Source organism: Misgurnus anguillicaudatus, chromosome 17 (genome assembly GCF_027580225.2).
Source record: "Misgurnus anguillicaudatus chromosome 17, ASM2758022v2, whole genome shotgun sequence".
NCBI classification, from domain to species: Eukaryota; Metazoa; Chordata; class Actinopteri; order Cypriniformes; family Cobitidae; genus Misgurnus; species Misgurnus anguillicaudatus.
This window is the reverse complement of record NC_073353.2, coordinates 6,169,479-6,241,567: the sequence shown is the minus strand read 5'-3', so window position 1 is coordinate 6,241,567 and position 72,089 is coordinate 6,169,479. Positions and strand designations below refer to the sequence as shown.

The window sequence follows — 72,089 nt, the reverse complement described above, 5'->3', positions numbered from 1 at the left end:
TACTTCTGTAGTCCTGTTAACCTCTTGTATTTGTGTCCCAGCAAAAGCTCTTATTGACTCAGGATCTGCGGGGCACTTAATTTCAACTACCCTTCTCCAAAACTGAACATACGAAGACGCAGATACCCGCAAGATTTGACTGTACACACTATCCAAGGTAAACTGTTGGGCAAAGGTCGCATAAGGTACTACACCCCCAATTTAACCCTTCGCATTGGATGTCTACAAATGGAGGAAAATTCCTTTATGGTGCTGGAGGAATCCACCACTGAGATCATCCTGGGACGCCCTTGGCTTTCTGAACATCTACCCACCATCGACTTGCGCAACAGAGAGATCGTCCGCTGGGGTGAAAAGTGCTTTCAATCCTGTCTGTTCCCCGTCCAAAGAAATCTTCATCCTCTTCAGTCTTCTTCACCCGAGTCTGGATCTACACTTCCAGTTGGATCTACTACTGTCGAAAATCCTCTAGGTTCCAAAGAGGTAGAAATACCTGAAGAATACCAGGCGTTCCAGGATGTCTCTAGTAAGCAACTGGCTACTCAACTTTCCCCACATCGGCCATGGGACTGTGCTATCGACCTGCTACCTGAAGCTTCCCTACCCAAAGGATGCATCTATCCCCTGTCCATTCCCGAACAAAAGGCCATGGAGGTGTATGTGGAGGAAGCTCTTAACTCTTTCCCCGTCAGCGTTTTTAAAAAAAGTTGCCAGCCAGCGCCAGCATTTTTAATGATTTTCACAAAAGTTTAATGCCTTCCAGAAAATGTTCTTCTTTAAATATGTAAACAAACAATCAGATATCAGATGAAAGAACAGACCCTCTGCTTTCAAACATAAAAAAACGTTTCATCTTATCATCATTCATTCTCTTGTAATCACCTCACAAACATGGGTAGGTTTCTTCAAAAACACCCAATTTTGAGCAAAAAGCTGACATAATTCCATTTTTGCGAAGGACTTTTGATAGAGATCAGATGCAGGGTGATCTTTAAAACATACACTGAGTTCTTTCTCTTTCACGTGAGGCGCTACTTCCGGGTTGTATAAGTTGCGGAAGAGCGCCACCTGGCGGATAATAGCGGTATTGCGGAAAGACGGAAAATCTCGTAATAAGCGGTTTCTCTTAATTGAAGAGATATCTCGTCAATGGCGGCGAAAGAGTTAATCAACGGTTCATTTAACCATCTACCTCCCCTGCCGCTTCCAGCTTTTTCTTCGTGGCCAAAAAGGATGGAGGCTTGAGACCCTGTATAGATTACTTTCACCTCAACTCTCAAACAGTCAAGTTTTGTTACCCCCTTCCTCTGGTCCGTGCAGCATTGGAACAACTACGAGGAGCTTGCATCTTTTCAAAGTTAGACCTAAGAAGTGCATACAACCTCATCCGCATCCATCGTGGCGATGAATGGAAACTGCCTTCGTGACCCCCTCTGGTCATTATGAATACCAGGTCATGCCCTTCGGATTATCCAACTCTCCCTCTGTGTTACAAGGGTACATGAACGAGATCTTCCGTGAGTATCAGAACAAATTTGTCATTGTCTACATAGATGATATCTTAATCTACTCCAGTACTCTTACCCAACACCAGCATCATGTGACTCTAGTCTTGGAGAAGTTACAAGAACATCAACTATACTTAAAACTTGAGAAATGTGAGTTCCATACCTCGTCTGTCTAGTTCCTGGGATACATTGTCAAATGGACCAGAGGAAGGTGGACATCTCCCGGAAACTCCCACTCATCTCACCTTTGTACCTGTACATCTTCATCACAAATCACAAACTCTTGGATTCTGCTCATTCCACTTCAGGCACCGGTCATCCAGGCAGCAGGTGAACCCTCTTGCTTCTCAGTCAAGAATACTGGTGGCCTAACATCTCCCAGGATGTCCCTAGGTACACGAGAGGTTACTCAGTCTGCGGCATCACCAACACTCCCAGAAAACTCCCTGAAGTTAAACTTGTTCCCCTACCCATTCCTCAATGCCCGTGGTCACACCTAGGAGTTGATTTCATGACAGACTTGCCCAAATACCAGAACAACACCTGTGTACTAGTCGTCTTGGATAGATTCTTTAAGGAATAGAAGTTAATCCCACTTCCCAAACTACCCCACTGCCTTTGAGACTTCTCAGACCGTGGTCCACAGTTTATATCAAAGGTATGGAGAGCCCTTTTCAACCTCCTAGGTGTTACCATCAGTCTATCCTCCAGTTATCATCCTCAAGCCAACGGTCAGACTGAGCGTAAAATTCAAGAGAACAATCGTCACCTCCGTATCTACTGCCATAAGTATCAGGACAGCTGGAGCCATTATCTTCCCTGGGCCGAATATGCCCAAAACACCTTACCTCAATCCACCACAGGTTTGTCCCCGTCCCAATGTACTCTGGGTTACCAACCACCTCTATTCCCTTGGTCTGGAGAACCTTCAGCGGTTTCATCAGAGCGAGGGTTTGGGACACAGCTTACGTTCACTTACAACAAGCCATCAGACATCATCAGGATCAACCCAACTGTCATCGCTCAGACTCACCAGAATACCAACCAGGTCTAAAGGTATGGCTATCAACCAGAGACATCCGTCTTTCTCTCCACTGCCGTAAGCTGAGTCGTCGATACATTGCTCCATTCACTGTGCAAAGGCAGCTAAACAACATCACCTACCGACTCAACCTACCCCCGGAATACAGGATCTCACCTTCATTTAAAGCTGCTATCTTTAACACCTTTTTATGGTTAAATTGTTTAGAATCACTTGAATGTTAACATTTGCAAGCTTTGAAACACGTGCAAATGAATTAAAGGTGCCCGTCCTCTGTCGTTTTTATTGTTTTATACTGTTGTCTGAGGTCTACTCATGACGTTTGCATGGTTTTTACATCCAAAAACATCAAAAGCAATAAGTAATAGGCCATTTTGTACCCTGATTTTGAGGCTGGTTAGAGAAATGATCCGTTTTAATGGGCGGGCTGCATTGATGACTTGGAAGTAAACGCTCACTGCTATGATTGGATAACAGTTTTTCGTTCAAACTAACTTTCAATTTAATCTCATGTGTAATCAGTTTAATTAAGTGAGTGTCTTAAGACACAGTGTGTTTCTTACACACGCATATTTTATCATAAACCCTTTTGACACACACACGCGTGTCTTTTATCGTAAACCCACGCACAAAAACACACACACAAACACACACAAGTGTCTTTTATCGTAAACCCTTTAGATGCGTGTGTAGCAGCGCACGCAAACACACACACACACAAACGTTTTGTACATAAACCCTTCGACGCGCATGTAACGAACGCACAAACACACACGTGTCTTTTATCACATTCGATGCGTGTGCATCATGAATTCGCGTGAATCGCGTCCCTCTGAAGAGAAATCCCGGCCGCAACTGATAGTGACACATAGTATTAAAGTGTTTAACTCACACATGCGTGTCTTTTATCATAAACCCTTTCAATGTGTGTGCAGCATGAATTCGCGTGAATCGTGTCCCTCTGAAAAGAAATCCCGGCCGCAACTGATAATGACACATAGTATTAAAGTGTTTTACTCACACACGCGTGTCTTTTATCATAAACCCTTTCAATGTGTGTGCAGCATGAATTCGCGTGAATCGCGTCCCTCTGAAAAGAAATCCTGGCCGCAATTGATAGTGACACATAGTATTAAAGTGTTTTACTCACACACGTGTGTCTTTTATCATAAACCCTTTCAATGTGTGTGCAGCCTGAATTCGCGTGAATCGCGTCCCTCTGAAGAGAAATCCCGGCCGCAACTGATAGTGACACATAGTACTAAAGTGTTTAACTCACACAAACATGCGTGTCTTTTATCATAAACCCTTTCAAAGCGTGTGCAGCATGAATTCGCGTCCCTCGGAAGAGAAAACACCGGCCGCCACAGTGACACATAGTACTTAAGTGTTTTACTCACATAAGCTGTGCCATTCTGTCTGGATCCAATATTGATAAAAAATTAAGAAAATAAAAAAAGTTTTGTTCTCTCTCCCTCAATGAAGCCTTTTCAGAAACGCGTCAGAAAAATTAACTGTAACTTAACGAATACTTTTCAGACAAACAAAAGATAAATGTCTACATAATGCTTGGAATTTCTACTTTTAAATGGTGTAAGTAAAATCTAAAACAATTCGGTGTTAACTGTATAAAAAGAGGGAGACGCACCGTCTTTCTCCTGTTAAGGGCTTGTTATACCGTAGTTGTACGTAGGTCCTACGGCGTAGCCTCAAAGAAGCAGCTTGGCAAGTTAACCCACAAACAAAAAAGAAACAGTTTTGATGACCAGCAGTGATGGAAGTAAACAGCGAATTTTGTTGCAGTTTGAGTTAAATCACTCCTCAACTTGGCCAATCTTTGTTTTCACCGTTGCAAATGGAAATACCTATGACGCAGTTTTTTTACCTGACATGAGGGGTTCTGGTGGACCAATCACAGCACTTGCGGTCTGTGTAGAACTGACGCACTGTTAAAATTTTGCGAGGTGCACGTCAGGCTATGCAGAGAGTTTTTCCATTCATTGCTGTGTTGAGATGTTTTAACTCAACATTTAAACACTTAACATTTAAATCCTTATTTACTCGCGCCTGTGTGCTCACTGAAAGTTCTCCCAGATGTGAGTCATTTCTTTGTGCTGCAGTCAAACAGTACACACAAGTCATCATATTTGACGAGCTTTGTTGTAGTCTTTTAAAAGACATGATTGCAAACAGCACATCTAAAACCTTGTTTATTCACGTCTATCTCTGCACAGCAAGTTCATTACACGCACAAGTTCATCCTAGTCTCAGCCTCAGACGTCACGCCAACAGACTGTTGGCTGAACGTCTGATGTTTTTCGTACACTTTTCTGGAAACCCTGTGAGAATGTCAAAGTCATCTTTGATTGGTTGAAATAAACCAGAATTTTCAGGAGACGCAAGTGTTGCGATTAGTTTCGGTCCCTGGAAAACAAAGCTCTGACGTTCCATTGAGGAAGATAATCAGTCGTGTTCATGTGGATAATAATGACCAGTTATCATGATCAGCTAAACATTGGACTCTCAAAAATATGCAAAGATCGCAGCATAGACTCTCTAAAAGACGTCCAAAAGTTTTGCTTGAGGCAGTTAGTGGAGTCAAAAAGTTTGCTTCTCCTGAATTGCTTGTCTGTGTTAAAAAGTGGAGAGATTTGCTTCAAACAGACGTTTAACGGGAGCGTCTCATTGGCGTGGCTGTTGATGAAGTGCACAACGTTGTTCTATGATGAGTAATGTTGTTTATTTAGATGCTATTTGGCTGCGGCTGGTTATTTCAATAACTGACTTGTTGCCAACCGGCTCGTTATTATAGGGAGTCCGAAACATGACGCTAGACGAAACAAACTGTGATTGGTTGTTTGACATGTCGGTCAAACAGCTCGTGGGCGGGCTTTGTCCAGAAAAAGCAGAAAAAAACACCAATAAAAAACAATAAAACAATAAAAACAGTATTGAAGGTCTGGCTACATGAGACTAAGTTCATCCTGGCCAGGCACTCCTTTGTGCTACTTTCGCAAACAACATGCAACAGAGTAATGGCGTTTATAGTATGCAGGCACGCATCAGTGCGAACTGCCCCTTTGCCCACTAAACTAGAAGTAACATGACATGGTTTAGAGGGTAATGTTTGTTGTGCTTGTGCAAACATGGGCAGAAAAATTATGTTTCCCATATTTAATTCCTCATATACCTGTGTGAATTGTGTATCTTTGTGCAGATCGACAACGTCTTAACTTCTCGTAGCTATATCATTACATTGAGGTCCCGGTCGGAGCGGAAGAAACTGCTGTGCGGGCTTCCAAATCCCTCCCGGGCGTAAAGGTACTACACAGCAAGGGCTGAGAAAGGGCTTAAAGCTGCTCCAGAGTGTCCCTGCCTGTTATGAAACAAGGGCAGGGGAACACACTTCCTCAACTGCTCGCTAGCCATTTAAACTACTTTTTAAAACAAGTTCTGACTAAGACACAGTGTTGACACACAATTTGACAGACAATTTCAACACAGAGTGCTCGCTGAATGACAAAATGCTATAATGCACTGTTTGCACCTCTTTACTTTTTACTTTTCATTTTTGAAAAAGCTTTCTTGACCTAACCGCTGTAAATGTAATTTTGGCAGCTCTATCAGGAGTTGCCTGCTGAACATAAGTTCATAGCTTGAAATGCAAATGTAGTCAGAGCTTTGTTACTTTTGTCCGGTGTTTCTTTCGACCCTACTCTCCCCTACACTGTAAATGGCTGGGTAAATATTGAACAGAACAGGGGGTTATACTTTAAATGCCTCCATAAATTACTATAAGAATACAATCCATAACATACATCATGGTAACTAGACCCATCTCTTTAACAAAGCATTCACATAACCTATATGACCTTAACATTACACGTCAGCCGCCTCTAAGCTAATATGATCTTATTTTGTTTTCTTGTCTCGTCCTTGGTTCCCCGACTACACTGAGACTGACAGACTGGTGTCTGTCGAGCACGGTTTGGTTTGGATAATGTGAGTGTGGCCTTAGTTCTAGTTGCCGTAATGCTTGTTTTTCCACAGATCTACTTGCATCCCATCATCATGATGTGTAATAGCAGTTTGAGTTACAGCTGCAATCAGTGAGAATGTGTCTTAATGTGTCTCATGTGAAGCTGCTTTGGTATGATAAACAATTCTTCAAAAAATGAATTGTATGAAATAAACCTTGTTTCAATACATGGCTGGGGTACAACAAACAACCCATAGAGGTAACCCGACATTGTGTTAGGTTACTTTATTGTACCCATAGGTAAATTTGTTTTACAGTGCAATGACATTCTATAGCATCCGGTACAAAACACACAACACTACACAACACATAGGGACAATATACCTATTATAAGTTTTAACCATACCTGTTAAAGTGTTGCTTGTCAATGACGTCTGGCACATCACTCTGTTGTTACTAATATTATTTATTCATTTGGCAGACACTTTTATCCAAATCAACTTACAGTACAGTGCATTATAAGCATTATAATCAGTATTTGTGTTCCCAGGGTTTGAACCCAAGACCTTTTGCACTGCAAACACTATGCTCTACCACTGAGCTATACAGGAACATTATCAAGCTATACTGTGGGGCTTACATTAAAATGTAACGGTTATAAATAAATTATTTCATTACATCATCCATGAACATGATTTGTGGGTCTTGTCAGATTCCTAGTGACAATGAAGGTGATGACTACATCTCACATCCTTTTAATCTTTAACTGCATCGTCAAGCTAGGGGAATTGTTATTCTTTAGTGACCTCTAGTGGCAAACATTCTATTGTTGTGCCTTTGCAAAATAGCTAAAGTAGTGTAATGTGCACTTAAGGGACCCATACACAATGTGCAGCACTTATAGCGCTTTTTCATTGCATAGTACCCCACGATTTGGTTTAGTTTGGGTCGGGTCAGCTTACTTTTGTGAGCTTTTCCATTGGGTGCAGTACGTAGTACCCGATACTTTTTTTTGTACCACCTCGGTTGGGGTTCCAAGCGACCTGAGCTGATACCAAACGTGACGCAAAACACTGTAGATCACTGATTGGTCTGAGAAAATCGCGTCATCGCTATAATGGAGATTAGCTTTACCTTAGTGCTAGCTTACACTGTCTCGAGCAAACATGTTGTCATCTGTGCTCTGCAGTGGCGGTTCTAGACCAATTTTACTAGGGGGGCCAAGGAGGGGCCAGTGTTTTACCAGAGGGGCACATACAAAAATGGCAAGAAATTATATTTAAAGATTATAGGGGTGTTTACAGAATTAGTTTAAGACAGGACTCCTAAGTTTAATTAGGAAATATAACTGGTTTTAACAAACATGCCTTACTAAATACATTTTGAACATACATTTAAATGCATTTTGCAGCTAAACAAAGGGCACAGGTGTATTTTAAAACATGGCATTGCAAGCTGTTTTCAGTTTGGACAGCTCTTACATTAATTTTAGTCTAGGACTAGTCTAATCCCTTTCCGGGAAACTTCCCCATAAACTTTATTTTACTTTACAATCATATAAATATTTATTTAATACAAGAGTGAGTGCAGGTGCAAAAGGGGAGCTGGGCTCTTTTCTAAAGCCCCTAACCGAAAATTATGCGAGCCTACTCAATAAACTTTATGAAATGCAAACTTTCATAAAGACAAACTTTGTTTTAGTTTACATATAAACACACATTCCTAGACAGTTAGGGACCACAATCTAAGATGTATTTTAAATAATATTTATTTTAAATTGTAAACATTTTTATATGTAACATTTAATTATATTCCCCCAATTTTATGCATATGTAAGAGCATAATTACAGCGCTTTTTACAATGTGTAAACTTTAAATAGTTAGCGAGATGTTGGTTTTGCCGGTTTTTGATGAGTAACAGCTGTGAATGATCAAAACGCGCTTAAGCAGCAACGTCACAGGAGAACAAGTGAACAGTGTTCCAATATCAAGTGAGCTAGAGTCCTTACCAGTGCCCAAACCTGCATACACATTCTCATCGGGAGATTGGGAACGAATTGAGACACTCGCCGAGCAGCACCCGCAGTGGGCTACAGTGATTGGGTGCGCCGCTCTAATTTGCCCGTGTAGAACGTTGCGTCGCATTAGTCCCGCTTTTGGCGCTCGCGTGTAAAACAAAATAAATTTATACTTTTTATTTGGTCAGCACGGGGTGGCCACAGGGGTGGCCAGGGACATGTTTACAGAGGCACGGGCCACCCTTGGCCTCCGTGTAGAACCGCCACTGGTGCTCTGCTATAAGTTCCCAAACTCCCTTTTAGCAATGAAAAACATCCACAGGTTGAGAATCAGGAACACCATAAAAGTTTTTCCAAATTTGCAGTTTTTGGCGGAACATTCACATCGAGCACTTCAGCATTATATGCTTAAATGCAACTTCATTGAGGCTCAGCGGAGCGCCATCAACTGACGCCGCGGTGTTTGAACAGAAACTGTCATGTGAGACAGTGGTAGTGATAAACGCGATGTGCAAACATCTGTTTGTGGTGGCCAATTTTAATTTTGTGGCAGACTGAGAAATAAATAAATGTATGGGAATGTCCAACGGCGCTCTAAGTTGTATGATGTCACAGCAGCATGCAGCTCAAATATAACGACATGCCTATAATCCCTCCCACTACGAAGTGATACTAAACTTGATGGAAAAGCTAACCACGCCAGTGAGGTGAGCTGACCCGACCCAAACTAAACTAAACCGTGGGGTACTATGCAATGGAAAAGCACCATTAGATGACCAGAGGAACAGGGTCTGGACACACTGCTCTAAAAAGATACTCACAGTGCAAGTGCAAGTTGAATTTAATTAGAATTAATATAAGATAAGGAAAAGTTGAATTTAATTAGAATTAATATAAGATAAGGAAAAGACAACCTATAAGTTTCAATACAGATTAAAGTGAATACTTTATAATCATTTGAGGGGAGATTATATTTATAAAGGAAATGTAGTGGTTTATAATAATCTAGTTTAAATGTAGAGAAGGGCATTTAAACACAACTCTAGTAGAAGTGACAGACGAAATCATAGATATGTATAAAGGCTAGATGTGTTACAGCGGAGTCTCTGACGTCATCACCTGGCGGCCATCTTACCACAGGCAGCTCGTTCACTCGTAGCAATGAGTTTAAATGGTGCAGGTACTTTTAAATGACCATAATTTGCTCAATTTTCAAATGGTTTGGTTTCTTACAAACATTATTTACGTGGCTATAATTCTGGATGCTTTAACATGTTTCATGAATTTTTTTAGTATAAGTATACATCTTTGACGTTTATAACAAACCAAACCATTTGAAAATCAGTAAAAAAAATTAAGCAAAAGTAATTTAAAAGTGCATGCACCATTAAAACTCAATGCTATGAGTGAGCGAGCCTGTGGTAACATGGCCGCCAAATGCGCCTTTACTTTCTTTGTTCCATAGATTTTACCTCATTTTATATTTAAATGTCTCTTAATTACCCCTTTAGCTTCTGACTCATAATATTTACATGTATTTGCTTATTCCCCCACATCAAAGTGTTACAGGCCTCAGGCGAAGGCTGTGTTGGCAGATTAACAGACATCCCAAGTCTCCCGGAAGTTCCGGGAGTCTCCCGCATTTTGATAGCGGCTCCCTGATGCCCGCAAATTAGTTAAAATCTCCCGGAATCTAGAGCGAGCAAGAAAGAGTAGCACGCGCACGGCAGAGAGGGAGGGGGAGACCTTGCGTGTTTGTGCTAGTGTGCCTCATTAAGCGCATGTAAGAGAGAGAGCATCCTGATTGGCATGCTCCGGTAAATCAACCAATCAATTGTCAGTGTGGGCGGGCTTTTATCTCTTCTCCCGAACTGACATTGAGGAGAGTTCAACAAGTTTAATATCATGTGCATATTTTTCAGACTGGCTACTGCCAAGGGTACATGAAAAGAACAAACTCCTTAGACCTGTTTAAAGTTGCAATAGAATATAAATAAAACAGTTTATATAAATATTATAAGCATCTTATATAAATAGTAAAAGTAATCTACATATTGTAAAATAATTAACAAATAATTGGGTAACACTTTAAAATAAGGTTCATAGCTAACATTAGTTTACTACATTAGTTAACATATAATAATGAACTGCATTTATAAAGAATTTTTTATCTTTGTTAATGTTAATTTTAAACATTTACTAATACATTATTCAAATCTTGTTAACATTAGTTAATGCACTGTGAACTAACACAAACAAACCATGAACAGCTGTATTTTTATTAACTAACATTAACAAAGATTAGCAACTACAGTAACAAATGTACTGCTCATGGTTAGTTCATGTTAGTTAATACATTAATTAATGTTAACAAATGAGACCTAGTAAAGTGTTACCAATAATTGCATAGGCCTCTAGAAATTAATATTATGCTTTTATATCTTGAAATGTCATATCCTTGTCCTCCTTTATTTTTTTATTTTTTTGAGGGGGGGGGGGGTAGGGGGCTTCGGGATACCTCCCTGAAATGACTTTTTGCAGGTTGGGATGTCTGGATTAAAAAAGTCCCTGTAAAAACAAGTACAATTCAATAAAGCTTTATCGTTTAAGTATATCTCTTTGTCTCCATTAATGCACAAATGCCATTCTTTTTTCTCTATTGTCAAAACAATGCACATTTCAGCTTTACATTTATTTTAACACACAAAAATGTGGGGTTTTCATACTGCTCCTTTAAATCTACTCATACCATTCAAAATCAGATAAGCATAAATCATCACACATGACTGGACATGTACTGTAAGGCATAAGAACCTGAGAAACACATTTAACATTCTAGATACTGAACTACTAAAATTTGTGTTATTTGCAGACAACACAAATATATTTGGTTCTGGTCAGAATTTGGACTATTTGGAAACTTGAGCAAAACAAAATGTAGATTTCTCAATAGTAATTCAATCAAGCACTTTCAGTTAAAGATCAGACATAGAAAGAGTATCCCTGCCGGAAAAACCAGCACCAAACCAGCATCAGGACCAGCTAAACCAGCAACAAACCAGCACTAGCACCACCATCCCATGCTGGTCATACCAGCAAGACCAGCATATGTTTTGTTTTGGTGCTGGTATGCTGGTGACCAACAGCTAAACCAGCATCAAACCAGCATAGACCAGTGTAATTCCCATGTCCCAGGGATATGAAATGAACTTCCTTGAAGTGATTATAGATGCCAAGATTTGCTGGAAATCACACATTAAAAATATATCCAAACTAAACTGTCTAGAAGTATTTCAATCTTGGATAAAGCTAAGTACATTCTACATTACAGATCACGCTACATTTTGTATTGTTTACTGGTGTTACCGTATTAAATGTATTGTGTAGAGGTTTGGAGAAACAATACTTCAAAAAAGAGCAATAAGAATAATTCATAACACATGATAATTGAAGTATACCAATTTATTATTTTGTCAGAATCCTGCCAGATCCTTGTTTGTATTTAGATCTTTTTACCTTGTTTGTTAATAAAGTCTAGTGTTGTATTTCAACGTCCGCGCTTGGGTTCTTTTGCATCCCGAATCCTGACAGTACGAACCCGTCCAACACTGAACCCAGCGGACTCAGCTTGGTGGAATGCCATTACCGCAGAGTCACGGTCCGGAATTGGGTTTTTTCCACCCCAGAAGGGGTGTGATCTGCAGAGTTATGCCCAGAAGGTCTTGGACAGAAGGGCTTGCTTTTCAGACCGTATGATCAACAGATACCTCCTGGCCGGTCTCGATAACCCTCCTCCTGTCTCAGAACGTGCGGGTCTAATCTCTCTGCCGTTTTGGGAAATGGTGGACCGTCTCGACCAACAGCAAAGGTCCCGGGGTGAGGAGTTGACTCTCTGCCCGCAGCTATTGGCCCCTAGGGGTCTCATCACGGGGTCGATAAGGCTGGTGAGTCCGGTTCCCGATCTGCAGAGTTATGCCCAGAAGGTCTTGGACAGAAGGGCTTGCTTTTCGGACCGTATGATCAACAGATACCTCCTGGCCGGTCTCGATAACCCTCCTCCTGTCTCAGAACGTGCGGGTCTAATCTCTCTGCCGTTTTGGGAAATGGTGGACCGTCTCGACCAACAGCAAAGGTCCCGGGGTGAGGAGTTGACTCTCTGCCCGCAGCTATTGGCCCCTAGGGGTCTCATCACGGGGTCGATAAGGCTGGTGAGTCCGGTTCCCGCCTCTCCGACTTTGGGGGCTTCTCCTACATCTGCCTCACCCACGTCTACTCCTGTTGTCCCCTCTGCACCTTCCGCACCCAGGAACAGGAGGAGGAAAGAAGTGGTGGCGTCTTCACCACATCCTTCGTCTGTCCAGCCACAGCTTCCTGCTCTGCCAGCGCAGCCTCTGCCACAGCCTGCGCAGCCACAGCCGCCAGCGCAGCCCCTGCCACCAGCGGAGCCACAACAGCCGTCTAAAGGGCCACAGTATTAAAACTTACCCCATGGACACAGAACTCATTACTCACCCAAATTTATGCATTCTGGATTTCCACCCATATATCCTGTTCTTCCCCCACCGCCTCTCCCCTGTTTGTTATTTTTATTAAATCATCCAAATGTTTTTGTTTTGTATGCTTGTTTACCATTGTTGTTTCTTGTAGTGTTTTCATGGGTGTTCTCTGTTTGTCAGTCTCTCATGTCTCATGTTTAGTGTCCCCCCTGAAGGCGTCTAGTATCCGCTCCTGAAGGGGGATACTGTCAGAATCCTAGTCATACGGCAGGGTTCTGACAGTACAATGTTTTATGTGGGAAATGCGTGGTTTTAGTATTGGTTTATTCTGACCACGCATTTCCCGGGTCTCGTCACTTTTTCCCCGATCCCTTACTTGTGATTATTTCCAGGTGTTTGTAATTTATTTTCTCCCTATTTAAGAGTCCTTGTGTTTGTTGTCCAGTGCGGGTTTGTCATTGTTACGCTGTTCGTGTAAGAGTTTATCTGTGAGTTCTGCAGTAATTATCTTGTGTTCCAGTTTATGTTTAGTGTTTTGTTTAAGTGATGGTTTTTAGTGTTGTCTTGTTAGATTTGTGTTTACCCTGTTCTGTTTGCCCCCTCGTGGGTTTTGTTTTCCTATTTTTTACCTTGTTTGTTAATAAAGTCTAGTGTTGTATTTCAACGTCCGCGCTTGAGTTCTTCCGCATCCCGAATCCTGACAATTTTCACATTCTAAAGCATTCAAACTAATTGATCCACTTGAATTTCAAACAGCTGAATTTATATATGTTCAAGGCTAGAAAAAATTACTTCTTTGGGAATATACAGAAAAAAATTTTTTAAGAGGGAGGTTATGAGTTAAAGGGAATGTCAAATTTTAAGACTCCCAGTTTTTGAACTACTAGGAAAAGTTTTTATTTTCTGTCAGAGGTGTCAAATTGTGAAATAAATTTGTACAAACACATTACATTTTAAAAAGATGTGTAAAGAAATTATATTTCAGAGGTATAAAGAAAAGTGTTAATATTAATTTGAGTTTATATGGAATAACTTGTATGTGTATAAATATTGCTGTGTAAGTGTACTATGTGAATATAACTTTTGAGTATATATTTTATAGATTATAAATTTAAACATTGATTAGAGTTGGAGTTTAAAGGGGTAGGAGTACATAAGTTTTACTTCTTCCTACTCCCTTTTGTACATGTAAATTGAGTTTTTTTTTTTACTGGAAAAGACGTTTTATTTTGATGTTTATATGCGTTTTGGTTTACTATTGTTTATATTTTGTAATCGTATTTAGATGTTCAAAATATAATAAATAAACAAAACATTATAATCAGATCTGCCACCATGTTTCATAAACATTCGTTTTTCCCTTCTGTATTGGCATGTACTTTACATTACATTCACTTGCACTGATATGTCTGTTTGAAACATTGTCTGGAGAAGTGCATTGATATAGGTGTCACACATCAACTCTTATTAACCAAATGTGACACCCTGTATGTGTAGTCACGTGCCCCCTCGGTTTTTTGAGCCAAATGGATTTTGCATGCAACCTCAAAATCAAAGAAGCGTCCATTAATCTGTTACTTGTCTTTTAATCTATTTAATATGTATGATATTTTATTTCGTTTGATGCCTGTGTATGCACAAATTTCTGTGAACTGTGAACAATGTGCCACCTTTAGAAAAAAATGGTGCATGACGCCCATGATTATATGACAGAAATACAGACTGAGTTTAAGAAAACTCTTAAAAGTGTTATGCAACATGTGTTTATCCCTCTGGGGTCTGAGGGATTTTTAGGGCCCTTGGGAAGTTTTGACACGCACTGACATCTGTGCTTTTTCAGTTGCTTAAAAACATATTAATGGCAAAAGTCTCATAACACTGTGTTCAGCACAAACTGGGCTACAATATTATATGATCAACATATATGTACATGTTTTTTTTTTTGAGAGAAAAATGTTTATGCGTGGTTTTTTAAAAAGCAAAATTTTTAAGTCACTGATACAAGTCCACAAAACTCATTCTAAACATGTTTTCCCAAGACTTTTCAAAACAGGATCTAGTAGTCTAGAGTTTTTTCTTCAAAATGATGTGAAAATCATCCGGCCTACTCATTCACATAAATCAATATATTGATTTACAATTTCTAAGACACTTTTTCCTGGGAAAGGCTGTATGCGTGGAGGTGGGATAGCTCCTGAATAATCATTGATTGACAGCTGAGGAACAAAAGAGTTGAATAATGAGCCACATAATGAGGAATGTAACTTTCTCTGTAGTAAAACCAAGGTTTACTTTTCAATATAATGTAAATACACACACACACACACATTTTATATATATAATTTCACAAGTATAAGTTACCTTTTAAAAACCATAGTAGCCTAATCTTGGTAAAGGTACTGTTTGGTCATTGTAAAACAAACACAGGGTGGTTAGTGTTTGGTTGGCTAGCGAGAGGTTTACTTTTGTGTAGTAAAAATTGTTGTCTGGACTCTTATTTGTGTTTTTGTAATCATTATAGTAGAAACACAACAAGGGACAAGTGTGATAAACTTATCAATGTTTCTTTACAGTCGCCGCCATTAAGTTACTACCTGTTGATCATGAAAGCAGTATGTGTGCACACGCGAGTGATCCTGTGTTTAATAAACTTGCTGTGCGGAGATTTGCGCTCAGACGCAACTAAATAAAGATTGTACTGTTTGCAGTTGCGTATTTTATAAGAATACCAAAAAGCGCGTCTAATTTCCTGACTCGCGTTTGTGTATGTGCGTTCCCATCACGTGAAATGTTTGGCGGAAGAACAAAGAAAATACTCGCGTCTGGATATACTGACACACATATGCAAGTAAATAAGGATTTAGATGTCATGTTTGGTGCATTCGGATGAAACAACAAGGAATGGAGAGACTGGATTGTGGATTGCGTATCATTGACTGCAGGAGGCACGAGTTATGCATATGGATGTTTCTGCTCATTCACTTCAATGGCGCGGGGGTGTGGCGATCTCATCTCATTACAGATAAACAGGTAACAGTACATCTCCCTCTTCTAATACAGTTTACACCAAATGACAATATCTGTTTTTGATCTCACTTACATAATTTAAAAGCTGATATTCCAAGCATTATGTAGACATTTGTCTTTTGTTTCTATGGCAAGTATTCGTTAAGTTACAGTTCATTTTTCTGACGTGTTTCTGAAAGGACTTCACTGAGGGAGAGAGAACAAAACGCGCATCATGTTTATTTTCTTAATTTTGCGAAAAGAACAACATTCTGTTTTTATTGGGAGTGGATAGTAAAAAACTAGACACTTTAACATTTTAAATGATGTATAAATCATATCTGTATGTCCAAAATCAGCAGAGCAATCTAAGTCTCTTTGCGGAGTGATTGAAAAATAAAGAGTTTGCGGTGCCCGTGCCGCAGTCGACCCCAGAGTGTTAACATCTTCCAGGTTCGTCTCACACTCACCTTCAGTCCAGTGTGCATCATACCCTCTGTCGTGTGGGAGTGATCGTGTTGTCTGTCATCGGCCAGGTGTGGATTTCTCTCCGGTCCATGACCAGAGTGGATTATCAGTCTTCAGGTTCCGGCTCGCTCTCTCCTTCAGTCGCCCTGTCGTGATTACATCCAGAGTGGGTCGACGGTGGTCGTCGTGTGTGGCTCTCTTGTGAACTTGCATTTGACTCCGAGACTTTTTGTGACAGATGAGCGCGCCACTTATGGAGTCCGCGAGTTCGGAGGGTTCGAGTCCCGTGCAGGAGCTCTTCACCAGCAGGGAGCGATCATTGAGCAACATTCGTCTCTGTTGAATGCAGCGGACAGACATTTCCGGCTCCTGTCTGAACAACTTTCTGAACTCAGTAACCGGTTGGACCGAGTCGTTTCTCCACTCGGTATTCTCTTTTACCTCTGGAGGAGCCGCTTCAACAGAGCGTGAGCCACATGTGGCGACACCCCCCACCTTTGATGGCGATCCCAACACCTGCCGGGCCTTCCTGCAGCAATGTTCCCTCTTCTTCGCTCTTCAGCCCCGTCGCTTTGCTTCTTCTACATCCAGGGTGGTATATTTGCTGACGTTACTCACCAGAAGGGCTAGAGAGTGGGGAATGGCTGCATGGGGGCCAAGGCTCCGTGTACGATCTTGTTTGAGGCCCTCGAGAAGGAGATGTTGAGCTTATTTGATCGTTTGCTTCAGGGAGACATGGCAGCAGCTGAGTTGGTGAGATTGCAGCAGCGGACCTCTTCTGTTATGGATTATGCTATCACGTTTAAAACGCTGACCATCATTTGCAACTGGAATGACACCGCTTTAAGAGCTCAATTTCTCGAGGGTCTCAACCCTGCCATCCAAGACGAGGTTGCTTCTCGGGATCCACCAACATCACTGGAGACTGCTATCAACCTGGCTTTGAGGATCGAGACCCGCTACCGTCAACGAGATCTCTGCCGGTCCTTTCGTCACCTTTCCTCTTCTGAGTCGGAGGAGCCTGCATCTTCTCTGCCTGCCGAAGAACCCATGCAACTTGGCAAGTTCCGACTCACTGCCAGTGAAAGGAATCGTCGCCTGTCTAGCGGGTTGTGTCTATATTGTGTTTAAGCGGAGCACATTGCTGCTACATGTCCGGTAAAAAGGTTCCGCCCGCCAATGATCTCGGGAGTTTCGGTGGGCGTATCATCATTTAAATCTCCCATAAGCAGCACCACACTGCCGGTAATTGTTAATTATAAACAGTCTTTTCATTCACAGGCGCTGTTGGATTCCGGTGCGGAGGCAAGTCTTTTGGATGCTAGTTTGGCCGAAGCCTGGGGTATTCCTTCTATCCCTCTCTCCTCTCCCCTCTTTGCCTGGACATTGAAGGGTCAGCATATGGCTGTGATCACCCATCGTACACCCCCTGTGAGTTTGTTTGTTTCTGGCAATCATCATGAGGAAATCGAATTTTATGTGTTAGAACACTCCCAGTCGGCAGTCATTTTAGGGCATGACTGGCTGTCCAAACATAATCCTCACGTTGATTGGCAGAACAATGTTGTGTTGTCGTGGAAGTCTTCGTGTCATGTTTCTTGTCTTGGTCCTGCTCCTTCTCCTGTCGCTTGTTCTCTCTCTCAGGTTCCGGCTGCCGATCTCTCGGGGGTCCCGGCGGATTACTCTGATCTGCATCAGGTGTTCAGTAAAGCCCCGGCCACTTCTCTGCCCCCTCACCGGTCATATGATTGTGAGATCAAACTCTTTCCTAACACTTCTCCACCTAAGGGTCGTATTTTTTCCCTATCTAAACCAGAGAGAGAGGCTATGGATAAGTACAATAATAAGCTTTAAATGCCGGTCTCATTTTCCTCGTCTTTAGCAGGCGCTGGATTTTTCTTTGTTAAGAAGAAAGGCGGGTCTCTTTGTCCGTGCATTGATTATAGAGGGCTGAATGACATTACTGTTAAGAACAAATACCCTTTGCCATTAATGTTATCAGCGTTCGAGTTATTACAGGGAGCGCGCGTATTTACCAAGTTAGATCTGCGGAATGCTTATCACTTTTTACATATTAAAGAGGGTGATGAGTGGAAGACAGCCTTAAATACCCCTTTGGGACACTGGGAATACTCCGTTTTACCGTTCGGCCTTTGTAACGCGCCGGCTGTCTTCCAAACCATGGTCAATGAAGTGTTGGGTGACATGATTAACAAATTTGTCTTTGTGTATCTCGATGATATTCTCATCTTTTCTCCCTCCGTGCAGATACACACTCAGCATGTTCGCCAGGTTTTGCAATGGCTTTTAGAGAATCAGTTCTTCGTTAAGGCGGAGAAGTGCGAGTTCCACAAGGAGTCGGTTTCGTTTCTGGGTTTTGTTATTGCCGAGGGAGAAATTCGTCCCGATCCCGCTAAAGTTAAAACGGTTGCTGATTGGCCAGTGCCCGACACTCGTAAAGAGCTTCAGCGATTTCTGTGTTTCGGCAATTTTTACCGCCGTTTCATCAGAAATTTTGGTCAGATCGCTAAACCTCTTACCGATCTCACTTCCCCTAACGTGTGTTTCCATTGGAATAAGGAAGATCAGGAAGCCTTTGGTAATTTAAAGTCCCATTTCATCTCTGCGCCTGTTCTTTCTATTCCCGATCCGGCTAAACAATTTATAGTGGAAGTGGATGCATCTGATGTCGGTGCCGTTTTATCTCAGCGATCATCTGCTGACGGGAAAGTGCATCTGTGCGCTTTTTTCTCTCACTGGTTAAACCCAGCTGAGCAAAATAGGCAATCGGGAGCTGCTGGCGGTTAGACTCGCGCTGGGTGAGTGGCATCACTGGTTGGAGGGAACCTCGGTTCCCTGGGCACTTTTCTTTGACCGTTTTAACTTCACTCTCTCATACCGGCCTGGCTCTAAGAACGCGAAACCTGACGCTCTCTCCCATCTGTTCGAGAAGTCTGAGTTGGAGCGGACCAAAACCATCCTCCCGGAAAGGAGGGTGGTTGGTGCCCTCATGTGGGGAATCGAACAGCGGGTGAGAGAGGCCGGCCGCGAGGGGGAAGTTCCGGAGAGGTGTCCGGCAAGTCGTCTATGGGTTCCTGAGCGTTTACGTTCTGATGTCATCCGGTGGGGTCACGAAACCAAATTTGTCGGCCATCCGGGAATTCGGAGAACGTTGGCTGCCATCCATCAACGCTTTTGGTGGTCTTCTATGACTACTGATGTCAGACAGTTTGTATTAGCCTGTTCAGTCTGTGCTCGTAATAAAGCATCTAATCAACTGGTCTGGTCTGCTTAAATCTTTGCCCGCGCCCTCCCGCCCCTGGTCGCATATAGCCCTTGATTTGGTCACCGGCATCTAATGGTAACACTATCGTACTGACTGTGGTGGATCGCTTCTCTAAAGCGGTTCATTTTATCCCCTTACCTAAACTTCCTTCTGCCAAAGAGATGGCTCAGGTTTTGATCAATCACGTCTTTCGGTTACACAGTATTCCGACTGACATAATGTCAGATAGGGGTCCTCAGTTCATCTCTCGTTTTTGGCAGGAATTTTGTAGACAAATTGGTGCTACAGCCAGCTTGTCTTCTGGTTATCACCCGCAGACCAATGGGCAATGTGAACGGGCTAATCAAGATCTCAGTCGAACGCTTCGCTGTCTGTCGTCACAATATCCAAATTCCTGGTGCGAGCAGCTGCCGTGGGTTGAGTATTCTCATAATTCTCTTCCCGTTGCGTCTACTAATATGTCCCCGTTTGAATTATCCATTAGGTTATCAACCTCCCCTTTTCCCATCACAGGAGCCCAACGCAGCGGTTCCGTCTGCTTTAGCTTTTGTGCGCAGGTGCAAACGCACTTGGAAGAGAGCTAAAACACTTTTATTATCTAATTCCAGACGAACCAAAGCTGCGACTGACTGTCACCAGCGACCTCCACCTCGTTATGTTTGTGGTCAAAAGGTATGGCTTTCTACCAAGGATTTGTCTCTCAGTGAGCCTTCTCGTAAGCTGGCTCCACGATTTGTTGGGCCATACAGTATTTCTAAGGTCATTAATCCGTTAATGGTAAAGCTTAAGTTACCTCTTACTCTTGGTCGGTTTCACCCCGCGGAGGTCCCAAAATGCCCCAATGACCAAACAGACTAGAGGAGAATAAAATATAACAATGTTTTATTTATTAAAAGAATGAGAAAGGGGAGGGGGGAGATTATTTATAAAGCAGTGTTCAAGTCACTAGGGACTCTTCTCGTGGCCTCAGGTAAGTCGCTCCACTTTCCTCTTCTCCAGACGTTTATGTGAGCTCCAGGTATGTGTTCCAATTTCTCCTTCTTGTATCCCACAGATGAATGTAGGCGACTATTTATCACTCCTCCTCCTGAACTCCAAGTCCTTAGCGGGGAGCATGGAGCGCTTGGCTCATACGTACAGGTAGGAACACAGGTAAGGACAACGGGGCTGTTCCTGGGCATACAGGGAGTTACACAGGTAAATACAATTTGACTTTTAGCTTGAGCTCACACGTAGGTACACAGGTAAGTATAACTGGCCTTTCTGGGTATACAGGGAGTCACACAGGCAAGGGTAGCTGGACTCTAAGCTTAGGCTTACAGGTAGCTTTAACTGAGCTCTTCACCTGGCGTGCAGAGAGTGGCACAGGTAAGTGTCGCAGGACTCTTGACTTGGGCTTACACGTAGGTACACAGGTAAGTATAACTGGACTTTTCTGGGCATACAGGGGGTCACACAGGCAAGTGCAGCTGGGCTCTTAGCTTAGGTTTACAGGTGAGTATACGGGGGGTACACTGGGCTCTTGGCTTTGGGCATACAGGTGAGTATACAGAGGGGGGGTACACTGGGCTCTTGGCTGTGGGTGTACAGGTGAGTATACAGGGTAAGTATGCTAAGCTTTTAGCTAGGATGAATGCAAACCACAGACCCGTGGGTAAGCAGACGTCAGGCTTTTGCTCTTCGCGACTTGGATGGCTGGAGAGGACGTAGATGTACACAGCGAACTTCTAGCCTTCCTCGCTAGGACAGGCTTCTAAGGAAAACTTTGACGTTGACTTCCAACACGTAATGTGACAGTCCCACGATGACACAGAGCCTCTGGCTCAAACCTGCAGACTGGCAGCAGACAAACACACAGAGTCCCTTTAACAGTATACTACTTCTGTGAACATTTAGGGAGGGATACAACACCTCTTGGCTTCGAACAAGAAGGGCAGATGGAGGTACAGGCCGAGGCTGCTGCATGTTGGACCTAAAACGGCCATAGATGGAGTCACCAAGGTGGTAGGTGAAACTAGGGTATCACCCCAGGTGATGTACTGCTCGAGTGGGCCAATCGCTTCCCTCTCCTCTCTTCCAAACAGTGGGACAAGAGATCTAGATAGGGGCCTGGCATCTGAAAGCACAGAAAAAACAGACCTATAATCATACACAGAGACAGCACATATGCGTATTCCACACAGCAGCCAATTCAAGCTTTCCCTCCTTCAATACTCCACACAATATTCACAGCAATTCCTTACTTCTTACAGTTGCCATGCCACCAACCGGTGGGGGAAGGGCTCATGAGTCACATTCTGGTGTGTATATATATATATATATATATATATATATAATAGTCGTCCCCTGACACCAGTTCACTCCCTCTAGTACAGGAGCTTTTTCGTCGGCCTAAGGAGTGATCACTGACAACATTGGCACAGCACAACACTACAATCCTTCAGGTGTACGCACATCAAAAAGACTCACCCACTGCACTCCACACACTCACAGTGAATTAGGGTCAGAGCATCACGTTGGACCGGGAATTAGTCCTGAATAATTGAAAGGCCACGACCTTTCAACACCATCCTTCCTCTTCTTAGCTGGTTCCGGCTCACCCACCAATCCTTTTCATGAGTGGGTCCGCTTACACATTGATCGAACATGCAGGAACACACTGGGATACAATATTAGCAAGGGTAGCACTGGCAAGACGACAATTCAGCGTACTCACAGTTTCGTTGACACTTAATGCTTCCCTCTCTCTTCCAGAGGTCTGGTGTATACAAGGTCGATAGTATAACACTTCTTTGTTCCTTCCTTCTATCAATGCGTTTCTGGTGACTTCTCAATGTACACAGTCTCTTCGTGGTAAATAGTACATGTCAACACAAATGCTTCAAAAGGGATGCTTTAATACTTAGCTCTGTTTGTCTTCAGCCCAATTCCCAGTCTGCAATATCCACAATAATACGTCTCTCCGAGCACACCGATCGCTCAGTCTCACCCACAGCGTTTGCCGGAATAAATTTCACCTTTGATGTTCTCCAGGTGCCTTATTTATATGCCTTCTCTTCATGGAATTGCCCAATCACCAATCGCCACGTTCATTTGTACACCTGTGCTCAATAATCTCTCATTTCGGTTGCCCGGAGTTACCGGAACTGGGTGCGTGTTTCATGGACAACGGTCCGGGCGGAACTACTTCCACTATTTTTGGTTCTGCTGCATCAAGTCACTCCGTGACATATTTTTACGTAACCATAGTCATTTCTTTTTATAATTTGGTAAAATATAGCCAAATTATAAATCACTCAACATCTCACTCAAACAACACCTGCATGACGGTGTGCAGGGCATGCTTTGTAACTTATAAAATGGTAAAATATATGAGAATCACGGGAAAAATGTCAGGTCATTGGACCACAGTGGACCATGGCTTGCATACTGGTGGTCCACCAGCGAGCCACGTGCTGCATAAACATGGTCCCCTGGGTTCCTCATCCATGATGTGCTATTGCCTTGGACAACAGAAAAAGGTTGTTGGTGTCACTCTGGCATACAATAGATACATAGAGAATACAAATTTAGACTCAAAAAATCTAACCTTTCAAACGGAAATAAGGCCGCAGGCGTGAGACACTCATTTCTTTTACTTTACCCTCCATCCTCAATGTTGCCACACCTTTTGAGGTGACCGAGGTCAGGGTAAATGGCCCTTGGTGCCGGGTCTGGCGAGTAGCCATTTTTTTGGGGGGGTTCTTTCCGATAAGAACCTCATCACCAGCCTCTAGACTGACCTAGACCTCACCCACTTATTTTTCCTTGCCTCAAAGCTATTTGAGTTGATCTCTAATTTCAAAAAAATATTTTAGTATGCATGGACATAAAAGTGTAACTGACAAAAATATCCCTGTAAAATGTCAAACCAACATGTTTTGCTTTGTTAATGCCACACACAATGGCTTGCAGATGAACATCCCAGTCATCGTGGGCCTCCTGAGGGCACCGCCTGAGGGCACGCTTCACGTTTTGGTTGGTCCATTCATCCTTAACCATGAAAATGCATTTATTACATACACATTTTAAGCAAACAAAACATTCATTAACTGAATAACATTGAACTCTTAGCATTGTGTGTTCAAAACATAGGTTAAGCATGAAAACATGTCCCTGTTCACTGTTGTAGGAGGTGCAGTATACCATTGGAAAGTTTGCAGAATGTGTATCTCATTCACAAACTTGCTGCATCTGTCTGAAAGGTGGAGTTTATTTTTCTCTTAAAGCTCCACCCTCTAGCGGTGAAATTCTATATGACAACCAACTGAATATTACTTTCTACTCCCACCCCCCAATTCGGAGCGCATTTTAACTCATACGGTGGCTGTGTCATGCCAAGGTTAACATGGCTTCCAGTACAAAGCAAAAGCAATGAAAAATAATGAACAATTTACAGTGTCCTTTGCCTGTGATCCGTCATAGCACACAGATTAATGTTACACATAGAAAAAGTCAGATTTTCATGATAAGTCCGCTTTAAATCACATAGAAAAAGCAACCATAAACGTAGCTTTGCCACTCCTTTTTCATAGACGCGAGGAAAAATATCCCAGGGGGTGTTACGGTATTAAGATGTTTTTTTTTCTCGATCGGATCACAAGTGGATGAGAGAGACAAATCACGTTTACACCTAGTATTTAAATCCGTCTCTTTTGTCCACTTTCGACCGCTTCTCTCCAGATTACTGAGGGGATGGTCTGTGGACGAGTCGCTCTCCTGTCATTTAAAAGTGATCTTGGAAAACTAACATTACTCTAATATTGACTTTGGTCTTGTTGTTTTTCCTGTCGCGTTGTCGTTTTAAATCTCTTTTTCGCTTCCTTGGCGACTTGTTTTAATGTCCTCGAGAATAGGTCTTTAACAGGCTTTCAAATCAAAGCATTAGATCGTGGATTCATCATGGTGTGCGGCTGTTGTGCAATTCAAAGGATTTCAGTCTACGCAGGTCGCATATGCAGGCTGCATACGTCATCAAGCCTGGTTTATTTAAATTAACTGAGCATTACATTCGCAAGTCATAAGCATATTACATCAATTTACAATGAACTAAGAATAATTGTCAGCTTTATAATTGTTAATATTCTGAAATAGGATTGTCTTGATGACGTATACCGCCTACACATGCAACCTCGGGAGGCTTTAGCAAGCGGCCAGCGTGAGTAAATTGCAGATTCTACACTTAAGAGAATACTTTGATTAGTAGGTGGAAGTAATTACACATGAATGAGCACATGTTTTTGAAAGAACACATGGGTTTTTGCTTAGAATTATTGTATGGTTCTATTGAACATTTGTGCCTTAAGCTCTTTTGAATACAGAGCTGTTTCAGAACTTCAGTGCATAACCTGGATTTAAGTTTGTAGTCCTTTATGTATATGGCTCTCCTGATTTTGCCAAGTGGTTGACGTCCTCAGGGCAACGTTATGTTGACCCTGGGACAACATTTCAATCAACCAATCAGATATCAGAAATAAGTTTACAGTTTGTTTTAAGTTTAAGCTTACAACCAGGATAAGCTGTTTCTAGACCATTGTTTTTCACTTATCATGTCCCTCTGATTTTAGGGTTTGGGTATGGTTAGGGTTGGGGTTTGGGGTAGGTTTAGGTTTTATTTAGAAAAATGTTGTCCCTGGGTCAACACAACATGTTGCCCTGAGGACATCAAAATCAGTTCGAGCTTATGTATATGCTGCTGAATAAATCTCTCCGCTGTCTTTTGTTCTGTTGTTCTAATGAGGCCCCCTTTGGACATTATGTTGATTAGTGTGTGTTCAAGCTCATCTTGGGATGAGCTCTCTACACTAAGTGTTGATAAACAGGTAGTACAGTGCATCGTCTTCATTGTTGTCCTGACAACAATGCCAGCTATGTACCCCACCACATCATCTTGAAAAAATGGACAGGCTGGGAGAGCCTGTGGGGATGTTTGTTTCTGTGCTCTCTTCTGTTTCATGTTACATTGTTAGTGCATCAGAAGTTGTTGGCTCCAGTACTACTGTGCTATCCAGTGGAGAGCAGTTACCACTAGCTCTAATGCCATTTTTTGTTATATAATTTTTTTAAAGCGTACTTGAACTGCCACTTACTGTTGTTGAGCCTATTGATGCCTGGCTTTCTCAATGCACTGATGTAATTGTATGCCTTCCTTAGGAACGCCATGTTGGTGATCTTGCCTCAAGAGGACATTTAAATCCCCTGGCCATAGAATAGTCAAACATCCCACTAAATTTACAAGTTGGCCCACAGCCACTGGGTTAGTTGCAAGTGTTGCTTGCAGCTGCCCCATGTTCTCACCCAGATTTGTAATCAAGGATTTAAATCAAGGATTTCATGGCATACAGTCAGTTTTGTTTTTAGCCGGGACAGATCGAATAGTGTTTTAAACGGCATTAAAAAAGTTTCTATCTATTACGGGCTCTTATTTTTCTCATTATTTGGGGCAAATAACTGTATTGTAATTAATAATATTTATCTCCTAACAACACAATTTTAACATATGCTTTCACAACAAGCAAACCTAGCAAATTATTATTTTACACGACAATATACATTTAGCATTGTAGGATAGTTAAGACATACCATATTGCATATTAAATGTTCATCAAAGACTTTTGCTTTAAATCCCCTTAATCCCAGCATTGGGTCATTTATAAATACGGCTTTGTTAGTAGATTCCATAAAGAGTCTGATAAAAAATGCTCATTTAAAAAGAAAACATGTCAGATGCACTTAGAGGGCTTTGCATCTGAACTCTTCATATATTTTAAAAATATAGCTGTTACTTATTGTGACAAGTTATTTACAAATTGTGCCTTGATAACGGTAAAGAAAGGTCCTGGACAATAACAGAACACATTTTGTAATATATATTTTATGACAAATACATATTTAAAGAAGTTTAGGATATACAAAATAAATGTCAAATATGTCATAATGTCATAATGTACATTACAACCAACCTTACCAACCCCATCCCCAATTGCTACTATATCTATCCACCATAGCTACAGTCTGGGCTTTCAGATCAATGTACTGGTGATATTGCCTTTAAGTAAGACTAAAGCACAAGAAGTTTAGCTTCTCCTGACAGTCTCTAGGTGTCCAGATCTTTGTGCTTGTGTCCAGGGCTCCACAGCGTTGGTTTCTGGCAGGACATTGGAGCTCTCCAGCCGCAGACCAGGCCTTGTATTTAAAATCATCTCCGCTGACCCAAAACCATTGCCCTGCTAGAAAGCGCAGACCAATCCAAACATATTGTGTTTGAGCTTCTGTGGTTTTACCTAGAGCGTAATCCATGCTTCTGATTGAGCTCAGAGATGCCAGATCATCATAATGATCTCTGCAATAATCTAGTGCTGTCTCCCAGGTCTCAGTCTGCTGAACCACAACAATCTCAAATACTCGCATACAGAAGAAGGGGGCATTATAACTGCATTCTCTACTATATAGGAATTGTAATGTAAGGCCTATAAAAAAGCCACAGTTTCCCTTTGTTGCTTCAGCATAAAAATCATAGATTGTTTGTGTTGCGTTTTCACCTCCTGTCCACTTCCAGATTCCTGATTCTTTGTGGAGACCAATCCAGTTGACAAAAGTTTGAACAGTTGTATCTTCTAAAAACTGCTGGTTCTCAGTCTCATTGGTGAAGGTGGACAGGTCATAAAAGTAATTTCTGCAGTATTGGCGCGCATGATCCCATGTCTTCTCCAGATCTATAAAGTAATGTTGTTTCATGACGCAGAAGGAGAGTCCATAGAGCTGTAAGATCAGAATGAAAGTGAGTATAGTCTTCATCTTTACCCAGTAAAGAGGTTTTGTGAGTTTACAATGATTATTTGAAGACGAGGACAAAACGCTGCATTATGACACAGACTCTCTCTTACTTAAATTGACATACAACCAATAATAAAAGAGCGTGATGGAGTGACAGTGACAGAGTCCAATCACAACGCGGACACAACAAACACATTTTAATGTACAATAAACAAATTTCAAGGGCATTTAACCAGACAGGTTAAAGAAACAATGGGCAGGGAAATCTGACATGAAAATATTTTTGCATGTTTCCAGAGGATCTTTAACACATATTTGATTCTCATTTGAACCTTGACAAAACAGTGATGTTTTGGTTTTGCTTTATGAATTTACATGTTCACTAACTAAGCATGTTTGGATAAAATAAGTTGTTTTGTTGTGTCTCACAGTAATTGGAGTCCTGCTTTAGGAGTATTAACCAAGGGACAGTTTCAGTATCATTAAAGTAACTTTTCACACACTGAACAAATTAAATGTTAACTTGTGACAGAACTGTTCTATATTTATGTACAATGCACTTTTTCTGTAACGAGACCAAGATTCAAATGTGGGGCACACAACACAGTTTATGAAATGTTCAGCACTTAATGTGGCAGGAGAAGGCAGGGCACAATGATTAAACTAGTGATGGGTTCAGATCATTTTGTGATTCAGATCTTTGAATTTCGTTTATAAAATCCAGGAACAACCATAACCCCCAAGTTTCTTCACCATCACGAAGTATAGGCTGAAACACTCGCGCTCCATGTCGACTGTGGGCACAGGCTATATCACGGTTTTCAAGAAGGGCACTGAACTCCACCCGCAGAACTGCAGTAAAAGTAAATCCCACATGACGCATAAGTGCGAATGGTGGTGTGCAGGGCAGAACTTATTGTTTTGTATTGAAAAATCGACCCAGAAAGAAAGGGAACTGCTCTCACTGTCAACACAGCACTGATTCCGGCAGCACAGCCTTGTTACGCCCCACCATCCAAGCAAGGGGAGGACAGCAATAGCAAGCCAGTGTCCTCTGGGGCCTTCATTAAATGCAGGGAGCAGGCGGAGGCGCGCCCGATGGGGGGCAGCTGAGTCATTAGCCACTAATAGGAAAAACTCACCCTGTGATGCTGCAATTTACAACTTACCATCTTATAAGTTCCAAAATTAAGATATCTATAAGTTGCCAACCTATGCCCCATGTTGCAAGAGACGAGGTGGAAAAGAGTAGTCTCAGACATCACGCCCACAGAATGTTGCCTAAACGTCTGATGTGTATTGTACACTTCACTGGAAACCCTGTGGGAATGTTGAAGTCGTCTTCTGATTTGTTGAAAATAAACGGATTTCCGGGAGACGCGAGTGTCGCGATTTTTTGGTCCCTCGGGAAACAAAGCTTGTTCGATCTAGGAAGAGCAGCAGTTGTTTAAGTGGGTAATAATGAGCAATTATCGTGATCAGCTGAATGCTGCATTCTTAAAAATATGCGAAGTTCACGGCATAGACTCTCTAAAAGATGTCCAGTAGTTTTCCATCTCTCGACTTGTTCCACGCCAGTCTGTAATTTTGGGGAGACTTCCAAGACCAGAAACGTGACGATAGATGAAACAAACTGGGATTGGTTGTTTGACATGTTGGTCAAACGGCCTTGTGGGTGGGCACTGGCCAAAGAAAGCAGCGAAAAACAGTATTGACGCTCTGGCTGCGTGAGACTAGGAAAAGAAAAAATCGTGCACAGATGCAACCATTAAAAGCCCAATTGCCCAACAGTGTCCATGTGTGCTGAAGCAGCAGGGCGAGCAGCTGAGGGAGCACTCAAGGAAGTCTCATTCTTTATACAAAGAAGGCCGCAACGTTTCAACAGATATCTCCTCATAAGAACAGGATTCCTCTGAACGCCTACACGAAAAAACATAGTGTATGTAGAAAATTTGCTCTTTTACTAGCTGCTGAAATGAAAAGCGAATCTTCAAGCATTTATCCGTGTGCTGGAACGCGGAAAAGAGACCGCTGATCGCGTTGTCAACACCAACAGTCGCAGAACAAAGTAAGATTACTTTTCAGGCAATATGTGTGACACACTCATCAACGTTAGCTCCAGAAAAAAAATCTGCATAAAAGTGCATACTGGCCTACGTTTTATACAAATTACATAAAAATTTCATTCGCCAATTTTCGTTGGCCCTTTTCAGAGAGAATCAGAGCGATTGGTCTCTCAAGGTCAGAACCCCTAGTGTCACTTAATCAACACAACGTCGAGTGAATGACAGAAGGGGAATTGTGATCCACCAGATAGTCCAAACAAAAAATATTTTATATATATTTTAATTTACAGTACATAGTGCTTGTAATTACATTACTATTATATAGCAAATACAATATACTTGATTATATATAAATGAAAACCATGAAGGTTACGCATATCAATGTACAAGACAAATTGGCAAATTGCATGTTATGTTTTATAAATAATATCCTGTTACTTGCATTGGAAAAGGTGGGAGTGGAGATGGTGCAGTGGAGAAGACACACACCTTTGGTGCGAGAGACCCGGGTTCGAATCCACTGTAACACACCTTTGTGTCCCTGAGCAAGACACTTAACCCCTAGTTGCTCTATATAATAATTGTAAGTTGCTTTGGATAAAAGTGTCAGCTAAATGTAAGAGAAGAAAAGAGAATCATATACCACAGCGTAACAAGACCTATCAACACTGCATTGCAGGCACACGTTGACAGTAATCCAAAGATGCAGCAAGAATATTGTTGATAAAGCAGTGATCATAGTTATGATTAAAAATAGTAGCATAAACTGTAAAACAATTGTGCAAAACACTGGTCATGAATTTTATTCAGTTCAGTTAATGCCCCTGATATAAACACTCATAACATCATATTCTGAATTGTACAACAATGTTTTAAAGCAGTTTTGGACTCTTTTAACTGTACAGGAATTGAGAGGAAGATGACAGAGTGAATCACAACAGGGAGGAGCAGGACAGTCAGCAAAAACTGTGATGTCATTCAGCATTTACTTTACATTTACATGACATTTACATTTAGGCTTTTAGCAAATGTCTTTATTCAAAGCGACTTACAGAAATTTAAGATATTTACAGAATTTAACAATACAAGAATCTTTTTACCGAAGAGCAGTGAACATCTTTCTGTCCTGATATGTTTTTAATTGTTTTTTGAATGCTGAGAGAGGTTGACCGGACTGCATTTGGAAAATTGTTCCATCAGCAAGGAGTAGTGAATGACTACAAGCTGGACCAAATGATTACCAAAGGTTTAAAATGAATAAATATAAATATACCAAAATTTGTGTTGCATTTGCAGTACAATGCTGTGAAAATGGAGGTGCTGCAACACCTTCAGCAGCCTTTCTTCCTGCACCCCTGTCTATTAGATAGATGTTTGTAGTTTGATATGAAAAATGAAGGAGAAACAAGCTGTCATACAAGCTTAGTAGACAAATTTTATGTAGCTACATGAAACATGTCAGTACAAACCACTGGTACTATGGTAAATGGTTAATGGTAAATGTACTGCATTTATATAGCGCTTCTACCCATTCTCACCAAGATGCGTACAAATGACACGCAGTGTGATTATCGTGCAATAGATACGCCAAATTCCGCTTTTGCATGCATATGATACGCCAGTCTTCCCATTCACTTATATGGTGAATCGTTTCATGTCGTTTTATTTATTGTTTTCTAATTTGTTTTCTGTTTTTTAAACCATTTTTGCTTGGGTTTAGGGTTAGATTTCAGATTTGTTTAAGTAGGTTATTTAATATACAGGTTTCTCCATGTTTTTGTCTATATTTAAGCCATGGTCGCTTGGAGTTGGGGTTAGAGATGGGGTTTGGGTTAGGATGTCATTTTTATTTAACAAAAAGTTGTTCTAACCCTAAACCCAAGAGACAATGGTAAAAAAAACAGAAAACAAATGAGAAAACAATAAATAAAACGTCACGAAACGATTCGCCATATAAGTGAATGGGAAGGACTGGCGTATCATATGCACGCAAAAGCGGAATTTGGCGTATCTATTGCACGATAATCACACTGCGTGTCATTTGTACGCTTTTTGGTGAGAATGGGTTGAGCGCTTTCATAGACCCATAGCCATACAAAGCACTTTACATATATTGCCTCACATTCAGCCATTCAATCACTCAATTATACAATGATAGCGGTGTCAGCCATGCAAGGCACCATCCAGCTTATTGGGAGCAGCTGGGGTTAGGTGTCTTGCTCAAGGACACCTCGACACTTGGTCAGGTGGAACCGGGGATTGAACCACCAACCTTCCAATTTGTAGACAACCTACGTGACCCAGTCTGTGAAAAGTCAGCTAAAGTCCTTTTTTGTGATTTGCTGTTTTTCATGTCAGATCACCCTAGATTATATAAAGAACATTCTGTTAAATATTTAAACTTGATATCTTTTGACTAATACTAGCAGTTTCCTATCATGACACTAAATTAAGTGACAAGTAATTTTCATTAACATTCATGTTATCTGTGTATGACAGCTACTCCCATTTCACACTGAAATTAACAATCACAAACTGTTTTGAAAGTAAGGTTACAAATAAATGCAACACTGTGAAAGAATAAGTTATGTCAAAGTCCACTATAATCAACCTCATGCCCCATCCCCAATTACTATATCTATCCATTATAGCTAATGTCTGGGCTTTCAGATTAATACAGGTGATGTAGCTTTTGAGGAAGACTGAAGCACAAGAAGTTGAGCTTCTCCTGACAGTCTCTAGGGATCTTTGAATTTGTGTCCAGGGCTCCACAGCCTTGGTTTCTCAGTCTCATTGGTGAAGGTGAAATCATGGAAATTATTTTTGCAGTATTGTCGCGCATCATCCCATGTCTTCTTCAGATTTATAAAGTAATGTTGTTTCATGATGCAGAAGGAGAGTCCATAGAGCTGCATGATCAGGATGACAGTGATTGTAGTCTTCTTCTTTACCCGGTAAACAGGTTTTGTGAATTTACAATGATCATTTGAAGATGAGGACAAAACTCATGACACAGACTCACTCTTACTTAAACTGACATAACAAACAAATGTCAGGTGCATGTAAAATGAAATACCTTTAAAGGATTCTGTGCAAAAATGTTTTTAAGAAAGAAGCGGGGCAGGTAATCTGACATGAATTTTTTTGCATGTGTTTTACAGGTTTTTAAATACAGTGAACCCATATTTGGTTCTTATTTGAATGCTGATCATATAAAAATGTATGTGATCTACTATATTCCTTTAAAATACTCACCTATTCACTAAGTTTGGATGAAACTAGACATGCTGTCTCACAGCAACTAGAGTATTTTAAAGTGTGAAGACCTGCTTTAGGCTTACATATCTAGTTTTAATGGAAGGGTCCTCTTTTTACACACACACACACACACACACACACACACACACACACACACACACACACACACACACACACACACACATACACATGCAAACACAAACAAACTAGACAAGTGTTCAGTTGCAATAACAACAGCCTCTTAACCATTCTGAATGGTCATAGTCATTAAGGAAAATTTGTGGACACATACATCTAAAATACATCTGCATACAAGCAAACATTTCATTTAAAGATTAAATGTTGCCACAATATTTTACAACATTTCTAAACATTTGTATGGGTGGTTTTACTAAAGTGAGACATTTTTATTAAAATGTAAAATTCAATATTATTATTATTCACTGCTTCATTTTCATTTTCTGAATATCTCCCTATTCATAAAGTCAAGCTAGACATACATTTCTTTTTAAAGGTGCCATAGAATGCATTGAAATAATGTAATTTCCAACCCAAAGATTTGTCCCTAGAATTAAATGGTCTATTATTACCTTATTTAAAAGGGGTAGATCTATGTGTGTGTGTGTGTGTGTGTGTGTGTGTGTGTGTGTGTGTGTGTGTGTGTGTGTGTGTGTGTGTGTGTGTGTGAGCGTGCGTGTAAACAGACCTTGGGCCGGTTTCTCGGACAGGGATTAGACTAGTCCTAGACTAAAATACATTTAAAAGCTATCCAAACTGAAAACAACTAGCAGACATATCTTAAAATACATCAGTGCCCTTTGTTTTGCCTCAAAATGCACACGAGTAATGTATTCAGTAAGGCATGTTTGTTAAAAATAGTTATTTTCCTGATTAAACTAAGGCCTAGTCCTGGTTAAAGCTAATCTCTGTCCAGGAAACCATCCCCATATGTTTGAGTCTGTATCAGAAGAAGATACAGAATTTGAGGAATAATCAATTGTTTGGAGATTGTCAATGGACATTTCTGACTGGTAAGTTTGTGGGGTTATTTTTTGTATGAACCTGTAAAATATAACTGTAACATCAATAGTAGAACTTTAGCCAAAAAGCTTACTACGCGCTACCTACACCCAGAACACTTCTGCAAGCACCAGCAGGAAGAGCTTCATTTTCAGAACCTCATGCAATTCAACCTGATGACCATCTGTCTCCACCACCAATAGCACTTTATAGACGTTATCATGAACCTCAAATTCCTGATTTTGTGGAAGGAGAGGATGTGGAGAACTTCTTTGAGCGGTTTGAATGCATTGGTAGAACGTGGGGATGGCAAATCGACGAGGTAACTTTGTTAGGAACAGCAGGGAGAAAACATTAAATTGGAACAGTATCTAAGAGTGTTGCATCCTGATGTGAGAGTGTGGGTCAAAGAAAAGCAACCAATGACTGGCGAGGAGGCTGCTAGGTTGGCTGAGAGATACATGGTTGCACATCGAGATTCACCACGAACCAACAAAGGTACTGTGACTATGGGCAAGGGTAAAGTTAAGGAGCCTATTGAAAAGTCTATGGGTGTGTCGGGGGAAACATTCTAATGCAACTTCGATTTGGTTTTTATTGTCAACAACCTGGACATAAGGCTTCCCTTTGTCTCCTTAAAAAAAAAAGTGACTAATATGTGTTATGTTCCCAGGAATGAATGCCTAGATGAATCATCAACACCTACAGAGAAACATAGTCACTCTATAATGGTAACTGTAAATGGTCGGCCAGCTCAGGCTTTGGTCGACACAGGTAGTAAACAAACTTTGGTGAAATTTGACTTGCTAAACTGTGAAATGTTGAACTATGCTGATACAGTATGCTTGGGATGTGTACATGGGGATGAAATAACTTATCCAACTGCTGAAGTCTCTGTTGTTATTGAAGACCAGACATACCTGTTAAGGATGTTAAGGATGGGGGTGATTGAGAAACTACTATTTGATGTGATTTTAGGGGAAGGATTACCTTCTTTAACTGATTTGGCGGGGTCAGCATCCAAAACATGTACAGTAGTTACAAGGTCCAAAGCATAGGGGGAAGGTACAAGAGAGTTTACCACATTTTCCTGACCCTGGGTCCGAGCTGATTGACAGCCGTTGGCAGGTTCCTTATAATTTTAGGGAGTTAAAAAAAAAGAGATGTTGCTTTACAACCCTTGTTTGAAAAAAAAAGTGTGTGCAGTAGATGGTAAACCAGTTGGGCTACCAAAGTTTGGAGGGGACCGGTACATTTTAAAAGAACAACCTTTTGTACCTGGCTGACCTAGAGAGTCCTAGATTGGTGGTACCCAAAGCACTGCATCAAATGATTTTACATTTGGGACACACCATCCCTTGGTCAGGGCATTTAGGCCAACAGAAAACATATGAACGAGTTAGTCAACGATTTTATTGGCCAAAAATGTACCATGATGTGCAAGAATACTGTAAAACTTGTTCTGAATGTCAAATGGTAGCACCTGTTTGGAGAGCTGATAGAAGTTATCTACAACCTTTACCCATCATTGGTACTCCATTTGATCGTATAGGAATGGATATAATAGGTCACCTGGTAAAGAGTAGTGCAGGTCACTGATTTGCATTGGTGATCTGTGACTATGCTACCGATATCCAGAGGTCTACCCCTTGGGTTGAGTCCAAGTTAAACACATAGTGAGATGTCTGATTGACTTGATTTCATGGGTTGGAGTTCCATCTGAAATTATCAGTGATCAGGGAACAAACTTTATGGCTAGCATGATGAAAATGTTGTATAAACATCTAGGCAGTAAGGGAATCAGAACAACACCATTTCACCCTCAACCGATAGGCTTGTAGAACGGTTGAATGCTACCTTGAAGAACATGCTTAAGAAGTTTGTTGATGAGTCTGGGAGGGATTGGGATAAATGGATTCCTTTTCTTCTGTTTGCTTATGGAGAGAGGTCCCTCAGTGCCCAACCGGTTTTTCAATTTTTTAACTCTTGTTTAGCAGGAAAGTTTGTGGCCCCCTGGACGTTCTCAATAAAGGGTGGATCGCAGAGAAAGCAGCCCAGTGCAGTATTGCATCATATGTCTTACAGATGCGGGACAAGTTGGAGAACTTTAGGACTCTGGCTAAAGAAAATCTAGCTGCTGCACAGCAATGACAAAAGATCTGGTATGACAGGGAAAGGAATTCAAACCAGGACAGAAAGTTCTGCTACTACTACCATCAGGTACCAGCAAATTGTTGGCCAAATGGCAGGGTCCATATGTCGTGACCAGAAATCTGGGTCCTGTAGAGTATGAGATGTTGTGTCCCGAAAGAAAACAGCCTAAACAAGTTCTACATGTTAATCGTCTGAGAAAATTTAGGGAGAAAGTGTCTGATCTCAAAGGTGCCAAGAAAGTTAAAGACCAAGCCATGATGGTGAAGGCCATAGTGGAGGAAGAGGAAGAACTGGATATGGAACCAGTCCGATCAATACAGACTGCCTCAGAATGTTATTCACATTTGAATAACCAACAACAACAGCGGTTAACTGAGGTACTTCAATCTTTTCCATCTCTTTTCCAGGAAAGATCGTGTCGGACTGAGATCCTCACACACAATATCATCCTGAAAGACACTACCCCTATATGACAGAAACCCTATCAAGTCCCAGAGAAGATGGTCGGACAGTTAAAGACTGAGATTGAGACCATGTTGGAAATAGGGAATAAAGAACCATCTGCAAGTGAGTGGTCAAGTCCCATACTACTGGTCCCTAAAAAGGATGGAGGAATTAGGTTTTGCCCTGACTTTAGAAAACGAAATAGTGTATCATTCTTTGATTCGTATCCAATGCCTCATATTGACGAGTTAGTTGAGAGACTGGGTAACGCATCCTTTATGACTACATTAGATCTGTGTAAAGGTTATTGACAAGTGCCCCTTAACCCCTCTTGCAAGCCCTACACTGCTTTTCGAGCTCCCTCAAGACTATATCATTATACGGTTATGCCTTTTGGTTTACATGGAGCTCCGGTCAATTACCAAAGACTGATGGATCATGTACTGGCGGGATGTGACCAGTATGCAGCTGCATACCTTGATGATGTGGTGATATACAGTGAGTCCTGGCAAGAACATCTACGGCATCTTGGGGACATTTTGAAGAGGATTCAGGAAGTGAGGCTCACTGTTAACAACACAAAATGTTCATGAGCTCAGACAGAGGTGAGATACTTGGGTTACTTACTAGGACATAGACAGATCAGACCCCAAGTAGAGAAGCTTATGGCTATTCAAACCATTACTCATCCACAAACTAAAAAGCAGGTGAGGTCTTTTCTCTGCTTAATAGGCTGGTACAGCCAATTTATTCCCCATTTTGCATCACTGGCTACACCTCTGACTGATTTGACCAAGAAGAGTCCTGCTAAATTTTGTTGGACTAATGAGTGTGAAGAAGCATTCAATGCACTTAAAGAGTTGTTATGCCATGAACCAGTGTTACAGAGCCCTAATTTCTCTCAGAGGTTTATTGTGCAGGTGGACGCTTCTGATGTTGGCTTGGGAGCAGTACTAGTCCAAGGAGAGGCTCATCAGGAGAGACCAGTCCTATTTCTAAGCAGAAAACTCTTTGAAAGAAAGTGAAAATACTCAATAATTGAGAAGGAAGGCCTTTCCATCAAGTGGGCTGTGGACTCCCTGCGATATTACTTGCCAGGACGTGGAAAAGTCCAAGACAAATTAAAATTTGGCCAAAATATTAAAGATGTTTGTGCTAGTGAGCTGGTCAAAGGGGAAGGATGAAGATGATCTCAGTAGAGTCCCCGTAAATTGGATCGTAGACTTTGCTCCTGAAAATTCTTAAAAGGAGTATCTTATAGAGTGCCGCAGCATCAGTGCCAAGAGGCCTTCTAATGGGTGGCCGGTTGAAATAGCACACATTTTGCAGTTGGCAGGCAAGTGCAGTGCTTTTTTATATATTTTTTTACTTGGTTAGTCATGCAACATTTTTTATAGCAATTATCCTGTTGAGGTTTTTGCATTATTGGCCAAGTAATGTTCGTTGTAGGCTATTAGCCTCAGGACAGTGCCGAGCTAGCTAACAGCCGCTTCATTTGAACTTTAAGCTAGCTTAAGGGCCATTAGTCCCATGAGTATACATTTTTATTTAGAAGTGAAACATTAATTAAACACTTACTTTAAAAGTCCTAAATTGAAGATTGTCAGCTAAGATTTGGGTTAATAGGAAAACATAACTGTCATTATTGTCAGCCAATAACATTGTACAGTGAAAATCAGTTTAGTGGCTGTACATGGAAGCAAAATTTAATGTGTTAAAATAAACAGACTAAACTTATAAAAAAGGCAGCATATAAACAGCACAAATTTTGACATTAAAATGCAGTATTTGATGTAATGTAAGCCATATAGTTTTGTTTCTAGGCATTAAATTCTGTCTTGCTACTATTTCTTACTAACAGAAAAGGAGTCTGCTGAGCAGAAACTCTTACAAGAGGACCTATCAAAAAGCAAGAAGAGAAAGAGGGTACCCAACAAACTTTACCTTGACACACAAGAGGAAACTGTAAGAACAATAGGGTTCTTTTCATGACAGCTATTCTGATAATATATTTTTACATTTCTGTCTGTATGTATTCGTAAATTTCTAATAGTGGTTAGCACTCACAGCAAGAGTGCAGCAAGCAATTTTGCATTTAAAAGATGTCTAATAGCCGTCCAAACACAGCACAGACGTCTAAGCTAAAACAAGGCAAAATTTGGGATGTCAGTGAAAATTTAATAGACAAAATGAAACCAAACACCTTGTTATTACTGTTGACTTCACATACATGATGGAATCATCTCACAAGTTATTTTGACAGTAGCAACATGTAACCAAATTCAAGGTTATTTTGCCTAGAAGTGTTAATTGTTGGCGGACTATATTGGGTCTATAGTTAACCTACACTGTAAAAAATCCAATTAATGAAATGTTGGATGGGCAAAAATACATAAGTTAAACCAATTTTCTTGTTTGGGCTTAGTTGAGACGACATATTATTTTAAGTCTACATAAATCTGTGTTTAAAACATTAAAGGTGCTCTAAGCGAATTGACGTGTTTTAGACCATAAAACATTTTTTGTTACATACAGCAAACATCTCCTCACTATCTGCTTGCTGCCTGTTCGCTGATCAAACTGTAAAAAAACGCGATCTCTGTAGACAGCTCAGGCTCGACAAATGGCAATATCAACATAGTGGCCAAACCTAGCACAACAAAACATAACAAAGTGTTCCAGCCAATAAACGACAAGAAGGATTTGGGGGTGGGGGTTGGGCTCGTTCATGAAAGCACAGACGGGAGTGGGAGGGGGAGGCGTTAGCTATGCTCCGTTTGTTTGAAAACAGTTCAAACATCAACAGGAGGTGACGTCCCACATTATTCGCTTAGAGAGCCTTTAAATGAATGGTTATTTTTAAATTCAGTCAACATTCAGAATGGCTATGTTGACTGAACTAATTAAGACAAATCTGGTCAATATGTGGACTTATGAGAGCTATGTTTCCTGACAGCAAAATGCTCATAATATTACTTTTATTTGGTCACAAAATGTAATTGTAAGAGTTGTAAAGGGCGAGAATGTATGTGTTTAAAGTTCAAATATGGGGTCGTTTAATAAAGATAGCGTCTATTTAAAAATGTGCTCGGACGCTTTCGGAAATAAGCTCCAGAAGATCACAGACGCTCAGCGCCCTACACCCCGCCCAGTGCAGCCTCGCCTCGACAAGTCCTTCAGAAATCTACCACTGGCTCTGATATCTCTATGGCGTTTAAACATGGGATTTAATTCATTTTCATTTTTTATTATACTTAATAATAAAGGATTATGTTTTATATCATATTTTAGGATTGCACTTATGATATATGATATATCAGTTAAGTGATACATCATGTAAGATCTCTGCTGTCCCATTTTTTATAACCGGACTGCGTCCTGCTCGCGAGTTTGAACAGAGCTGGAGGAGCGGGTGGAAAGTATTCCCAATACAATAACAATTTTAAATAAAACGTATTATTAAAACTATTTATATACGTGTCCGTGTGTGCGGGCGTGCGCGTTTTGAATTTAAAATGTCTTTAGTCGGAAGGATCTGGATGGATCACAGCAAAGAGTATAGAAGCACTCTTTGATCACAGGTCATTTCATCTGAGATCAATCCGCAAGTAGCTGCCGGAATCACTTACTTGCCATCAGTTTCACACAAATCATTGTCAGCTGTGTTCGCAAGTTCACTTCAGGTAAGTGACAGTAAATAAATGTTATTTTTAGACTACATTAATTGACAAAGATGCAAATACTCGACGTTTTTTTGAACATATATATGTATATATTAGTTGTTTGTCCGAGGTAAAGTTAAAGTACAGTTATTTTAGTTAAGAAAAAGTTTTATTTATATTAGCGCCTTTAGTTAAGATAGCCTAATGTGAAAATATATGTAATGCTGTAATTTGGTGCTTAATTTCAATGCGGCTGACTGCAATCTAAATTTACTGCATTAAACTTGTTAAAATTAGTAATTATATATAACTTACTGAAGTAACGTGGGCTTTGTATGTTTTTTTGCCTGTGCAGTTTTCTCATTTAGTTAAGGGAACAATGAAAACGTTGGGACTAAACATGTAACATTACTATAAAATGGCGCTCATTTTAAACAAGCGAGTTCAGCTCTGCGTTTGCCTTCTTTTATCTCACTTAGTGAAAGTAGCAATCAGTATCAAGTTAATGTGATAATCTTTGCAAATTCTTAAACCATTCTTGTATTTATCACGTCATCAATCATTCATTTTTCAACCAATTTATTTTCTTTCCTCAGGGTCTGGCCAAAGGATCCTTTGATGCTTTGTCGTCATTGTAAGTTTTCGAACGCTAGTCAGTCAGTTCTTTTAAGGCACTACCAGCTCAAGCACTGGCACGGGACCAGAATCCTCAATTGCATTTATATACATTGTGCATGTACATTTAAAACTAAAGGTGCATTAAAGACTCATCTAGCAAGATGTCACTCTCAGAGAAAGACTTTATTGTATGCTACATTCAGTTGTGCAGTTTGTGAGTTCAGTGACATCTGTGATGAAAAAACATATCTTAACCACCTTGCAAGCCATTTGAAAAACCATGAGACTGTAAAATGCCCCTTTTCGGACTGTACTTTTGAAACAAACAAACTATCAACTTTTAAAACACACAGACATCGAAAACATAGTCGACACACTCTGCAGGATCAACCAAATCCAGCTTTATCAAACTGTAAAGAATTTGTTACAGAAGAGAGAATTGAAGATGATGAGGAGCCTACTTCTCCACATGTGAATCCAACCAGCAAGGAGGATTTTTTTGGATTACAATTTACTGGAACGCAAAATTGCAGCACTCTTACTGTGTATGCAAACAGTTCTTCATTTATCTGGAAATGCTATCCAAGTAATAATTGATAATCTTAATGAGATACTATCTTTTTCAAGCTTGCATACTGCCAGGGTTATTAAGGATATTTTGCAAGAAAATAATTGTTCTGTCAATGAAACTGTAATTTCAGAAATTTCTCAATTCATACAGAGTTCTAACCCTTTACTTCTTACTAGCGGAAAAGGACCTCTGTCAACACATCACAAGCGATTAGCATATTTTAAAAATAACTTTGATGTAGTTGAACCTGTGGAATATTTTTTTGAAAGGCCCCACAAGAAATCTTTTGTCTATGTCCCTGTTTTAGAGGTTTTAAAGACTTTATTGAACCGATCTGAAGTGTTTGAGAACACTTTTAATTCATCATCAGAATAAAAGACTGGATTATTTACTTCTTTCAGAGATGGACAGTATTATAAAGAAAATGAACTTTTTCAGGATGAAGATTTACATTTGATCCTTGGCTTGTACATAGATGATTTTGAAACCGCCAACCCTCTGGGGACTTCGTGTAAAAAAAATAAGATAACATCTGTTTACTGGGTTATACTCAACTGGCCACCACAGTTTCGTTCAAGCCTTGATTCTATTCAGTTGGCCCTTTTAGGAAGAAGTGATGATGTAAATCAATTTGGTTATGAGAAATTCTTTGCTCCCCTGCTCAGTGATGTAAAGATTCTTGAAAGAGAAGGTATTTTTGTAAAGCAGCTGGGAGAAAAAAATCAAAGGAACCATTTTTGCTGTTTCAGCTGATAATCTTGGTGCCCATGGTCTGGCTGGGTTTCAAGGAAACTTTCTGTTGAATAAATTCTGTCGGTTCTGCCTAGCATCCAAGAGTGAGATCCAAACAACTGGAGTTCAAGAAGGGAACTTTTCAATTAAGGACAAAGGAACTGCATGAGTCATTTTTGAAGCAGCTACAAACAAATGAGAAATTGACTGATTTTACTGGTGTGAAGCAAAGGTGTGTTTTGGGAGAACATCTGTCCTTTTTTCATCCCGTGACTGGATTCCCTCCGGATTTGCTTCATGATATTTTGGAAGGCATTGTTCCCTTTGAAATTGCTCTCTGTTTGCGTAGGTTGATTTCGAAAAAGATTATCACATTGGATCACCTTAACAGCATCATTGTGTCATTTCCCTATGGCCATGTTGATAAAGTGAATAAGCCACAAAAAAATCCAAAAACATTTGCATCTGTCAAAAAGTCAAGCATTGGTGGTAATGGCCATGAAAATTGGACATTGTTGAGACTTCTTCCATTTATGATAGGTGCCCTAGTCCCTGAAGAAGAAAAGGCATGGCATGTATTGATGGAACACAAAGACATAGTTGAACTTGTAACCTCCCCAAAGTTTTCAGATGATTCACTGTGCTATTTGGACACAAAGATTGCTGATCATAGGCAGTTGTTCAAAGGGGTGTTTCCAAATGAAAAATTTAAACCCAAGCATCACTTTATTGAACATTACCCTCAGCTTATCCGTTGTTATGGTCCCTAAGTTGACCTCTGGACTATGAGATACGAATCAAAGCATAGCTTTTTCAAGAGGATTGTTCGTGACAGCCACAATACCAAACACATTCTAAAACTTTAGTTAATCAACATCAGCTGATGCAGGCATATGTTCTAGATTCACCCAATCTTTTTAAACCAGTGATACAAGTCAGCAAGGTGAAAACCATTAGAGCAGCTTCACTTGAACCAAACCTGAAGGCTGCCATTGAACAAAAGTTTGGGTGTCTGAACACACTTTCTTTTGCTACAACAGTCACTGTGCATGGAACAACTTACACAAAGGGATTAATTGTCTCTGTTGGTTCATGTTCTGGTTTACCTGAGTTCAGCATGATTCAGAATATTTTGATCAATAATGGTGAGGTTTTTTTCATCCTAAAAAGCCTGGCATCATGGTACATTGAACATCTTCGTGCCTTTGAGGTTGTCGGAAGTGCCTATGGAGAACTACATGTAAAACTTATCAAAGAACTAAATGATTTCTACCCTCTTACAGGGTATAGTGTTGGGGGAAGGATTCTGGTGTGTCTGAAGAGGTTTATCCATTGCTAGTAAGTGATGTGCAAACACATATAACAAGACACTACTACTGCTATTTATGATAAAATGATAATGTAATGGATTCCATTCTGTGTTACTCTCTCTATAGGTGTCCTTTTGCAACCATGTTGTTTTGTGTGATATTGTACCAAAACAACATTGAGAGGCTTGACTATCCTGAAAAAATTTCGACACTGCCAGCGTGTCTTCTGGGTCCACAGCTTCTTTCAGCCAGTGTCAACGTTCACAGCAATGGCCAGCCAGCTTTACTATTCCTACCTTTTACTATGACCTTGAACTAAGGCTAAGAAAAAGAAATGAAGAATATGAAAAAAGTAAAAGTTCTCTAAAAGTCAATCGTGAAATGAAGATTGGCATCCTGGAAAAAATTGCAGAGTCCATGTACACTTTTTCAGCCTACCCCAGTGAAAATGAGTATGAGAAAGTTGCCAAAGCATTGCTCCTGAAGCATCCATGCCTCATCGAACCAGGTCCTGGTACCGGGTGGCAGGGTTGGAAAGTAAGTTTAAAGTTTAAGATGGCTAATTATAGACAGAAATTGCGCTCTACAGGCTGCAGTGAAGTAAAGATCAACAAGAGACAAAGAGGTACACAAGGTGAAACACTTAAAAAACCAAAAAGGGCAGAACTTAACTTTCTTCCGGATTACCCGATTGGAGTCAATGAAGATGCACTAGAGGCAGAGAGAATGTTGCTTGAAGAAGAACTAAAAAAAAAAGAATGTTAATGTATCTCAAGTCCATGCTAAAATGGACCTGACCTTCTCCCTACAAAGAAGAGATGTGGTTTCAGATCAACCACCTGTTTCTACAATCAAAAGGAGGTGGCCAGCACTTTTTTTGGAAGAACAAGTAAGTTTTGCAGGTATTAAGTAAAATATATTTTAAGAGCATTTTCACACTTTTTTGAAATGTTTGTTTTGGGTATTGGTAGTTTCTGATTTGTGTTCTCTGTTTTTATTTACTGTATGGGAATGCATATGGCCAATTAAACTGTTAGTAAAACTAACAAAACACAGAACTACAAATCTGTTAAGAGTCCTTAAATTAAATGAAAATGGAAAATAATGCTCCAAAAATAATTTTTCATGCTATAAAAAGCACAACAACTAAGATGGCTGAAGAAAGTTATATTCAACTAAGATGGCATGAGGTTAAAGGTCTGTTTCTTTAGTTTTGAGAACTTGGTATATAGTTTATTTAGTTAATTATTCCTTAATGTTTTCTTCTGTTATTAAATTGTATTTCCAGGTCTATGCAGAATTTAAGAGAATCACAGGAGTTGATCTACACTTAGCTTTCCACAAAGCCCTTGAAGTCAACGCTAAAGGTCTGATCAGGATGTATCAATCCAGAAGGGGTGATGGTCAAAACGAACGCCCTGATTTGCTAAAGGTGAAAAGTAAATAAAATTATTTAAAAATTAAATGGTAAAATTTTCTCTGTTTTTTTTTTTAAATACAGACCACAGATATAGCCATGCATCGAAGGTCAGCCGCAATCAGAGGTCTTCAGTTTTATCTCAGAGAAAATGAATCAATTGTATAGACTATTCAGGTAAAACAAAATTACTATTTATACTTGCACTTATTTATAAAATAATAGTTACTTTAACAAAACTTAAAATTAAGATGCATTTATTTTATTTATTTATTTATTTATGCATTTGGCAGACGCTTTAATCCAAAGCGACTTACAGTGCATTACAAGCTATACATTTTTTTAATCAGTACTTGTGTTTCCTGGTTCGACCCATGACCTTTTGAGCTGCAAATGCAATGCTCTACCACTGAGCTATACAGGAACACTGTTTTTTAACTGTTAATGTCCATTGTTATATTAGTATAAAATAGAAAACAGATTTTAAAGGGATAGTTCACCCAAAAATGAAAATTCTTTCATCATTTACTCACTCTCATGGTGTTAATCAACCTGTATATTTATTTTTTTGTTCTGAAGAACACGAAGGAAGATATTTTGGGGAATGTTTGTAACCAAACCGTTTGTGGACCTTATTTACATTCTTTTTTCCTACTATGGAAGTCAATAGGGTTCACAAACGATTTGTCTACCAACATTTCTCAAAAATATCTTTCATCAGAACAAAGAAATCTATACAGCATGAGAGTGAGTAAATGATGAAAGAATTTTCATTTTTGGGTGAACTATCCCTTCACCACTTAACCCCCTTAGCTGTTATAAAATGCACTGTAACCCCACTGATTCGCGGGGTTTATTCCTTTAATAAAACGGTTACTTCATATGCATAAGTTAGCAGGATTTCTTAAAATAAAACACAAATAAGTTGTAATAATATTAGTACAAATATCACTCGTCCACCAAACAAAATAGTTCCTCAGAATCAAGTGTGGCTGCAACAGAGCGCAATTCTCAAGCAACACAGACGCAGCGAAGACACAATGAAAATATTACTTAAGACTGTGGTGTTTATTTTTATAAATCAACATTCATCTAAAATATGTAGGGTCAAAGACGAAAAGGGGGTTTAAAGCATAAAAAAGTGTAAAAGAGCTTTAAATTTAGTCTTTTTCACATACATTAGAATATGTCCTGTTTAACTTTATGTTTTTCTGAGCAAAAAATAATTACTACCATACATTTTTACTGGGATTTTACAGAAGACACCAACTAAAATGTCATTCAGTGTAACAATATTTTTATGCAAAAAAATATAATCAGACATTTTTAGAAAAACTATTATTTGATGACACATTACAAGACTCTATTTATAGATCACAGTGCAGACACCAAATACTAACTATTTGTCATATTAAAGCATTTTACATCACCAATATCCTTTAAACCATTAGGTTTTACCCATTTGTCAGCAAGAAGTTTTTGTAAGGAAGTGAAAATCAATTCAAATCAAATAACATTTTTGTAGGATCACACATTATTTTACATATTTTAATAAGTACAGCTCAGAATAAGTATATTGTTTCATTTCTACATAAATATATGTGTTACACCGAATGACCATGGTTTGTTACACTGAATGACATTTTGACAAAAGTGTCATTGTTTCCATTATTGCAATGTTTTGAATATTATTCTGTATCATTTTATTCCTAAACAAATCACAGAAGTAGATGCTGAAATTAATAATCATTTTATTCCACAATACATATCATATTCGTAAAAATGAACTGAACAGGTGGTAATACTGTATAATAAGATCCAGAACTGCCCTTATACGTTTAGCTTCTGCCCTGTGTTTTCTTTGATTTTCCCTCCATTGCTTTTGCCTCTTCTCAGCTGCAGCATCTGATAAATTCCTGATTGACGGGTGATCAGGATTTGCAGCCAAGGCAGCTTGCTTTCTTCTCTGGTTACTGAAATACAGATTCCATGTAATTATTGACATAAAATTATGGACATAGATCTATATAAAACGTGTTATTAATTAAAAATACTTTCTGTTTGGCAACATAAATGACATGTTATCAGGATTTGTATTATGGGCGGAGAATCCCCTCAGTGGCCTCTCTTAAAGGGATAGTTCACCCAAAAATGAAAATTCTGTCATCATTTACTCACTCTCGTGTTGTTTCAAACCCGCATAAATGGAAGGAAGATATTTTGAGAAATGTTTGTAACCAAACCTTTTGTGGACCCCATACTATGATACTAAAAATAATACTATGGAAGTAAATGGGGTCCACGAACGGTTTGGTTACAAACATTACTCAAAATATCTTCCTTTGTGTTTATCAGAACAAAAAAATTCATACAGGTTTTTACCAACATGAGAGTGAGTGAATAATGACCAAATTTTAATTTTTGGGTGAACTATCCCTTTAACTTGTGGTATAGGTAGGGTGGAATCTCTATCTAAAAACAGCAGTAAACTATTATTCTGTAGGGCTAGGCTTGGACACAAATGTCACGATTTGATTCAATTTCAAATCAATTTGATATTGATTAACATCAGCTGAAAACAGCATAGACTGAAAGATCGATTATTGTGATTTACAAATCACTATTGTTTCTTCAAAATTAGAATTAATTAAAATCGAGAAATCTATCTTTTTAAACCCAGCCCTATTATTTTTACATTGCACTCCTCAATACCTTTCTCGTATCCTTGCTAAATGCATTGCCCTAGCTACTGGGTCTGCATTAACTTTCTGCCAGTGCCTAGAAACTTTCTCTTTGTTTGTGGGCATCTAAAAGAAATCAGTACCAAAACGACAAAAATACATTAAAACATTAATATTGATAAAGTTTGATATATTTTTTTGTGCTAAACATCCCTCATTTATCTGAACTAGAAATAAAATGCTAAAAATGTTATCTAAACAGTGACACTATCATTCAGTGTAATGGATGACACTGTGGTGTAACATACAATTTGCATTACACCGAATGACAAAACATTACCCTGAATGACGAAACTTTTACTTAAGCTAATATTAGTAGTTAACAACTAGATACCTATATCAAACAGTGAACTTGACCAGAAAGGTTTATCATCATTATTCACAACATCTACTTTTTTTTCAAAAAATCTAACAATAAAAGTGTTTTTTTGCATTTCACTGAATGACAGTCATTTTTGTAACTCAAGATACCACACTATGAAAAGGTGAAATTATCAAATAATTAAGGGCAATAAACTTACCTTGCTGAATCACCACATGGTCTTCAGGGGGTCTTTTGATGATGTCACAGACTGCTTGATGAGTATTGTTTGTGTATTTAATTTCAAAATGGTTTCCTGATCCCGTTACACTGAATGACCTCTGACAAACTGCATATTCGGGACAAAAGTCCCCTAGTTGTTTCAATATTTAACGAAAAAAATAACACATAGTCCTATTAATATAAAACAGCCAACACTTATGTGAACATGCCAAGGAAGCAAATTTTTTTTTTAACATGGTATTTTATACGTTTATTTAAAAATGTATTAGTAAAATCATAGTCCGGACCATTACGCTGAATGACGATTTTACACTTTGGAGCATTATTAAACTCATATTTGGTCATTGTATTTTCACAAAAGTTATTTGAAACATAAAAGTAGACATTTTACTTGCATTTTATATGTTTTTTTTTGTATGTAAAATCACTTTTGTAAATTATATTTGATGCGGACACCAAAATGGTGACGTCTCGTCTTTGACCCATTAACATTTATATCGTGCAACTGTTGAAGTGATAATCAAATATCCATGGAAGCATGCTTAACTCTTTCCCCGTCAGCGTTTTTTTTAAGTTGCCACCCAGTTTTAGTTGAATGCCTTACAGAAAAATGATCTTCTTTAAATAAACATAAAATATCAAATGAAAGAACAGAGGCTCCGCTTTAAAAAAAAAAAAAGTTTCATCCTACCTTCATTAGTTCTCTTATCACCTCTCAAATTTTCAGCTAAAGTTGAGATAATTTCATTTTTGTGGATAACTTTTGTAAGAGATCAGATTTAGAGCCATGACGGTGTTTTCAGTGTTGAGTGAATGCTTCAGTGTTTAAAGGTGCAATTTGTAAGATATTTGCAGTAAAATCTCCAAAACCCACTAGGCCAGTGTTATATATTTTGTCCAGCTGATTACTATCAATATCTGTAATGTTTTCAACTACTTGTAAATCATGAGAAAATTTCCATTCAAAACATTGACACGGGGCAGTGCAGTCTCCTGTCAATGATGTTAATATCCATGTGACCCTTTGTCACCACCTTTACTGACGTAACCCACATGAGAACACTGGTCGAGCTCGAAAAAATAAAATGGCGGCCAAGGAAGCGACTGGAGCACAAATTTAGTGAAAATAAACGTATATTTTCACATTTTAATTGCATTTCTAGCGAGAAATTAGTATTGTAGTTTTCAAATATGTGATTAGTTATCACAAAGGCGCTCTCTGTTTATATTTCAAACACGCTGCCTTTGAAGTGCGTCGGAAAGCCTTTCTCTGAGCGGCCTTCAGGCCTCCGAGTCCGAAGTCATGTCCTCATGAGGCAGCGAGGCCACAAGTCCTCACAGTCCTCACTGCCTTGAGTTTTCGGACGCAGCCAGTGTCGTGGACAAATGCGGAACTATGCGCTTGCTTATGAACTTATGGATATCTCTGTACCGTCTGCCGCTGGTTGTGTCAGCTCCTGTAAGCGTACGGGCCAACCAAACGACCCAAGAAGAGTTTGGAACAAAACGAGAGAGGATCGATTTGTTGTTGCATTATTTGGATGGAGAGAGCTTCACAACAACATTTAACTAGACCGAGATTGTCAGGACTCTGCCTTGAAGTCTTGTGTTATATTTGTATTTTGTCATGGTGGCAGAGTTCTGGCAGTCCCAGGCCTTGTGTGGAGGTTCATGCCTTGTTTTTGTGTGGCATGTGCCTCCGTTGTCTTGTCATTTGTCCCCGCCCCCTCGTTCTCCTGCTTATTGTTAATTATTACTTATTCCCATCACCTGTTCCCTCCTCGTTATCTTGTTTAGTTTCTCTTATATAATGTTCTCTTGTCCTTAATTCTGTGCAGGTTCATTTTGTATTGTCGGTGTGTGATCTATTGTCAAGTCAAGTCAAGAGTTTTATTGTCAAAGTCTAGTCTAGTGTCTTGTGTCAGCAGTCTATGCTGTATGCCCCCATGTGGGCTTTTGTTTGTCTTGTCTATTATTAAAATCCTTTGTTAACCCCTTCATCGTCCGCTATTGGGTTCATCTGTGCTATTCCTAACAGAGATTCTGATCCTGCTTGTGTTTTACGCGATGGGCAGGGCCGCCTTAACCTAATGTGAGGCCCCGGGGCTAAGAGGTTTTGTAGGCCCCCCTTCCCCTCGATTTATAGTCTAAATTTTTTTTAAGTGTAATATCTAGGTAATCTACATCACAAAATGCATTAGTTTCTTTCGAGACATATAACAGTGAGTTTTCCCTCTTTGAGCCAGAAAACACCATAATATTGTTATTAACATATCACTGAGCCTACTTGAGCATAAACACAAGACACTTTATTTAACAACCACACACAGCAACATGTGGTGATAATAAAACCAAAATGTGTGAAAGTATATGTTTATAAGCTTTATATTTATATAGTTTTTGGAATATACAAATTTGCAGAAAATTGCCACTCATAACTAAATGCTCACCACAGTTTTAAAAATATAATAACTTAAAGTTAGTTTTAAATTGAAAATGCATTAATGATAACAAAAGATAAGTCTTTATAGACAGAATCTTGATTTTTAATCAGTTATTTATTTTGTAGGCTATTGAAGATATAGTGTGCATTGTATTTAGTATTTATGCATAAGCATGTAAAACGACCAAGTATGAATATGCACAAGACAGACAGGAAACATACCTGTATATAAGATCTTTAAATAATGAGATTATAATGGTGCCATCAGGGGATGATCATTTGAGATGGTCTTGTCGCTCTTTAATTTCTTAGACTTGCACCTTTACCGTTGCGTCTCTTTCTCGTCTTTCTAAACCAACAGATGTGTGTTCTGTGAGCTAACGTCGCGTCAAACTACATCGCTCCAGCTGCGCACGCGTCACTGATATAAACGCGAGTAAACTTAAACTTTATAACAACTAACAGCATTATGTGCGGGAACTCCTTTCTTAATTTAGCGGCACAGTTTCTTGGGCACGTTTGGAGAGACTTCTGCATGCCAGAGACTCAGACAGCTGCAGGAGCACAAAGAGAGCGAACGAGCGAGCGCGCGCACGAAAGAGAGAGAGACCTGCACCTCACTAGTGCTTATGAAATTTCAGAAATAACCCTTTCATTTGTTGGTGGATTATTTCCCGTTTCTCTGTCACACTCAGTCTAACGTGCAGAAATGTCAAGTTGACAACGCGCACTTAATTACGTTACGCGGAATAAAAAATATGTTACGTCTAACGTCTATTTTATTTCACGTTAAGTTACAACGGACCAACCAGCAGCCATGTAACGTGCAATTAGAGTGATTGACAGAAAACCTGACAAGTTACAAAACAATATGACCATTTCAGCTCATCATGAACGCAAACTTGGGAGGCCCTTGAACTTGGGAGGCCCCTGGGCTTCAGCCCAGGTAAGCCCGTGCATTAAGGCGGCCTTGGCGATGGGTGAGTTGTTTTGATTCGTAACATTTCAAAAAACGTATGCTATTATATTGATGACAACATTACTGTAATCAGCGCGTCTTCCCGCGGACGATATGCACATCAAAGGTATTGTGAGATTCTGATCCTGCTTGTGTTTTACGTGATGGGTGAGTTGTTTTGATTCGTAACCCTTCAAAAAACGTATGCTATTATATTGATGACAACCGTAGTGTGTAGATTGTAATCAGCGCGTCTTCCCGCGGACGATATGCACATCAAAGGTATTGTACAGCAATATAAATGGTCATTTTAAGACACTTCACAATAAGATTTGTACTCTCAATACATTATGTGAAAAATCATTGTAGATTGTAAGTTGAAAACTTAATTCTGTGCTGTGTTAACCATCGAATTTGGACTAATACTGTAATATCTATGACTGAAAATTTCGTTTTGAACATCACATAAACTTACATAATGAAATAAACGATGTCATCAAACGCAACATTTATAAGACTTGATTACCTTATCAATCAACGTGATTTCTCGTTCTCGTCTGATTGATGGCCATCAGCGGTTGAGTTAAAGACTACAAATCCCATAATTACACGCTGCTTCAGAGCGTCAGTAAACAACATCATTGTTGTTGTTTGATCTGGCGCCATCCATCGGCGAATACAAACTGTATCTTTAAGCCATCTAGTGGATAATGGCGGACGTATGAATTTGAGTTAGAAACTCCTCAGGGAACGTTTTCTCTTTATTGACGAGATGACTCAACAATATTTATTAACATGTATTTGGATATCGCCATTAATTGTGCAAAATAGAAAAATAAAAAATATGATTAAAGGCTGTGGTGTTTATTTTTATAAATCAGTACGCAGCAACAGTGGCGCAGTGATACTTATGTAATGCGGTCTGAACTGTGGGGTTACCGGGGTATTTTATCACGGCTTAGAACGTGTTTCAACCAATCAGAAGGAAGAACCAGAACAGGCCGTTTTATAAAAGACATTTTAGAAACATAAATAGAATGAGTCCGTGATCAAGGGGGGTTCAATAGCAAAGGTGTCATTTAATACAGTAGTGTGGTCTCCTGCTGCTTTAAGTACTACAGTCCATCCATATCTCTATGTAGCCCTGTCTTAGATTACGGACAATGCAGCTTATTGCTCTGTCCATAATTGCAGTCCTCATGTTTTCCTGCAATAGTCAGAAATGTATATGAAATAGAATAATTATGATATGACTTTTATATTTTTATTTCCTCAAATAAAATGGTTTTGGAGATCAGAGGTTCATGACAGTGGCAACATGTGTGTGTGTGTGTGTGCGTGCGTGTTTGTATTTATTTTTAAAATATTACTCTTGTTTATCAAACCAGATCAGCGACGATGTGGAGAGGCAGACCAGAGGAATCCATATGGGTGTCCTCGAGACTGTGATTAACACTGAAGGTCTGGATACAGTTGTAGATGTGGCTGTAGTGGTGGAGGAAGAAGTTCTGCTGAAGGGCCTTGCAGATGTTCCGACTGCTTTTGGTGTTTTTTTTTTTTGGAGTGTTTTATGCTCTCAATTTACAATACCCAAAACAGTGGAAGTACCTTTTCGAAGCTGTGCAGAAGGTCTTTCTTGGTCTTGAAAGTGAGAAATGTTCAGCTCGAATTCAGTCACTGAGAACCAGACTCTTGCAGGTGTAAACAAGACAATTCTTTTTGTTTTAAGATGACACTTAGAGGTCACTGAACATGTTTCCTTTTTTTGTTGTTGTTGTATACAAGTGTGTTATTTATGCCAATGAAATGTACTAACTTTTTTACCTTATAGTTTAAAATGTGCTTCATTGTTATTAGCTAGCAAATGTTTAGAGAAATTAAAATGGTTAAAGTAATAAGTAAGTTTTATGTTCTTCCCTCAATTTAGACAAATTAATACATACCTTTCTTCTCAATGTATGCACTTAATCGTTGTACAGTGCGTCCATTTAGCCTAGCACCATTTATTCAATAGGATCCAAACAGGGATGAATTTAGAACCTACCAAAAACTTCCATGTTTTCCCTATTTAAAGACTATGGATAACATGGAAGTGTTTGGTGGATTCTAGATTCATCCCTGTTTGGATCCTAATAAATAGGCTAAATGGACATGCTGTACAACGATGAAGTGCATGCATTGAGAATTTATATATTAATTTGTCTAAGTTGAGGGAGAAACATAGTAAAATATTGAAAACGTTGTGTTTTCCTTTAAGAAACGTGCAAAAACATGTTCTCTCTTCAATAAGCTTTATGTAGTTTTAAGTAATTTAATGTAGTTCAGCAAAAAATTGCTGTTGCATCTCAAATATGTACTGTATAAGCTATGAGAAGAGATTGTAATAAACTAAAAGCTTTCATTTTTTGTGTGTTTTTAGTATAAAGTATTTTATTGACATCAGTGTAAAATTATTTGGTAAATAATTATTATTAAAAATTCCCAAATATTAATTAATAATTGAAGTAATATATAAAATGTGGAGTAAATACTTAAATTTTAATTGACAGAGTCTTTGCTGTAAGTTTTGAAATATTCAGCTAATTAAAACATGTTAGTTGAATGAACTGTACAGCTAGTTGAGCAAACATACTTTTTAAATTTGAGTCAAGGTTGAGCCAACTAAAAAACAACAATGCAGGTAACACTTTGGTGACAGAAATTGAGTGAACGTAAAATTTCTGTGGAACTAGTTACTAAAAAATAATTCATTGAGTCAACTTTTTTTCACAGTGTAGATGGTGAAATGATGGCTATTGTTGATGGGAGGGTTCTAGGTTCAAACTGTCACGACCTGGTCTCTCCATTTCTTGTCTTTGTGACAGTTGTGACAGTACATGTCTGCCCTGAGAGAGTGGTGTGACATGCCCTTCCGCAGTCACGTTTCTCTCAGGGTTCGTGAATTGTTTCCCGCTCCCTTATGTTTGATTAGCTCCAGGTGTTTGTTGTTTAGCATTCCCTATTTAAGATCCTTCTGTCCTGTCCTCTGTGCGTTGGTATTTTTCTCTGTTCCTTCCCAAGTCCTTCCCACAAACGCGCTGGCTGGCTGGCTGGCTGGCTGGCTGGCTGGCTGGCTGGCTGGCTGGCTGGCTGGGGCCTTTCCGTGTGGAGTTTGCTATTCTCTCTGGATACTTTGGCTTCATCCCACAGGCCAAATGTTGCATGCATGTGTAACGGAGTTAGAATTGTACATAGTTTTCATATAGTTTTATTGTGAATTCTTATGAATTCAACAGTTAGTTCCATGTTGTACTGGTGCCCTCTAGTGGTTTGTATGAGAACTGCAGAAAAAAAAAAGTTAAAACAGGAAATGATGCAACACAGCAGTTGATATGGGTACTGCTGGCTGTGGGTGAGTCTGCATTTGCATCGGTGCAATTTGATAAAATATAAAAGATATAGATGCAGATTTAATGTAAAATAAGATTAGTCTTTAAGTATTTTATGTTTGTAAAGTAGTTATGGGTAATATTTTGAGTATTTAAAAGGCTATTTGGTGTTTTGTGAACTTTAGTGAAGCTGTGGCTAATGCTAATGCTACTACACGTTTTATCTAGGTCACATATGCCTGCAGTTAATGGTGAAACCACTAAAAGGGTGATTTTTGTTTAATATTACAGGTATGTTTCTTTCTGTATGTTCTTAATTGTTATTATATTTATGTTCCTTTTGTAAAATGTAAATAAATGTTGTGATGTATACTTTTGGAAACTATGCAACACAGCAGTTGATATGGGTACTGCTGGCTGTGGGTCACATATGCCTGCAGTTAATGGTGAAACCACTAAAAGGGTGATTTTTGTTTAATATTACAGTAAAGAAGATTTTCATCGACTGATAGTTGCTTGCCGTGTATTTATTGACGAGTCAAAGACCATCGTGTAGAGAGTGTGGGGTTCGAGTGGATTCCAGTAAATTCATGATAAAGCACAACGCAGAGTTAAAGAGAAATCTTACACTTTTTGCATGGGAACAGTAATCTGTCACTTTGGTCTTCTGAAACCCGTCACATTGGTGCCGTGACCTGTTGGATCACCGGATCTTCTCGAAGAGGATCGCCGTTGAGTTGCTGTTTCTTTCTATGGGCATTGCGGTATGATATTTTAAGGACTCCCTTTCTGACGGACATTTTTTTTTCTTCGCTTTTTCTCTGAAAAGACTCTTTGAAAAACAGAAGTATTTTTTTTTTTTTACTACAGTTTTTTTATATGGGACATTTTGATTACGGAGATTTCCTTATACCTTGAATTTATGCCTTATAGTTTTATTCATTTTTGTTTCGTTTTTGATACATTATCGCTACTTTTGGGACTGTGTACATTTTAAAGGTTATTTACTATTAAGTACTTTCTGTAGTGATATTGTTTCATTGATTTTCATTCATGGGTGAAAAATTTGGACAACGTTTTGACGTAAGCAGTCCCATAAGCCCTTTTATCCCGCGTGGTAGGGGTGTTTTGACCAACAGCCTTTATAGTGGTGATCCAACACCTGTTGTCAGTGGAGGTGATCATTCTCGCATGGCATTTAATAGTGCACAGGGTATTGGTCGGGGTCTGTTTTTCAGAGACCCTCCTGTGGAATGCCATGTTGGGGATACAGCTCCTTTGCATATTGCAACCAGTGATAGTCAGGTGTTGGATTGCCTAACTGATGTGTTTGGGAGACTGGGCGAACAAATTAGCGATGCCGTTGCTGCCAAATTAATGGAAACAGGAGTAATCAACACTAGTCGTGGTTCTCCATTATGTGGGGAAGCTAACTCTAACTGTTCCACTAAACAGGATGTTTCTCAAGTAACAGTACATGTCACTGCTGACAGAGAACCTGTAATTTTCAGGGGTGACAATACTGATAAAGTTCCAGTACATGAGTGGATTGAGATGACTAGAACCCTTCTGTTGAAACAGAAATGTGCTGTTGAGAACCAGGCTGATGAAATATTATCACGGTTAATGGGCAAAGCGAGGGATATTGTGAGAATTAGTCTGAAGAGTGACACATCTCTTGATGTTAAGAATGACCCTGATATTATCTACTCTATTCTCCAGAAATATTTCAGTGTTGCACCATCTTGCCTTCCCTTGGCTGACTTTTATTCGACCCTGCCCGAGCCTGGTGAGTCTGCGGTCGATTACTGGATCAGAGTCAATAAGGCAGCTGATCTGGCAGATGACGGTCTGCGTAGACAAGGGAGAGCTATGCATAAATTGGGTGATGAGGTGGCCCATATGTTTGTTAAGTATTGCCCTGATCCTGTTCTGTCTGGTCTTTTTAAGCACAAACCGATCAGTGAATGGACTGCTAAAGAAGTCCAGGGAAGGCTGGATGAGTTTCAGAGGGAGCAGCACTCCTCCTTTATCTCTACCAGCCCCTTTGGAGTAAGTTCTGTTGACGTTGCGCTTAATGATAGGCGGCTGCCTGCGTTTCGTCCTCAAGGAGCTAGTGCTGGTTTTGTAAACCGTGCGACTTCCCCTGCTGCGCCTGACAGTGTTCAGGTTCGCTTGCGCAGTGCTACCGTTCCAGCTCAAATTGTCACGTCTTCTCATGAAATGGGACGTTCGAATGAGAACATTCTGAATCGAATGATGGGTATGCTGGAACAGGTGATGGAAAAAGTACAGCAAAGTAACAATGTACAGTCTGATAGGAATGTAAATCTTAGGTTCAGAGGCAGAGCGAGAGCATGTGAAGTATGTGGTAATGTCGCACACTCCACTAGGTCTCACTGCCTTAAAGACAATTGTGTTTTGGATGTTTTTCTCCGGGGCATGCCCATTCAGCCTGTCCTCAGCCTCAGTCGGAAAACTAACCGACCTGTATTTCGAGGGAGGCAGTACAGGTTTGAATGACAACTCCCAAAATGATGTCAATGTTACAAATGCTGAAAAAGTCTTCATGTCTGCTAAACAATCATATTGTGGTGAGAATGTTGTGTTCCAGAATACAAATGTTATCTGCAAAAGTGACAGTCTGTTCTACGCTCCTGTCATGGTGGCCGATAAAGTGGTCCTGGATGGTATGCTTGACAGTGGTTCCATGGCATGTACCATGAGTGGGAGCGCAGAACAGAAGCTCTTGGATGCTGGCGTTATCAGTGCTCAATGTGTGGATGATACGGACGTTGTGTTAATTGGCTGCGGTGGTTGCCGAGTTAAGCCCAAATATACACACACACTTAAGTTGGAGATTTATGGATGCGAGATGTTGGTACCTACCTTGGTTGTTGACGGGCAACATGATGATTTCATCATCGGTACGAATGTCATTAAACACATCATTAAATGTTCAAAGCAATGTGATTTGTTCTGGAAAGCAATTTCAACTACTCACGCTGGTAATGATCCTGTGTCCGAAGCTTTTCTGTCTATGCTTGCAGGCTTAAATCGTTGGAGAGGTGATGAAGTGCCTGACAAGATTGGTACTGTGAGATGTAATTCAGCAATCTGCCTGGAGCCTGGTCGCGAATACCTTGTGTGGGGTAGGTTACCTAAATGCACAATCGTGTCGCCGGGTAGTGCTGTGTTGACGGAGCCTACCAGTTCGCAGTCAGCCCCAAAGGGTGTTCTTGTGGCCAGGCTCGTAACACATTTGTGGGGGGACAGGTGGGTTCCGCTGAAGTTGATTAATACTTGGGACAAACCTGTTATGCTGAAACGTAATGCCAATATAGCGGATTTGTTCCCTTGTGTTGCCCTTGAAGACATGGACGATGGGAGCCTGTTTTCTCAGTCGCAACAAATTCAGACGGAGATTAGTATCTCCACTGACCTTAAGTCTGTCACTGAGAAGCTGCGATCTGTTGGCCTAGATGGGCTTGATTTGGATTTGTGTGATGTGTCTGAACAATGCAAACTACGCTTAGCAGATACTATCCTCCAATATAATGATGTTTTTTCACGTCATCATTTGGACTGTGGTAATGCTACTGGATTTGTCCATAGGATCCATCTTTCGGATTCTAAGCCCTTCCGTCTTCCGTACCGGCGGGTGCCACCTAGTCAGTATCAGGTGTTACGTCGTGTTCTGAATGAAATGGAGGAGAAGGAGATTATTCGCAAATCGTCAAGTGAATTTGCGTCTCCTTTAGTCCTCGTTTGGAAAAAGAACGGTGACCTACGTGTGTGTACGGACTTTCGGTGGTTAAATAAGAGGACTTTGAAAGATGCTCATCCGTTGCCTCACCAGGCCGACTGTTTGGCTGCGTTGGGCGGGAAGTCGCTATTCAGTACAGTGGATTTGACTTCAGGCTTTTACAATATGCCTTTACATGAGGATGATCGGAAGTACTCAGCCTTTACGACACCTATGGGGCTATATGAGTACAACCGTCTTCCTCAGGGTCTTTGTAATAGCCCAGGGAGTTTTATGCGTATGATGACAAGCATTTTTGGGGACCAAAACTTCCTAAGCTTGCTATGTTATTTGGATGACTTGATTGTGTTCGGACCCGATGAAAAGACAGCCTTGGGTCGTCTTGAGGTTGTATTTAGTAGGTTGAGGGCGCACAATCTAAAGCTGGCTCCCAAGAAGTGTAACTTTCTTAGGAAATCTGTGCGTTTCCTTGGACATGTGATTGATGAATCTGGGGTGTCCACGGATCCTAGTAAGGTTGAGAGTATGGCCAAAATGACCAGCTCGGATTTGATGGAGGCTGATGGAGTTACGCCATCTCAGAGACGCATAAGATCATTCCTTGGTATGATTAACTACTACCAGCATTTTGTACCCAACTACTCAGCTATGGCCAAACCCCTTTTTGATCTGTTGAAAGGACAGAAAAGAAGGACCAAAAGAGGCCGTGCAAGTAAAAGTTACTGTGTCTTACGGAAATTGACTGTGGATGACTGGACACCTGAGGCTCAAAGAGCATTTGAGAACCTCAAGGCTGCCATGATTGAAGCAGTTGTCTTGGCTCATCCGGACTTTACTCGTCCCTTTGTGCTCTCGACGGACGCTTCCTTGGATGGTCTTGGAGCCGTTCTGTCTCAGGTTCAAGATGGTGACGCTAGAGCCAGGCCCATAGCGTTTGCAAGTAAGTCGCTTTCTCCTTCTCAGCGCAACTACCCGGCACATCGTTTGGAGTTTTTGGCGTTGAAATGGGCAGTTTGTGAAAAGTTCAGCCATTGGTTGAAAGGTCATGTATTTACGGTATGGACCGATAACAACCCGCTGACTCACATTCTGTCCAAGCCAAAACTCGACTGTTGCGAACAAAGGTGGGTGGCCAAACTTGCGGCATACAACTTCGACATCAAGTATGTACCTGGTTCGCAGAATGTTGTGGCTGACGCTTTGAGTAGGGTTCCATTTGTTACATCTAGCATTGGATCTAGACTTTTACATGAGAAATATGACAAACTTCTGTCTGAAGTTCGGGGAGTTTCTACTAGCTCGGTTCAGGATGCTTTTCGATGGTCTAATGGGTCTGAAGGTCAACAGGGTGTTCCTTTGCACAGTAATCCTACAAGCATTGCACTTACTTCTTTAGATAAAGAGGATGTTCTGGCAGTGTTTGACTCACACAAGTTGTGGGATGATGGTGCGAGGCTTCGTGCATTGTCTGCCTTGGAGCATTTTCCTCAGATGGTTTCTGAAACTGAGATACCACTTACTTACTCTGAGAGTGACCTGCGTGAAAAACAGCTCGCTGATGGAGTGCTGTCGAGGGTTATTCACTATGTGGAAAGACACCGCAGGCCTAGCAGGCGTGAGAGAGCAAGGGAATCTGTTAAAGTTCTCAGATACATTAAGCACTGGGAGAAATTTGTTGTGAAAAATGGGATTCTCTACAGGATTTCTCGTGACCAGTTGTCTAAGGGTAAGCGATTTCAGTACGTGGTCCCTGAGTCACTTCAAAAGGAGGTGTTACAGGGCATTCATGATCATGCGGGTCATCAGGGACAGGCTAGGACTTTGGGTCTAGCGAGGCGTCGCTTCTTCTGGCTAAGCCTTGACAGAGACATTAGGGAGTATGTTCGATGCTGTCAGAGGTGTGTTGTCAGCAAAACTGCTGAGCCTGAGGGTCGCGCACCTTTAGAGAGCATAGTGACTAGTAGACCTTTGCAATTGGTATGTATCGATTTTTGGTCTGCTGAAGATCGTAAAAATCAGTCAGTAGATGTTCTGGTGATCACTGATCACTTTACCAGGATGGCGCAAGCGTTTCATTGCAAAGATCAGTCTGCTAAACAGGTGGCGCGTATCTTGTGGGACAAATACTTTTGTGTGTTTGGGTTCCCTGAACGTGTTCACAGTGATCAGGGTGCGAACTTTGAGAGCCAGCTGATTTCTGAGCTCCTGCAGGTGTCCGGTGTACACAAATCGCATACAACTCCTTACCATCCAATGGGGAACGGTAGTGTGGAGCGGTTTAACCGGACCCTGGGGAACATGATCCGTGCATTGCCTCCTGACGTAAAGCACAACTGGCCTAGACAACTACAGTCCCTGACTTTCATGTACAACTGTACGGTTCATGAGACAACGGGCTATGCTCCGTTTTATCTCATGTTCGGTAGAGTTCCTCGGCTTCCGGTAGACATTGTGTTTCGTTCTGTTCTGGAAGATCACACTGTGACTTGCTATGACAAGTATGTGGCTTCTCTTATGTCCGATTTGAAGGAAGCACTGTCGATTGCTCAAGCACATGCTTCAAAGGAACAGTCCAGGCATGCTGTGCTCTACAATAAGAGAGTCAAAGGTCGTGATATTGATGTTGGTGATCGTGTTCTTCTGGCCAACAAAGCTGGAAGGGGTAAGCGAAAGCTGGCTGATAGATGGATGTCTGCTGTAATTGTTGTGGTGGATAGAAATGTTGACACTCATATTTTCAAGATCAAAGATGTGAGCACTGGTCAGGAAAAGGTTGTCCATCGCAACCTTTTGCTACCTGTTAATTTTCTACCATTGGACAAGGATGAATGTGAAGTGTCTGATGCTGGCTCATCTTTAACAGTGTCTGAGTCTTGTGATGACAACTGTGGTCCTGAGTCTATAGTTGGTTCAGTTGCTGATGCCTCAGTCTCAGGACCAGATGTCAATACAAGTGTGTTAACAGAGACTCATGAAGATTTAATGTCTGTTGCACCTGATGATAATTTGTCTATTGATGCTAATGTATCATGTGCTACATCTGAAAGTTGTGAAAGAACTTCTGACTGGGTTTCTGGGTTGCCTGACAAATGTTCACAGCTGGGATCAGTTGTTTCTTTGAGCAATGTATCTGTGAGTCTACATGATGACCTGACTGATGGTTCAAGTGTTCGTGGGAATTTGAGTTGTGAAGTCAAATCTGTAAGTCTTCTTCCTTCGGTGAATCCAATTCCTTCAACTGATGTTTCTACTACAGAGGTTACAAATGTAGTACCAATTCCTGACCCTGGGAATGTTGTTGCACACAGGTCTCGTTTTGGACGGTTCATTAAGCCTGTAAATAGACTGTTATACACTATGTCTGGACAAAATGTTGTGTCAATGCAGAGTCACAGAATTCAGACTGTTTGAATGTTTTTGTTTGTTTGATTTTGTTTTACATGCTTATATGAATGTGTTCTTTATGCTTGTACACGAATGAGACATAGTCTGTCTGAATAAGGAGACACATGAAACAAAGTTTTTTTTTATTTCTTTATTGTTTTTGACATACTTTGTGCAATTATACATACTTTCTGTATACCCTTTTATAGAGTTTTGTGGGATGTATATGGGCATCTTACTGTCAGGAGTTGGTCTGAGAGTTATGCGCACCTCTCTTTCCACTTCATCCTTTGGGATGACTTTGGTTTGACTTACCTGTAGGTATCTCTATGTTTGTATTGTGTATTTACTGACGGGTATTTTGTATTTGAGCACTAACAATTGTACTAATTCACAAGAATTCAGTGGGGGTGAGTGTAACGGAGTTAGAATTGTACATAGTTTTCATATAGTTTTATTGTGAATTCTTATGAATTCAACAGTTAGTTCCATGTTGTACTGGTGCCCTCTAGTGGTTTGTATGAGAACTGCAGAAGAAAAAAAAGTTAAAACAGGAAATGATGCAACACAGCAGTGGATATGGGTACTGCTGGCTGTGGGTGAGTCTGCATTTGCCTCAGTGCAATTTGATAAAATATAAAAGATATAGATGCAGATTTAATGTAAAATAAGATTAGTCATTAAGTATTTTATGTTTGTAAAGTAGTTATGGGTAATATTTTGAGTATTTAAAAGGCTATTTGGTGTTTTGTGAACTTTAGTGAAGTTGTGGCTAATGCTAATGCTACTACACGTTTTATCTAGGTCACATATGCCTGCAGTTAATGGTGAAACCACTAAAAGGGTGATTTTTGTTTAATATTACAGGTATGTTTCTTTCTGTATGTTCTTAATTGTTATTATATTTAAGTTCCTTTTGTAAAATGTAACTAAATGTTGTGATGTATACTTTTGGAAACTATGCAACACAGCAGTTGATATGGGTACTGCTGGCTGTGGGTCACATATGCCTGCAGTTAATGGTGAAACCACTAAAAGGGTGATTTTTGTTTAATATTACAGTAAAGAAGATTTTCATCGACTGACAGTTGCTTGCCGTGTATTTATTGACGAGTCAAAGACCATCGTGTAGAGAGTGTGGGGCTCGAGTGGATTCCAGTAAATTCATGATAAAGCACAACGCAGAGTTAAAGAGAAATCTTACACTTTTTGCATGGGAACAGTAATCTGTCACTTTGGTCTTCTGTAACCCGTCACACATGTTAGGTTAATTGATGACTTTAAATTGCCCATAGGTGTTTGTTTGTCTGTATATGTTAGCGCTGCAGGGTTGTACAAGAATGTTCTTAAAAAATAAGGAACCATAGTATTACAGCTATGAGTTTAAACAGAGTCTAGCCATGGAACCTATTACACTTAATGATTTATTTTAATCAGTTTTTGGATTCATTTTCCTAACTTTTGTGTGAATTGTTTCATACATAATTGATTTGATCATTTTTACATAACAGAAAAACTACAGACTCTAAGACCATCTGAATTAGAGGTACTTCCTCAAGAAGAACCTAACCTCATCCCAGTGGGGACTCCTTTAGAGGCACTTGAGGAGAAGATCAGGGCCCTCAGGGAAGAGAATGAAAGACTGCAGAACCAGCAGAGTGAAGAATCTTCTGCAGCCAATAAAGATCTTGAGACCCAAGTCAAGGCTTTACAAAGAGAACACCATGCTGCAAAATGGCAGTTAATGGCAACTATCTCTTTTAGATTAAAATAGTGTTTTTTAGATTGAATAAACAAGTGTCCCCTTATTTTTGGTGTTATTGTTAGAAATGTATCTTTGTCCACATTTTTAGGGGATATCTACTGATGTAGTATAGGGTTTCATGTAGGAAATATTTAGCCTGGGGCTAAACACTATAGCGCCACTGAGGCATAATTGGTCTGACAGAAACCCTGTAATGCTTTCAGAACCCCTAACCAACACATTTTGCTACACTTTGAGACACAAAAAAAAAATGAGCGGAGATGTATTTTGTCTTTTACATGTTGGGTATTTACAAGTCCTTTTGTGGTAAATTTGGTGGGCCATATTTTCCAGAAATTCCATCACTCTTAGCAGCTATGAGGATCCTGATTTTGGACAAGTTCAAAAAGAGCTCAAGCAATGGCGGTGAAAGCGAATATGAGGCCAGTGTTGTTCTACCATTACCTTCTCAACTACCATATATCTCCCAAACCAACATCAGTAAGTACATTTTTGTAATGGTCAATTAAAAACATAAAAATTGTGTGATGGTTTTCTTTGTTTTTATTCTGGGTTGTGTTTCCTTCTTACAATTAATTAGGTACCCTAGGGAATGATGACTCCACCAGACTGTCTGCCCATTGTTGGGAGACTGCAAAAGCACAACCTACAGCGAAAGGAATGGCCCGCACCCTCCTTCTGGGCCTGTTCAGCATTGATGTTCTACTGAAGTCCAACCTGATGGGAGGGGTCAACAAGGTTGATCCATCTGCAGAGAGACGCTGGCCTTTGGACCCCAAGAAGCTTTTATCTTTACTCAGTAAGACAATAAAAAATTATTTTTAATGGATTACAATATTTTGCAATGTTATTGCAAATGGTAAAAGGTAACAAACCCTTTAGGACTGAAATGTACACAACTAATAGCGAAATAGATGGGCGAATAAAAAGCTTTAACAGCTTTGGTATTTTTTTAGATATAAAGCGATTTATCTATCTAGTCGGAATACATAAAACATTTTTAGCATTAAAATAGATCCTCTGTAGCAGCTTTAAAATCCCAGCACCAATCTACATGTCTCCACCTGTAGTGCTGTGTATATATTCCCCTCCTGAGTTGCAGTCTTTGTCGGTTATTGTCTATTGTGTATGCACGTTCCTGTTATGTTCCTGAGTTTTATTAAAGTTATGTCATTTTGTAAATCCGTCATTTTACAGATGCAGTTGTTCAGCAAGACCCAGGGGCGAAGATTACAGACAGGCCAATCAGAGTGGGTCTCGATAAGTTAGCATGCAGGCATTCATAACAAAGGGGTAGTAGTTTTTTATTTTTAAAACATAAATGTTGTTAGGCTACTTTGCAAAAGAACACTAATTTCATAAGCAACACAATGTTTAATAAGTGTAGAATATCTAAATCCATCTAAATAAAGTCATATCACATACCTACCTTACCAAAAAGAAACAACCCTTTCAGACCATTTTCCTCCAGTTTCCATCTCGAGGTAAATCAGTAAAGTTACTGATGTTAATTTGGCCCAAGATGGCCGATCCCGAGCTCCCTGAACTCTGTGCCTGGCCCAAGATGGCCGATCCTGAGCTCCTTGAACTTTATGCCTGGCCCAAGATGGGTGATCCCGAGCTCCCTGAACTCTCTGCCTGGTCCAAGATGGCTGATTTTGAACCCTCTGCCGTATCTAACCTGGCACAGAGGGCCTCTTTCTGCTCTCTCCCTCTTACTAGGTTCCTGTTGCTGCTGTCTTCGCCCTGGCTTCCTGCTCTGCCGTCTTTGCCCTGGATTCCTGCTCTGCCGGCTCCGCCCTGGCTTCCTGCTCTGCCGGCTCCCCCCTGGCTTCCTGCTCTGCTGGCTCCGCCCTGGCTCCCTAGCCCTCTGCCATTACATGGACCTGGTCCACCATACCACCTCCTGTTCCGCATCCGTTCCACCACCCTCTGCTTCTACCTAGGGAGTGTCTGGAATCCACTCCTAAGGGGTGGGGCTCTGTAATGAGAGCTAGCATGGCTCCCTCTGCTGGCCTGCAGAGGCTTCTCCCATCACCCTCAGGACTTCATTACCCATCATCCCATGCACTAGTCTGATCAGCACCACACCTGTTTCCTGTTTTTATAATTAGCTGGACTATATAGCTCACTCAGAACTCATTCACTTTGCGAAGTTTTGTTAGCCTGTCTGCATACCGAGCGCTTACCCTGTTATCCTCTTTCTGTTTTTGACCCGTGCCTGTTCATTGCATTTTGATTGTTTGCTGCCTGCCCTGACCTTTGCCTGGATATATTGACTACTGTTTTTGGATTGCCTACACTGTGTTTGTTTGCCTGGTTGTTGACCTTAGCCTGTTTGTGGATTACTCTTCAATAAACCTGCATTTGGATCTAACCCGTTTCACAGTGCATGACACATACTTTGCTTGTTTCATTAACAAATCTCTTGAATGAATGACTCAATAAAAAATCAATTTAAGGCACTTGCCGCCACCTAGTGGTGTAACAATGTAATCAATAGAATTGTTGTTGAAGTTGTGCTTCTAAGTAAAAAAGTTCATTTTGAGCCCATATATATTTGTTTTGTATTTCCAGGTTAGCATTATTCCATTGTTGACCATATTGGAAGTTTGACTTCTCAACAGAACTGAAAGTAGTAGCTGACAAAAACACTACTAACCTGTACAAAATCATACTACGATTGCACGGATGTACACTTACAGACAACAATACGGAAGCAATACAGATGAAAAACAAAAATAGAAACTGAAAATCATGGTTGTTTAAAATGTTTTTCAAATGTTGTATCTCCAGCAACAGATAAACTAAATCAAGGTAATATCAAAACAAAACATACTGTGACATCCCTACACAAATCTTGTCATGACAACCGACAATAAAGACTTTTTAATGATGTGATAGAGCACGATTTAACCAACTCTTAGTAAAACAGGGTCTTTACAAGTCTTACCTTTTGTCGTTGCACAGTTTTTATTCAAAAATGCATGCAAATAATTAATACAATTCACTTCGCCTGCACTACAATTTCCAGTGGACAGAACATGTTTATTTATTCACAGAGAGCAGATCTTATTACCTCTGGAATAATTCATGCAATATGCATAGCTCGAGTCTAGGGGAGCACCGTGAGTTTGTTTGAATGTAAGCCAGGGGTGTCCAGACTTTTTTGTGTGGTGATCAACTTTTAAAATGATAAAGCCGACAAGATCTACCTGCTAAAAAACACAGTTACATTTTTAATGAGAATTTAAAAGCGTATTAGGACTATACCGCATATCTATAAATTGAATTTAAGGCTGTCCCCATTAGGCTACTCCATTCTTTTTGAGGAGTTAAAAAAGTCCTTGAGTACATGTCAAGTACTGCTTAAAATAGCGGAGATGCAGTTTAGTGAAACAAACTAGAAAAAGACAACAGTATCAGAAGCCTCTCTTTTAAAAAATGAGCAGTGCGACGCGGCTTTCTATTGCTAGGCAACCACCAAGTCAGCTGTCTTGTCAATCAAATATTGAAGCGTGAGCGCTCTTTTGCTGTGAACTGTCATATTAGCAGAAACTTTAAAAAGAGGGCGCTTGCTCTGACCTTGTTTGAGGATGAGAGGTGCACAAACACAGGAGAGAGTGAGCGAGTGGAGTCCGGTTCTTTAAAGCAACTGTAAACTTCCCTTACCACAACGTAAGGCCCGCCTCTCCCCTCATTCGATTGGACAATGGAAAGACGCGAAAGACGTCGGGCGCTTCTCCACTCTCTCAGCGTTCCTTCAAAGGCACGTGCAAAAACCGCAAGGAGCTCAGCGGACATAAACATAGCTTAAACAGCACGCAAACGCTCCCTGTCCATAGAATATCATTCAAAAAAGGCACCTCAACTGCCATAAACGCTTTTGGTGTGATTGGCCCCTCTTATAATGCCTATTTCGCGCTCTGTTTTCCGATGCTCATGGAGCATCATATACAGTTAACTTATGTGCGATCTACCGGCATTGCCTTTGTGATCGACTGGTCGTATTGGACACCCCTGATGTAAGCAATTCAATTCAATTTTATTTATATAGCGCTTTTCACAATTGTTAATTGTTGCAAAGCAGCTTTACATGAGTAGATGTAGGGGAGAACACAGAAAATCAATAGATAATATAAGATGTAGGATATAGCAGCTAAAGTTCAACCGTACAAGCGAGCGTATTAATAATGTCACGTATACAGTAAAGTGCTAAGTTAAGCCAAAGTTGGCTGACTCTCCAGGGGACAAAAAACCACCTAGGAGAAAACCCGGTGGGAAAAACTCCTAGAAGGACAAAAACCCTTGGGAGAAATTAATATATATTTATATATATAGACACGTTAGGGATAGGAAGCAGGTAAGCGGATTAAACTGGTTCAGCCGGTGGTCGTTGGTCGGGCATCGGCTGGGCGTCACGTTGAAGGACAGCCAGTAGATCAGTGGTGCGATGACCTTCACAGCAACAGGAACTGGGTCGGGGTCGAGGACGAGACAGGGAGACAAAAACAGAGTTCTATTAGCGTAGGGGCCGTTCGCATGTAATGCAAGGGTCATACATTATAGTGGTTTATAGAGCACCTATTATCCTAATTAATTAGCACGTTAGCACGTTATTGTAATATCCCAGAGTACATACATGTTATTAAAACTTGAACTAATGCATTATGAGTCTTATAAATTGCTTACATACCTCACAGATTTTTCTCTGTCTGTGAAATGCTCGGATTTAGTTCCTGTCTCTGCCTCCCAAAATGTCTAGCGTACTCGGATTGGTCAGATGACCTACTCAACTGTTATTGGTCAACTGTGTTCAGTGTGTGTTTGAAAGGTTACGCCCCTAACTACGCGTGGGTTTTCCGGTTCTGACTGAGATTCACACAGGCATGCCATGAACATAAACAAGCATTATATTTCTCTATAAACGATGGTGTCTGTACTGCCTTACCAGTTCGAGCTCCATCCAGAGAGTTCAGACGGCCGTAACGGTATAAATGATGTCCGTCAATGAACGCGATTGGATTTAACTATTTTAGGTGTCTTTTACTCTGCCAGAATGCTAAACGAAGACGAAAATGTGTTGCAAAGACATCCAAAAGGTAATTATAATGTACTACATTGCTATGCAAACTATATGGAAACACCAAATGTAGCACATAGAAAGTATTTGTTGAAATGATTATAAAACAATTTCATTTGTTATTTTATTTGTTAACATTATTTTACTATAGTAAACTTTATTATAAAATACTGCTTACATACTATATTACTGTGCAAACTATATGGAAATACCAAATGTAGCACATAAAGTATTCATTGAAACAAATGTTAGTTCTACATTATTTCAGTATTGTAAACTTTATTTTGAAAGACTGCTTACTTATAAGTGCTATGTTATTACTTATTAGGTTTTAAGGAGAATGCAACAGGTTCCAGGGCCTCTTACCTGCATGATTCATCATCCAGGTTTTGCACAAATTGCGTAAATCCCTACACACAGAACATTTATTGTACCGACAATGGGCCTTTGAGGCGCAGGTCACTAGAGTAAGTGTTTACAAGTTTTATTAAATTTTTAAACTAATAACACTAAAGTAGCATTATAGTAACAAAGTACCCAAAAGAACAAAAGATGTATCAAAGAAAATATAGTACTCAGTCAAAAGTTTTTTTATTTATTACAAATATATATTTAAATGTTAACCATATTGTGCTCTTCTTTAAAAAAAATTCAATTCACTTCTTACAGCTATCTAATGCTAATGCCAAGGCAGCCCTGGACGAGCTCGGCGATGTTGTCAACAGGTGTGAGAGGCTGTATCCGCAAGCCCTCTCCATAGTAGCCGGGGACTTTAATCATTGTAATTTGAAGTCAGTGCTACCGAAATATTATCAACATGTCAGCTGTGTTACCCGAGGTAGGAAAACTCTTGACCATTGTTATTCAACCATCAAGGGAGCTTATAAATCTGTCTCCCGGCCGCACTTTGGGAAATCAGATCATTCCTCTGTACTGCTGCTTCCCGCGTATAAGCAGGAGATAAAGAGGGAGAAACCCACCGTGAGGACAGTACAGCGCTGGACTGCTGAAGGTGAGCTTATGTTGCAAGATTGTTTCGATTCTACTGACTGGTCAGTTTTTAGTGATTCTAATATGCTGCATGAGTTCACCGAAGCAGTTACTGATTATGTTAAATTCTGTGTGGACAGCTGTATTCCCACGCGTACTTTTCGTGTCTACCCTAATGAAAAACCGTGGGTAAACAGTAACGTTCGCGCGAAATTACATGAAAGGTCAGTGGCTTTTAAATCTGGGGACGATGCCCGTTACAAGAGCGCGAGATATGACCTTAGAAATGCAATTAAGTCTGCTAAAAAACAACATCGGGATAAGGTAGAGCGATACTGTTCTGAAGGGGACTCTAGGCGGGTTTGGCAAGGCCTACAAGTGGTCACTAACTATAAGGCCAAACCTAGCAGTATCATAGCAAGCTCTGCTCCCACTCCAGACGATTTTAACAACTTTTATGCTCGTTTTGAATGTGCTGCAGAGACACTGACGCGGGGAACATCTCAAACTGGAAACACACACAGAGACATATTATCTATCGATGCAGATGCTTTTGGAAGTCAAGCGTATCAGGTTTCCGTTACTGAGACACGTAAAGTTTTTAGAAGTGTGAAATTAGGAAAGGCTGCTGGGCCTGATGGCATTACTCCAAGAGTTTTAAAGACATGTTATAATCAACTTGCACCTGTTTTTACTGATATTTTTAATTTGTCTCTCTCGCTTTGTACGGTTCCGAATTGTTTTAAAAAATCAACTATAATTCCTGTGCCTAAGAAAACAACTGCCACCTGTATGAATGATTTTAGACCTGTTGCCTTGACTTCTGTGATTATGAAGTGCTTTGAACTACTTGTGAAACAGTATATTAACAGCTGCATTCCTGCATCCACCGATTCATTACAGTTTGCATATAGATCAGATAGAGCTGTGGATGATGCTGTATCCTTGGTTTTACATACTGTACTTCAACACCTAGAGGGGAGGGACAGGTATGTCAGGATGCTGTTTGTTGATTATAGTAGTGCCTTCAATACCATTAGACCTTCTATTTTAATATCTAAGCTGACAGATCTGGGCCTCTGTAATTCCATTTGTAGGTGGATACAGGACTTTCTAACAGGCCGCCCCCAGACAGTTAGGGTTGGCAATACACATTCAGTCTCTATCGTGTTAAATACCGGAGCACCTCAAGGTTGCTGTCTTAGTCCCTTATTATACAGCCTGTACACTTATGACTGTACTGCAAAACATCCCACAAATAGTATTGTGAAATTTGCGGACGATACTACGGTGGTAGGACTTATTGACAGCAATAATGACAGTGCCTATAGGGATGAGGTGAAAAATCTGATCATGTGGTGTGAGAAAAACAACCTGTCCCTTAATGTGGGGAAAACTAAGGAGGTCATCATAGATTTTAGAAGGAATAAATCCACACACACACCTGTCTACATTAATAACTCTGCCGTTGAAATTGTAAATGATTTTAAGTTTTTAGGCATTCACATTTCAGACTCTCTTTTATGGTCTACTCATATTAATTTAGCTATTAAGAAGGCACATCAGAGGCTTTATTTCTTGAGGTGTCTCAAGAAATATGGCATGTCATCTAATATTTTACAAAATTTCTATCGTTGCACAATTGAGAGTATACTGACAGGCAACATTACAGTGTGGTTTGGTAGGGCTACTTCACATGAATTGATTCTTTTAACAAAGGTTGTAAAAACTGCATCTAAGATTATCGGTGTTCCACTAGAATCGCCCCAAAACATCTACTGGCGACGCAGTACTAAGAAGGCCCTAAGTATTATAAAGGATGCTAGTCATCCGGCTCATAACCTTTTCACACAACTTCCATCAGGAAGACGTTTACAGAGCATCCCTACACGCACATCACGGTTTAGAGATAGCTTCTACCCACAGGTCATAAGATTACTTAATGATAGTGAGAGAGGAAGGAGGGTTGAGGTTTGATCTTAGCTATTGTATTTATGTGGTTGGATGTTTTTTAACTTTAAATATTATTTTTATTAAATTATTGATTAATGCTGAGAGAGTGCCAAGGCATATTGCATTTCATTGCTGTGGTACTCTGTACTAATATGCATATGACAATAAACTTGAACTGAACTGAACTGAACTATCTATACAGATAAATGGCATATCAAAGCTTG

The 72,089-nt window shown here is 40.1% G+C and overlaps 1 long non-coding RNA gene across 1 annotated transcript; it reads left to right on the top strand.

Annotated features, from left to right (window-relative positions):
* The first annotated feature begins 39,507 nt into the window (after positions 1 to 39,507).
* LOC129451008 (uncharacterized) lies at positions 39,508 to 43,654 on the top strand. Its single transcript, XR_012358242.1, has 3 exons — positions 39,508 to 40,243; positions 40,819 to 43,481; positions 43,580 to 43,654. It is a non-coding gene; the product is annotated as an uncharacterized lncRNA (long non-coding RNA).
* The last annotated feature ends 28,435 nt before the right edge of the window (positions 43,655 to 72,089 follow it).